Below are 72,089 nucleotides of genomic sequence, written 5' to 3' on the forward strand. Positions count from 1 at the left end.
CTATTTTCCAAGCTTTTCGCTGGCGCTTGATCCCTCAAACACGAGCTCCATCTGGTGGGCTTTCCCAAAAAGTCGGAACATCCATCCAGCCCTCCCCGGGGCCAAATACACGTGCCCCAGGATGGGAATTCCAGCCATTACTTGCTTCAGGGGATTGATTTTGGTCCTCGGGGTCAAACCCCGAGGTAAAAACAGTTCCAAGGAGAACTCAGAGGACCGACCATCCAGCATCAGCCCTTTGCCACAGAGCTGGTCTTGCTTTGGAAATCAAAGCTGCTTCAGTCTCCTGAAGAAAGCACCCAACACCCTCTGAGACATCTCTGGGGGTCCCGTTCAGTCACAGCTCCCTGCAGCGAAGGGCAAAACCTCCCATTGCCAAAAACATGTCTGCAGATGTTTTGGCTGCCCAATGGCGTCTCAGATGGCACTGGGTGACTGTTTTTAGATGGCAAAGTGAGCTAGGTGTGACACATGGCAAGCAGGGACAGCAGCCCCAACCCCTCAGCACCAGCCCAGCTACTGCACAGAGCTTCATTGATGGGAGACAGCACAGCTCAGGAAGGACAAAGTTCCCAAGTCTGCGCTCCACCATGTTATCACAGTTTTAAATCCTCTCTTATAAAACATGGTGTCCTGTGAAAGACATTTTGCTGTGTCTAAGTAGGACATCTCTTCCAGAGATCTATAATTGCTTCCCGTCTCGAGTGAGGAGATGATAAAGCCCAATGCAGCAGATTACAAGTTTATTGTAATAAATTGCATTGGCCAGGAAAGCAAAATTTAAAAACACACGAGATAGAAATGATAGAGAACACAATTATGCAAAGCTTCAAGCCCAAGATCTTATGTAACTGCAGGGATTTGCCTCTGCCTCAAGAACACGGCGTGTGGGAACGCACGTAACCATTTTGCCTTCAGAAGCGCTCAGTCCTGGTCTGAGCCTCCCCAAACTGGGCAGGGGAGCAGGATTCATACGGATACAACCTCAGACGTGCATGTGGAGGCAACCAGCCCCACTGGTGTGTCTGTTTTTGCACAGCATTCACATGTTGTGAGGAGCAAAAGGCACAACAGAGACGCTTCTGTGATTTGCCATTCCCTGGTAGCCAGCTCATCCGAGCTATTCAAAGGAAGTTGTTTGCCACTCTGGAGAAGCTGCTTGTTAGAAGGTGGGCAATTAGCAGGAAAAAATGCCAGAGGAAGCTGAGTGTCTGTGTGTGGTCCCCAAGAAAGCCCATGGGACAGCTTGCCTCAAGACATCGAGAAATCTGTACAGAAGAGCAGACTACCAAAGGGCCAAGGAGGAATTGATGGGATACATTTAATTAATCTTTCCTGTCATTTTTACAATTCCAGCTGGAGGAACACACAGAATCAACTGAATCAGAGAGCATGGAAAAAGCACCCTGAACCAAGGCTGGAAATGCTTTTGGGGTGTTACTATTCCAAGTGGAATTGTTTGCTTAAAGATAATTATTTTTCTCAGCATCAGCCTTAAGGTTTTTCGTACAAGCTGATGAAATATTTTCCAGCCCCAGCTTCTTCTCACACTTCTCCACACAGAGCTGGCATTTATTGTCTGTAAACACCCCAACAGTCTGTTACATCTACCCCAAGGACAAGTCCCAGAAAATAAGGTCATCCCCTACCTGGTAATATCCCCAGTGTTGCTGGGAAAATGGGTCTTCCAGAGTTCCTTTTTAAGATTTGCCAGGGCTGGCTCAGCAAGGGGAAAAGGAAAGGAAATAGCATTTTAAAACTAGGCAAAAGCCAAACAGCAAACACACCTCTTAGAAGACACTAATTTTCCCCATCACCACCACAATGTCTGAAAGCAGGGTTAGATGCAGCACATTTGTCTTCAAATGGCAGTTTACTCCTCTTAAAGAAGAAAGAGAGAGATGGCTTTAGTATGAGGTGCTTCCTTAATACATCCCACTTTTCCAGAGAAGGTAGAGTGGTTCCTCTGTTTAGCCATCAATATGATGATGATGGCCATGTCCACAAAAATCCCGTTGTCAAATCAAAGGAAGACCAGCATCAAAGCACTTCAGCCTAGCACCAGCAATGACATTTCCATGTATTGATGGGATCAGCTGCCAGCCCATCAGCTCATTTATCATGCACTAATTCGTCATGTTCTCCTCCTTTATTGACAGCTTTGCAGGTTTCTCTGGATTGTCCTGGATCTGGATAACAAATGTCCCACACTTTAGGTGCTTGCTCCCTATACAGCCAAAGAAGATGCTGCCCAGTGCAAAGTCACACATGCAGTTGTTTGAGGAACTTAAAGGTCTCCAAGGCAGAGGTGAGTCTGTACAGCAGTGGCTCTGTTTTGACACCCTCATTCAGACAAAGTTCCCACTGATGAAAATGGCCAGGTTGGATTCCATCTTCAGAACACACCCAGATTTTTACTTATAGACATACCAACATGCACGTGGTATCACTGACACTGTCAGTGTGTAACACACATCCCACATTTAGGGGTTATGGCCTGCCTCTCCCCCTCAGACAAACCTCCCCAGCCTGCACCCTGCAGAGGCAGGGATGGAGATCAAACCGGTGGCCCTGGCTCACTGAAGCTGGAACTCCTGGGGACAGGTCCCACCTGGCTGAGGTCCTGTTTGCATTCTCTGATCTCCACCAAGCCCAGAGAACACGCTGAGATTCCCTTGAGCTAAAAGGCTCCCCTGTCTTCCACCTGCTCACCTCTAGGAAGCAAACACCCTTGGAACCTGCTGGCTTTGTATCAAATTTGACATTTGAGAGATGATGTAAAGTCACTGGGAAGGCCTGGCAGACACGTGGCCAGCACAGAGCCAGCACATCTCCAGAAACACTGCTCTGTAGGAACCCAGGCAAAAAGCACAGACCTGCCCTGCCTGGGTCCCTTCCCCAGAGCTCCTGAAAGTTTTCTGTTCCCTGTAATGAAGAGTTTGTGCCCTGCAGAAGGAAACCAGCTCTGTAAGATGAGGAAATGGCCCAGGAAGCCTTTGGGGAAGGCAGTTTTTGTACTGTACTTTCTCTCTACAAAAGAGAAGCGTTTAGATTGCCAGGAATGGTTTTTCAGGCTGGTCTAAAATCACGTCATTTTGGACAAATCCTTACTCTCAGCTGTGAGCACAGCTCTGCTGGGGAGGCACTGACCTTCCTCATCCTGGTGAAACCCCACACACTGCTGGGTGGAGGAGGCTGAGGAGAGGAAAGGTGTCCATAGATGCATGGCGTGCCTTTCCACAGCCTGCAGGCAGGGAGGAGACAGTGGTTTAGCTCCAGAGGCCCCTCATCACCAAAGGAAAACCAGGAGTAAAGCAACAGCACAGTTTCGTGAGCAGGAGAGAGTGCTTTGGAGCCCAATTAAATTCTAGCAGTAAACTGGGAGTAGTCTTATAAAAGAGTAAATAAACCCCAGTGGAAACACAACTTCTCCCTCAGCAGAGGATAAACATAAAGCCTGCACTGGGAAAGCAGGCAGGGTGGCAGGGAGGGGGCTCTGCCAGCCCTGAGTGCAGCACATCCAACAACTACCACAGACAAAGCTGTTCAGCCTGGGAAGACTTTAAAAATCAGACCCTGGTGAAGTCTGAACTCCAGGCTGAAGAGAAATCCTCATTTTCTCTCACTACAACACTCTACCCTGGGGACACTGACTCTTGTTATGTGGCCAGGTTAAAAGTTTTAGCAACCTTGCTAAATCTCTAGGAGCTTCCTCTCCTGAAGGGAAGAGCACGTGTAGGATATATTTAGCTCTTACCCTCAAACCTTCATGAGTGAACGCTTGTTTTCTATGTATATAATAGAAATAGAAATATGCAAGTGCACATACGAGCACAGGCTGTTCACTAACATCATCACCTGCACACACAGGCCTTAGACCACCTGGAAGAGCCTGAGTTTTCCACACAGGTTTTTCCTACAGAGCAAGGAATATCCATGCAGTTCAGCAAAGCCAGACTCAGTCTGGGCTCTGCAGAGCCCTCCCTCTGGGGACTTCAGAGGCAGAATGTCTGCACAATTTCAGGGGCTAATATGTCAAAGCTTAAAGTAGCCTGAAGAATTTAATGGGGATTTAGATGCCTGCAACTGAAATGTAGTATTTTTGAGAGCAGTTGACTGAGATGAATGGCATCTGCTCAGGAGCCATGAAACACCCTGCCAGGGCCACACCCTCCCAGCACACGCAAATCGAGGTGCAATGCCCGCATCATTTTCTTCTCAGAAGAAGGAAGGCTGACACTTATCATAAGCTGAAGCTGTTCCAAACCAAGATGAAACACTGCTCATAAACAGTAGTGGTGTTTACATACAGAAACTAAACAAATTTGGGCAGAATAGACTGAATGAATATGAACAAATCAAACAAGGAACTCATAAGGGATATTCCTTCCTTATTAATATCCTCCCCCTCCCTGGCAGTACTCGGGTTTTTTGTTTGCATTTCCCACATGTCTTATCTGTGCTTTCAGATACAGAAAGCCACACAGCATGCCAGAGCTTGACTGTTGGCATTCATCAAAGTGAAAATGCCAATTAATAAGAATTCAATTATTTGGAAAAAAAGTTCCTGGCAGTACAGCAGCACATTTCTAAGTTCTTTTCCAATGGGAATTTTACTTTCTGCAAACCTTGTTTGACTCAAAACATAAGAAAACAAATTACAAATAGATGGTCTGCTGTGACTCCAAAGTGAAGGGCTGCAAAGAAATGAGCATGAAAAGCAGAACCTGTCACAAGCATCTGTGGAACAGCAGGAAGTTATGGCCAGCTTGTGACAGTAGCACTAAGACTCCACATGGGAATACTATTAAATTAACAGCACATTGAGATTAATTGCCTTCTTTTTTTTTTTTTTTTTTTTCCTGAGGATTTAAATTTTTTTTCGGAAGCCCAACAGGTATCTTGTAATGCAGTGGGTTTGATTTGGTGGGGAGGTTTTCTGGGTTTGCACCTCTTTCTGAGCTGTGTTTCCAAGTGCTCTGTTATTAATTTATCACCCAGGAACAGAAAAGCAGCTCCAGTGCTCTGACCCGACCACACCCAAATCCTCAGGGAAGTCAGATGTCTCTTCAGAAGCCATGGGCAGTGAGATAACAACATCACACACACTCTTTGAATTTTAATTATCACTATTAAGGATTAGGAACCCTGTGAGCAACCAATTTTGCTGGCATTACTAAGCCAGAGTCAAGCCTGCTTTTAGTTAACTGTAATGCAATATTCATGCCTCAAACCTGATTTTAGTGAGCTCCCTTCCCTTCTGGAGCAAGCACATCACTGGAGGCTCCAAGTCCCCTCTTTGGCATCCCCACCCTCACTTAATTCTTGACCACAGGGGAATTTTAACAGGGAATCAACTAATCCCTCTCTTGCTACTGCCAACATAACAGAGTACCGTTATTCCAGTTCAGAAGAGATCAGCTTTTCTCCTGTCAAGCTTTTCTTTCCTAAAAGAAAGCTGGAAATATGGGGAGATTGACTGCCCCTCCAAAGCTGCTTTAGTGTCTGAACAGGTCACTTACACAGAAGGAATTTTCTTTGAAATATCCTGGTGCTGATGACTGTGATTTTCTGCTATCATTGCTAATCCCCTCCATTCCATAATTAGGATTGTTTCTCCTGACATCATTTCTACAGATTCCATGCTGGGGCATGACTATAAAGGACAGGCTGCAAATCTGGCACTGAGGAGAAAGAGGAAAAAACATTAGGAATTGCAAAAAGAGCAGCTCTCATTTTAACCTTCAGAAAAGCGCAGTTTTCCCTAACTTTTAGCATAGGGCTAAAATAATCTGGCTGGTGCTTTGTCCTAACCTTAAGTGAGAGTTTTAAGTGACTGCTATATTTAATCAAAACTAGAGCCGGTTTGGTGAATGACTTGCAAAGAGTCTCTGCATGTGCCAGCCCTGCAGGGTAATGTCGTTGTTTTAAATGGATTAATGTGGGATTAACATGACCAACAGCTGATACACGGGATGCCTGAACACAGGAAGGCACAACAGGAAAACTTCTTCCAAGAAAATTAAAACATCTCCCTCTGTTCTTCCAGCTAAAGCAAGCAACTAAATGACAGGAACCACCCAGGTGACAAAAAGGCCAAAAAAGGAGCTTTGCCATTTGCCAGAGCTGTCACTTCTCTCTCAGTCAGGTCATGTGCTACAGACACGAGCAGCACGCATCCTTGCTTTGCTCCACAAGACTTCCCTTCTCCAAATCCTTTCCCTTGGCCCTGAGAAGAGCTTCAGACCCTTCCTTGGACTGGTATCTCCCATTAGACCAAAACTGCAATCTATAGTGTCACTGTTGAGAGGTCTTAACTCCTGCACTGATCCACAGACCGTGAGGAACCCACCAGGTCCCCTCCCTGGCTGCCCCAGCCCTGCTGTCACCGCTGCCCGCCCATGGCCAGCGTGGGCCTTGGGCTCTCACAAAAGCAGCCCTTGGACAGGAAGCACCTGGGTGCTGCCCTTTTATAGGGCAGGTGGAAGCAGGACTGTTGCTGCTCTAAGTGAAAACACAGCATTAACCAGCATCCTGGCTCCTGGGGGGAAAGTGTTTTATTAATCAGAAAAATGCTTTCCACCCCGTGGTGTCTTGCAGACCTTTAAACTTGCATCTGCACAAATCAGAGAAATTCTTCTGTCATTCTCACAACAGTTAAAATACAGAAACCATTTTGAACTTGAGGATTACTTAAAAAAAAAAAAAAAAAAAAAAAGAGAGAGAGAGAGAACTTGAATGAAATTAGAATTACCCTCTCAGCTCAGCACAGGGTGCTATGGGCAAGGTACAATTTCAAGGGCACATTCCCCACCCATGCTAGTGGGAAGCTGAGATTGCTTGACCAAAAGGCATGGTCATACACCACCTGCTTTTTCTCATTCTATTCTAGACTACTGAAAGAGAGAGAGGTGATGAAGACCAGAAATTTCAGGCACCCCATGATCCTGATCATCCAGAAACTGCTGACCAGTTTCTGGGTAATCAGGACCAAGCAATGACTGATAGGAGGCTGGATGATGCAAAGATAATGAAGTGCAAGTCTTCGAATGTGAGCCGAAGGGTAAAAGAGCATTATTTCACCCAAAGTGTTCACCATGGATTTCTAGTTCTGCTGTTTATACAATTTGTTTCATCGGAGAAGAAAATATTTTCATGGGTGGTGTGTTCTTGCTATAATTCATGAGACTATGAATAAAAACAAAACATTTTTCTCCATAGGAAAAAAAAAAAAAAAAAAAAAAGAGGACAAAAAGTCCCCAAAGACCCTGTGTTTTTAAGGGAGAACTGGGAGTGTTGATATCCAGTTTTGGCACAGCTCGAGGAAGGAAAAATCCCTGTTAAGAACACTATGGTTGATTTTAACTAAAATAACTCACCCCCTCTGAGTTGTCTGGGTCACTGCAGAAAGCATTTCCTTTGGGGGTGTTTGAGCCTGGCAATGCTAATTCAGACAGATGACAGCACCTGCACTGGGGGAGCATACATCATTCCAAGAAAATAAAGCGGAAAAGCAACTTCCAGGCATTTTATGTGCGTTTTAAAAGATACAAACTCCCTATCATACAACACCAGGATTTGCGTGAGCCAAAGTTTACAGTCTTGCGCCCGAGCCTGACAAACATTAAAAGCCCGTGACTATAAAGACCAGCAAACACCATTTTCTCCCTGTGAATAGCTCGCGTTCAATCGTCCTTTCGGGCCAGCTAATGCCGTCAGACAATGAGTTAAGCGCCGCAAATGGCCGGCGCAAACCTCGGCGGAGGGCTGGGGAAGGGAGCGGCAGTGAATGGAGCACGGCGCAGAACGCAGCGAGCACGGAGCGCTCCCGCTCCGGGCATTCCCGGCGCTCCGAGCGCGGGGTGCTCTGCCCGCAGCGCCGGTCACCTGCTGGGAGCTCCCATTGAAGGAGGTTACATTCTAATTGGATTTCCCGAAGGCAGTGCATTAGCATTTTCCATGATCTCACCCTTATTAGGCAAATCGCTAATCAGGAGGAGCGCGGTTATATTGTGCGCTGGTTGCATTATCTGCTGCTGCAGGGTCTGCAAGCCAGTCCCAAATTAATGCAGAGATAAAAACTCTCTTCTCTCTAGCAGAGACTCGGGAGTCCATTGTGGAGCTAAGGTTGCAGTCAAACTCTAATTTTCAATAGTTCACCAAAAACAACTTCTCTCTGGGGGCTGCCTTGCTCAGTGCTTTGCTCCTGCTCTTCCCGAGTCCGTCCTGTAAGTCAGGAATGTCAGCTCTTTCATCCCTGTTGGCAGAAGCAGCATTGCTCTACAATGTAAAAGAAGAAGAATTCTTTCCCATGGACTGCTCCCCATTGAGCCCAGAATCAAATTCTGGACATGTTTAATGCTGTAAGGTTATTATTTCTATGCACAGGCCTCTGAATATTGAAAGGAATGGAAACACCTGTTCTATAAGCAGAAATGACACATGCAGGCCATCGTGTAGCTGAGGACTCTGTCTTGGCACAGCTCAAAAAACTGTTTGTGTCAGAACTTAAATCCACATGAAATACTCCTGAGCTATCATGAAAGCAAGCAGGACATCTCATGTCCTGCAAAAATCCGTTTCTTCTTTCAGGTGGGGTCCCAGCAGGTTTGGATACCTGTTTCTCAACAGCAGCCTTCTTAAAAGCCTGAAGGGAAGAGACAATCTTGCACATAGATTATCAAATAATGTTTGCTGGACACTCATCCAGCAACATTTTCTGAAAAAAAATTATTGTCTAAATACAATTTCATTTAAAAAGCCAGGTTTTATTCTTGGTTAGAGGTTACATGACAATGTTCAGATTCATTACAAGAATAATTTGGAAATATAAAGCCATATTCACCGCGAAGTTAAACCCATTCAATATTCCTACTAAAATTCTTGCAATATAAATAAGTACACATACAAAAAAAAACCCCATGTGGTTATGCTTTACATGTAATTTGAGAGCCAAAACAAAAGGAGATCTGACCTGGACTCAAAAGGGGAGGTGGGCACCTTTTACCTGGCCTGGCATAGGTGGTACCCTGATCACAATTACACAAAGGAGTTTAAACAGTGAAGCAGATTTTCCTTTTAGCAAGAAGGAGAAGACAGAATTCAAGGTGATCAATCAACAAACCATTCCCTGGAATCAAATAAAAACCCTCATCATTCCCAAACAACAACCACCAAAAAAAATCACACCACTATTGGGCTTGTAAGCTCTTGAATCCAAACCAGATGTGACAGTCTGAATCCTCAGCAAGAACTGCCTCTCTTCTCATCAGGCTTCTAAAGAGATTCTCACAAGGCAGCACAAACAGCATCTTCAGAACAAAGGGCAGTAACGCTTCCCAGCAGAGTTTAACTGGATCCTGAGGATCACCAGCCTGTATGAGCTGCTTTTCTATTGTCCTCACAGGGATTTTACCAGATATAAATCACATACACTGAAGAGATAAGGAGCTAGGAGCAAAAAAACCCCAGAAGAAAACAGAATAATGAAGTTGCAAGAGTCCCTTGCAGCCTTTGGTTTACTCTCCTGCAGGCTGGAGGCTGTCAGCGATGGGCTCCCTTCTCCAGGGAGGAATCTGCAAAAGCAAAATCAATGGGAATTACTGTGACATTGAGAAATACAACCCACTTAGGAGTAATTTTCCTCCATTTTGTAACACTTTCGTGCACACACACCCCAAAGCCAATGCTGTACTTCATTACAAGGCTGTAATCAAACCAATACAAGTGGCAGGAGGAGTGAAGAAGCAAAAGAGAGTGGGGATATCAGAGAGCGCTCCAGGAGTCTCTGTCTCAACCTTCCTCTAATCCTGATGGTTGACACAGAGCAAACAGTAGGGTCTAATGGCTTAAAGCCCCCTGTAAAACCTTTCCAGACTTCTAAAAAGATCAGCTGACATTCAGCAGTGCTCAGAGGTGTACATTGGCATTAGGTGCACCCAAGAGAGCAGCTAAATCTGACAGAGGGAATAATTAGGTGGTAGTACCCATGGCTAAGCAGGTGTCTGTGGTCCAAAAATGTGTTTGATAGTAAGTCACTCAAGCTAGGAAAATAAAACAAAACTGAAGAAAGGAAATATGCTATTGCTGGTGCAACACATACTTCCTGAAGCTTCAAAGGTTTTGGAAAAATGCTCTAAGACATCTCTAGTAGCACAAGCACAAGTGCAGTCAGTATTCCACTTAAAGAGAAAACATCAGCAATGGTGAATCCTGATCTTTTGGCTCATAGAAATAAAATGATCAAATCCTGCAGCTGTTTAAATCACATATCCTGTTCCTCTTCCCAAGAGGCTTTTCTGCCTGGTACTCTGAAGAACTACACCACCTTCTGTGATCTTCAGCTCAAGCTGACTTTTAAAAGCACTTGAACTTCACATGTTCTGGAGTTAGGAATCAGAAGTGTGTTAATGGCCTTTTTGCAGTAGCGGAAATCAAGCTGTACCAGTAAAAATGCTGAAAATAATCACATTTTCATTCCCAATGGGGATGGCAAGCTGCTAATTGAATCTGTCTTGACTACTTGGAAGCACTGATAATTTCTCATGTAATGTATGCACTGAGGACATGCTAATACCAGAAATGTTAGGGGTCTGGGATTTTTTCTAGGAAAATTAAGATGTCAATTAAATGACTTTTTTTTCTGTCTGGTTTTTACTGAAGACCTCCACAAATCCATTTTTTTCAGTTTTTCACATTTCCCCCCCTCTCCCTACAGATGTCATTATTTTCAATGGCAAACCCCATACTTCTCCCTCCTCTTCTTCCAATTAACTGTAATTATAACAACATTAGCAGCAAATTAGGTGCCTCCAGGGCAAAAATCTGGGAAGCAGCAGAGTATGGAAAGGAAGAGGAGATGAGATTCTAATGGAAGTAAGCAGGCACATCCATGTGCTCATCTGGGCACCCTTAGGGCTGTGCAGGTGGAGCTCTGCTTTCCCTGAGCCTGCCAAGATGAAGAGGTGACCAGCTGCTGCCATAAACCTCCAGAGCTACCCCTGGAGAGGGAAGCAAAAGGCTCCGTTCGGGCTTTTCCCCATGCCTGGCATCAGTGGATCCAAGATAAAAACATCCAGCTCAGGCTGGAGAAAGCCATTGGTTGTATCTGATGTCCTGAAGGGGTAACTGGGGTCCTTAAATGCATCTACTGGGAATCTTTCTGCCAAGGAAAGAAATGCAGTAGGATGAACTGTGCAAGTGAAAAAGGCAAGACATGCCAGCAGTTGCAGCATGCAAAAGGGTTCTTGCCCCGAGTAGGCTTTTGAGCAATAAACCTTTTTTTTTCTAGAGAATTTTGCATTAAATATCTGGGTCCAGGGAAAATCTCCAAGATCAAGCTCTTTTTTACAACTGTCTTTTCAATTTTTCACAGTTGGATAAGGAAGGAAGTCAACACTGCTTGCCAAATAAAGTGACATTAAGTACATTTGCTGGAAATCTTTCTGCCTTGCTCCTTAAAAATTAAAAAAAAATCCCAAATCATCAACAAAAACCAAACAGAACTATATAACCAAGACCAAAAAGGTCAGAATCTGACATCAGGAGTGTAACAGAGCACAGAGAGACTTAAGAGCTGAAGTTCCTCCTAAGGCAGCACTGCTGGTCCAACAAGACAAGGCTGGGAAAACTTAAGCATATTTTAGGACTAAGACTTCCTGCACAGCAAGGCACCTGGGGAGGGATCAGTCCAGAGGTGGGAAAGAAGAGTTATTCTCTTGGAAATATATTGCCAGGGCAGTAAGGAAATCTCATCATCTTCCTTAATCTCTATCTTGTATCACCTACATTTCCACTTTACTTCTCCTTCTTTATTGGGACCTTAAAGGAAACACCTTTGCTTTTTTGGAAGACAAGCTGAACGCTGCTATGAGTATCTGAGGTTCTAAGCAGCTTTTGGAAGGTTGGGGTTTTTATTTCCTCTCATTTTGCCCACCCTATTCCCCTCATCCTTTTCCTGTTTTCTGATTAATTTATTCCCAGTTTATTAGAAAGGGCTCAAATCTAAAAGTCCCACAGCCAAACCATCACACAACCATGAGAGCTCAGTGCTGGACACAACACTGCGTAAGTGTTCCTCTGCCAACTACCAAAACACATCTCTGGGGAAAATAACAGTCTGGAGAGCAAACTTCAGAAAATAGTATCAAATAGTGTTCATCAAATTTCTGTAGCAAAGGGTTGGGTTTTTTTTAAATTTAAAAAATTTTTCAGAGCTAATCCTATATATATAGATGACAGCAAAAAAGTTTTCTCAAAAAACCAGAAAGACAAACTGGGCTTAACAGGGGCAGCAGTCCTTTGAGACAGCTTTCTCTTACCATGGGAGCAGCTAAGGAGAGTGCTGCCAGTCACAAGTACAGATATGGTCACAGGAGAAGCAGAAAACATGAGATTGCAGCTGGTTACAAAAGTTCCCCTGCAGAACCCAAGTCAAATGCAAAAGTACCTGAATGCAAACACCTTCCTTCCTCACAGAAGGGGGAGGAGAACACAATGAAGGTGCCTTATACAAAACTACAGAAAAAAATTAGTAAGTCCTGCTTAGTGACATACACCTTTAAAGTTCCAATCACATTATGAGACTCTCACAGATTTCAGATTTCTCTAAACCAGGTTTTTTAAATGGAATATTATCAAGAATATCAGTTTCCCAACTCATTTCACTTGTGTTCAGCTCTGAAGTTACAACCTGTGACCTGTGTTTCATAATTATTACTTAAGAAAACATGTCCAGTGTCAAAGGAACATTTGTTAAGGGAAATTTTAAAGGTTTTCCCTAGAAATATCAATCTACAGAAATAGCATTCCTAAAGTAAACTCTTTCATGCCTAAAAGTTGCTTCACTGCTGATTTGTTTCCTATAATGAAGACCTAGCTCAGCAGAGAGAAGATTTATCTGCCCATGTGTAATCTACTGAGAAAATGAAGGATGAGGACAGAGAATCAGGAAAGCTGCTGCACATACTGGCTCATTTAGACCCACCAGTGTAATTAGCTCTTGTACAAAATGGAGCAAAGAAATGGGCACATCAAGAACTCTTGCTCATCACATATTCTTGGAGCTTCTATCTTGGAAAACTTTCCCAAAATACTTACAGGCAGATTTAATACAGAAAATTATATATAATACATAAAGCCAGGCTCGTGACTCAATATTTTGAGAGTGGAAGTCTGACCTCTGTGTGATCTATGGATAAATTATCAAAATCATCTGTTTTGGCAGCCAGGATAAAGAGAATAAAAGCCCAGAAGATGTTAAAGCAGATATCCTACACTGCACTATGATAGGACTATTAAGAAATCCTCTTTAAAGGGACTGGAGCAAAAAGAGAAGGGAAAAGTCTCCTCATCCTTGTCCTGTTGACAAGGAGGTGTTTGGATGTTCTGGGCAAGGAACAGTAATAGAAAGACAGAGCACAGATTTTCAATAAGTTTTTCTCAGAGAGTGAGAAGTCAAGTCACGTAGTCAAGCAGGGTAGAAGAACAACTCTCTTTCTTCAGATCCCCCAAGTGCACTGCCCTGGACCACAGCTGCAGTTGGTGGCAGGACTGGTTTCATTCCCTGTTATAAACATCCTCCCTGTATCCTCTGGTGCAGTAAATCACTTGGAGTTTGAGTGGGAGGAATGGCAAAATTAATCTCCTGTTCTGCTGTGCAGGCACAGCACTACTTTCCCTGTGACCACATCAGAACTCTCCAAAGAGCAGCTGGGTAATTATGGGATGCCCATCAGCCATTTTGGTGAGCGACATTTCCACTCTACCCTCTCTTCTGGGCAAACATGGATGACAGCAAATAATGGAACAGTTCCTCTGCAGCCATCTTCTTCTTCCAGATGTAACAAAACAGCTTCTGGACTCAGCAGCCCCTGCCACCCCATCTGGTACCTCCTGGCACCATGGGATGGCAGATTCCCAGCCAGAAGAGATCTCTTGTGGTGTCCATCTTTTGAGTGGTATGAAACAAGTACTTCAAAACACCCAGGAATGATTTCAAATTCAGACACAAATATTAATTACTCCTCCCTGTTTCCAAAAAATAGTTTGTGCTGACTCTTTGGCAAGTATATAACTCTGTTCACTTGCATGGCTCTATTTTCAGACCATCTGAACTACCAGAACAGACCAGGAACAGCAATGGGCATTTTGTCTTTAAGGTGATACAACATCCAAAAGCCTGCACTTTGTTACCAAGGTCTCCTAAACCTGCCCATGCTGGCCCCCTGTTTTGGCACGTTGTTAAATTCGGCCTTCACTGGAGCAACAGAAGCTCTAAGGAGAATTCCGAGGGTATCTTTTCTTTAGGACTATTACTAGGTGTTTAATGAGGCAAATGTGTAATAGAGACATTTTATGAATTGCAACAAAGCTATAACATAGAGGCTATTACATCAGAAACCTCACCTGTGGTGCACAAACATCAGCCTTGACTCTCCAAGGCAAAGCTGTCACACAAGCACTCAACAGATAGACAGGAAAGTTTACTCTACATCCCTCAAAGGCCTCCATTTGAAAAAAAAGTACATTTAATACATGCTCTGTACAGCTGTTGTCTTACCATTTGCCTTGTGCTGCACATCTGGCGGAAGCTGGTCAGGAACATACCACTGATAGTCTGGCTGCACAGAACAATAAAACATTATTGCAGCAATATGGACTTCACAGGCACTTCAAACAAAAGAGGAGTGACATGATAAAAACATAATTGTGCATAATTGTATAGCCTCTCATTAGCCATTCAAAAGTGGTTTAAAACAAAATCTTATATTTAGGTTTGTTTCCACCGATCCCAGTCTTCCAGCTTGCTCCCTTTCCTATGGCATTAGAAAAATTGGTGTAAACCTTTCTAGATCCCACAAATCACACTGAAACATTAAGAGAACCAAACCAGACTTTAAAAGGGCTAAGGAGTAAAGTGCAGCAGAAGATACCAGCAGGCATCTACCAAAGAAGCCCAGAGAAACCCGGCCCACCTGATAGGTGAAGCTGCTCCAGTTTGAATGCATCTGTAGCAGCTGTAAAATGCTCCAGTGTGACAGGAATGAACCATGGAATAAAGTTCTCTCCCCTCCTCCCTTTGCTCACAGGTTAGCAGTGCTGTTACTATAGCATTAGCTATTATCAAATAACTTGCTGAAAATACCGTGGGATAGGGAAAATTCCCATCTTTCTCATAGGAGGAAGTACTGGGAAGGTTATGTCCATGCAGACACAGTTTTGTCCAGGGAAATCTTGTAAGAAATAATGCATTATAGTTTATACCACCCACTGTGGTAAATGAGTAGCAAATTACCACTAGAGAAAACAACTTTGGGACCAGCCATATCAGCTGAAGCTGTGTTAGGTTGTCTGTCTGGAATAAGCAGTCTATACAAGCTTGTCAAAGTCTAGGTAATTGCTGCTTCAAATTAGTTACACTGGAAAAATGATTCTTGTTTTGCAGAAATTACTCTGACAAAATCATTGAGTAGCCCCAAGGGGCATCTTGCAGATTTCAATTTGCAGGGAACAAATTTCATAGACTCCTACAGAAGTTTTTCCTGAATTAAGATGGCAGGATGAAGCTGTAGTTAGAGAAAACAGATTTAACTTTTATGTTTTGCTGTCACTCACGCTTATGCAGCAGTAATCACTCTCATCCACTGTCAGAGAAAAAGGAGCTATTGTATTTTAACTTAAATTGTACCAGTCACAGGAATTATTAACTAATTCTGTGCTTGTGGGCAAACAAAGCAGACTTTGATAGAAAGCTTTAAGCACAGGTAGTTTTTCACCAGTGGCTCAAATTACACTCATTTGCATTGCTTTTTTGAGTTTCTGGTGAATTTTATGTTCTCTGATCAATTCTTCTATTTTTATGTACCTACACCCCGCAAATCTGAATGAATTTCAAGAACAAGATGTGTATTTCACATCAGACTAACCAAAATGTTTCTACTAGAGTGTAAAAAGGAATGAAAAAGTGCAAGAACAGAAAAAGAATGAAAAAGCAAAAGCACAGCCTAAATATGCAGGATTACATATCAGGACACCCATTAAATTCTAACACCTTTCTTCATTGCTAACAAATTGCTCAGGGAGGTACCCAAAGCCCAGAGCAGCAACTCACACAGGCAAAGAATTGAAAAAAAAAAGGGTCAGAATGAAACTGGGAGTTACAAAGCAACCAGTCAGACTGACACCGGCGCTCCAGCAGGAATGACAAAGTTGTAAACCCAGTGATCCCTCACAGAATTAGAAACCCAGATGATGAAAGTTCAGGGAGAAGAGCCAAAATCATCTGGGCCAGTGTCCAAATTGCAGGGAAAAACATTCTGCAATACTTCCAACTTTGATAAATAGGAGATAAGCACACTCCTGAAGCACAGAAATTACTTGTCTGACCACAGCTTTTCCATTGGATTTCTACAGCCCGAAAGCCTTACATGCATTTTGCAAAAATTCAGCTATAATTTCTCAAATAATGAGCACCTTCCCATATGTGACAGCTTTATAGCCAGAATCAGATATTGTGTATTTAAAATGACATTCACCATGCTTAAATGCATTCTCAGTAGATTGGAACAAGCCAGCCCACTTAGATAACCCAAAGCACTTCAAAAATGTTCTCTGAAGCAGTATTTTCCTTGGAATAAATAACTCCCACTCACAGAACCTGCTCCAGTGCAAAGCTATTCTTCTTCATGCGGAGGAAGACAGGACCCTGTTGTGTTCCAGAAATAAAAAAGGCACATTTCCCATTGTGTTAGCCACACTCAGACAGAACTTCCACTTCTGCTGATTTGGTTTTTATTATCTTATGTTGAAGGCTCAGAGCAGATCCCTACCTCTGAAGCGGGGTAATTATACAGCTAGAAAGGGCTCTGAATGTCTGTCACGGGAATAAATTAATCTAAGAAATCAGCAATACTCCAATCAAACAACCTTATTTTTTTAAATTAACAAACAAATGTAAAGGATCCCTGTTTTTCTTCTTAGTGCTGTTACAGATAAAGAGTATTTGCCAAAGTGAATTCAATCTTGATCTGAACTAAACACCACACTAGGAAAGCACAGATTCAGTTGCAGCTGAGGATGGCAGGGTGATGGCCACCTGTGGTCACCATGCTGTGAGAAGATCAGTGTCCCTGTCACACAGGGGATGGTGGGGACCTCACCGAGCACTGCTGCTGCTGCTTCTGTGCCCTGCGAGGCACTGGATGTGCCCGAGGATCCGGACAGTGAAGAACCATCCCACAACCCCCATAAGTGACACATGGGGAGAGGAAGAGTGGAGCTGGGTAACTGGGCCTCTCAGGCTGTACTGGGAGGTTTTTTGTCTGTCAAGAAAATAAGAGCAAGAAGAAATGCATTAGCAGTGGAATACAACCAACAGATCATTCAGGTACAAGTGGGTTGCGATGCTGCTTGTTTAGACCCTTCATACTACTTATCATTAAAAAAATTATTTAAGACAGCTGACTTGTGCCACACCATAGTCTTGACACCTTTTATGTGAGGAAAATATTGATCCCAAGATGTGACAAGCACATTACTGTGTCTTTTATATTCAAAAACAATTCTGTATTTTCATTACACACAGTTGCTTTCAATAGTTTGAAGCAGAACTACATGGACAGTCACTTGCATGACAAGATAAGTAAATTTTGGTATAGGACCAAAGTTATTTGCCTCAGATTTGGGTCTGCCTTTTCTTAGGCCCTCTGCATTCCAGTAGAGTCAACAGCAATTTGCCTAAGGACAGAGTAAGAAGGGGTAAAAGATGATTAATATTCTGTGACTCTGTGAGTCACAACTAAATAATTTGACCTAAGAAAACAAACCAATAAATATTTTATATGCTTGCTCTCATCTTTAAAATCCTCCACAAGCTCTGTTTAATCAAATCCCAAGGCAGAAAGAGACAAACAGGAAGATCTCCAGTGTGAACTGTTGGTGCACTGCAAGGACAGACAAGGACAACACCACTGAAACCAGCCAGAGCGAGGGGCACTGGGCAGCACCTGGCCTCTGACACTTCAGCAAGACCCTATCACCTCTGATGCATGTCTTAGTTGAGAATAAGACAATCCTGAAGTTTCTGTGTCACAACAATGTTGGGGAGGACAATAAATCACTACAGAGCATTTTGGTAATCAGCCGTTCTTTTAAAGCATTGCACAATTTCGTCAAGAGAGGAAACCTCGGAATTTCGTCATTCTTAATTGGGGATTGAGAAAGCTCAGAGTTTTGCATGCCATGATTTTACTATGGCTTCCTACTGACACTACTTTGAACAGATAAAAAGGATGTTGCAAGAAAAAATTATTGCAGAGGCTGCTCAGCTAATTTGTATGGAGAGCATTTTTTTCCACACTGATATTAACATCACTCCGTAATTCAATTGCAGAGGTCAGGATTAACTACAGAAGCTCTTTATTTCAAAGGTTGGTTTGATCTTACAGCTCTTATATCATGTGCCAGTGAAACAATCAAAGTCCTCTGGATTTGTTTATGGTTGTGTCCACCCTCCCCCTCCTCCATTTTCAGATATGTTTGAAAAGTTTTTGCAATAAATACTCCCTTATTTTGGAAGTCTTCTCCAATCGTTTCTCATCTTCTTACTGCATTACTTCAGAATGATTTCATCCCAGGTGGTGACCTCATATAAAATCCAATGTCAATTAATGGAAGCCAGAAAGCCTTGAGTTGTGTGGAAAGTGAGAAAAAAAAAAATAAAATACACATGTGCTGGCAATGGGAGCTTTCTTTTGACTCATACCTGAGAGCTGAGTTTACTCAGTTGAGATTGCAATCTCTCATTAATTTTCTGCAATGCTTCTTTCTCCTCATTAAGCCTCTCCCGGTCAGATCTCTCCTTCCTGAAGTCTTCCTCGTATATTTGGACCTGCAATCATCATGAACGGTGTGTGAACTTCAGCACAGCCACTTCGTGGTTTGGCTGCTTTCTAAACACTGCCCAAGCAGAAGGGTGAATTCCAAGGGGATCCCTGCTCTGTACAATCCTGCAAACAAAAGTTTCCCTGGTCTTTTTTTTGTGACTGATACAAAGTGACAATTAATGGCCATGCTCCAGTGGCACTCATCAATTGAAACCAAAATTTAAAATTGAAACAGTCCCCAGTGCCAGTTTTTGTACAACCTTGCACATCAAAAAGCTGACTGGCAAATATCAGCTGCAAATATTACAGATGAGATAGCAAATATGAGTATCCATCTTTTTAAGGGATTAGCAGTAGGAGGACAAACATTTTACCAACTTTTTTCCAGTCTTCTCTTCAGTTACGGGCCCTTTTAACTCCCTCCTGTATATCTCAGGTGCAAGGAGTTAGAGAAGAACCTCCCCAGCCCAATGTAGAGGCAGAGGGGAGCATAATGTACACAATTCCAAATGGAATGGAATGTACACAACTCCCAGTGGAAATACAGATGTTTTACCCTGTTCCTAGAAAATAAGCTGCCTTGCAAATGCTGAAGGATGCAGTGGCTTAGTTCTTTTTTATGTGGTCAGGAATCACAGAGCTTCTTCCCATTAAAAAATATCTGACCACCCCAGGCACAGGCAGCGAGCACACAGATTTGGAAACAAAACACAAATCCATAAATTATTTGGTGTTAAGACATCTGCCTTAATTCTTCAGCTAATGGGCAGGCATCCACCTGGTGAGAAGCTGGAGGTTGGTGGCACTTCTACTGACAAACAACAGTAAAGGCATGTTTGGGTGGGAACCACCACGATAACTTTCAGAAGCCCTTTCATGTCCTCTTGGTTGCTCACTAAAGCCTGCTGATAGTGTCTTCCCAAAAAAACTTGCTTGCTATGGCTCATTCTCTGCCCATTGGACAGATTCAATTTTCTTTTTGCTAGAAGCAGCACTATGACTTCACAGAAGGACTAGAAAAATGTCAATACCTCAGGGGAAGAAAAAGGTCAGCACAGGGCTCTATAAATTCTATTCCTGACCCTCCAAAGCGGAGACAAAACTGTCACTTGCTGAAACCCCTGCATCCCTTGTCCATCTGCACATTTCTCTCCTCAGTATTTCCTCATTTCTTCTCTCCCAATTCCTTCTCTGCTGTCCCACCTCCCTCCCATTCCCCAGCTGTACAATCTGCTGGAGCTGCAAGGGAACCTCTTTGGCACAGTTTTGCCATTTATCCTGTTGCCCTGAGAAAGAGGGGACACTTTCCAAGGAATGAATGCCTTCATCTCCACTGCTGTGACCAGGGATGGGCTGATGACAGCCAAGCTCCTGTGGGACTCTGTCACGTCACTCTTTGTCCCAAGAGTCCCTCCTCCATCCAGTTAGAGCCTTCTGCTCCATTTTGTGTGGAAGGAAGTCTGGACTCACTGTACTGATTTATACAACTAGAAAAACACATTCATAAAATGGATACCCCATGAGAATTTTGGGAAAAAAAACTGGTTTACTCTATTTTATTGTGTAGAATGAAATAACTCATTACTATACAATCAAGTGCAGGATTTTGTTCTCCAGCATGTGGCAAGCATTACATTAGAGAGCAAAATCTGGCTCTGCTGTCAAACGTGACAGAAACAAGTATTTTATTCCCATTGAATAAAATTCCCATTCTGATCACATCCATTTGTGTGTCAATAATATTAACCCTGACACTGTCCAGGACAACAGACCTGAAGTGTTAAAATTATCTGAAAACTATATTGTTTTTAAACAGATTCTTTCATATGGAAAGAAAAACAGCTCACAAAGCATTTGAATTGCTCAGGACAAAGATTAAAAAATAGATACAAATCTGTAGTCCTTGGGATGCAGGTTATGGATGCAAATGGTCTGCCTCACACATAGAAAAACTGCAGTGCCAATGCTCTAGTTTTCAAGGCTAGGGTCTTTGGATAATTCTCTACACTGGCAACTTCTAAGATAAAAGGATCAGAAAACACAACCAGTAATTAACGAAATTTAGCATTCCCTCTGGATGTCATTCAGCCCCTAACAGAGAGCTGTCAGGACACCTCCAGGAGTCAGGAGAGCCATTCTGCTGCTTTGAGTCCTCCACAAGTCCTTGCTCCAGTCCTTTGCCCAGAGTCAGTTTCACTTTGTGGACTCTGCTGTGATGACAGAAAACATCTGGGGAAACATCATTCCAAAGGGCTGTAGCTAAACTGGCTCTTCCTTACAGAAGCTCTACACAGCAAGTCTACCAAGCACAATGCGTGAGAGAGAAGGCAAAATAATGTGGTGTGAAATCCATCCAGGCCCACTTGAGCTGTTCTTACCTGCTGTTTAAGAACTTCAAGTTGGGTTCTCATCTCCTCAATGCTGTTCCTGTCACCCTTCCCTGGAGGAGTCCCAACAACTGGTGGCTGCTGCTTTTTCAGTGCGTCCAGAAGGGCCTGCAACATCAAACAGCAAAATTACTAAACAGAGATTCAGTACATGAAAAAGAAAAAAAATATCCTTTAAAATTATTAGAAAGAGGTTTCCCCTTCACCTGTAGTTGCTTCAATTATATACATTGGCTGTAAACCCACTTTACTACAGTAAAGTCTGACTGAAATGTTTTTTGCACTAAAAGTAGGGATTCCTTCACGTGGAACAAAGCAAACCCCCTGTTTGAGAGGAAGGTGTGTAGTCTCCGTAGCTTGTCACTAGAGGGAGTTACGAATACACACAACACTGGCACCACTCTTACCTGTTTTACACTGAAATTCTGCCACAGTTCTTCGCAGACTCTACTTTTACAGTACTACACAGCTCTCCCTTGGACTGGAATAATTAAATCACTCCTACATCTCTCTCTCTATATCCACACATTATAGCTATGTATTATTTTCTTTACTCTAGCACAAATACCATTCAGTACTCTTCATTCTCTCACATAAGATACGAATCCCTGACTTCATCCCTTTTAGAAGCTGAATTCATGCTGATGATCCTCAGCTCTCCCTTGCTGCCCACACTCACGTGGGAAGGATGGAAGATATTTGCAGGAAGAGGCAAACGGGGAAGAAGTGGCCAAGCAGGAGAACCAGTACCCAAAGTAATCCAAGGATTGATATTAATTACAAGGCCCAACAAAACCAAGCACTTTGCATGGAAGCATAGAAAAGGAAAGCTTTTTATCAGATGAGCTGCTGTCCCTAAGAATTGTGCAGAAATGAACTGGTTATAATAGTGGCAAAGCTTGTGTTCCATGCCAATACATTGAGAAGGTTGAACCTAAAACTGGGAGGGTGAAAATACAGACACCCTGATTACTGATTAACCCTTCTTGTGCCCCTTTGAATCCCCCTTCAATACTTTTTTGAGCAAATTCTACAACTCAGAGTGGAAGGGAAAAAAAAAAGGAAAAATCCGGAAAATTCAATCTTCAAAAAGTTTATCCTAAGTGAGCAGATTCTACAACTCAGAATGGAAGGGAAAAAAAAGGAAAAATCCGGAAAATTCAATCTTCAAAAAGTTTATCCTAAGGGGAAGGTTATTTTTAAACTGCATTTAGACACAATACTGTGAGATCCTTCTTTATCCATTCACATTAAAAAAGTTGTTTGATTTCAGAGAATTTGTAATAATTTCAAGTAGCTGAACCTGAAGCAGCAGGGGAATAAAGTTAAAAGGGCACAGAGGGTCCCCTTCCTGTCTCATGTGTACTCATGACATGAGATTTGAAGGATGCAAATGCACAGAAAATCAGTAAATTACTGTTGGGAAAGTGTATATGAATTTTATGCTTCATTTAAAAGAATGGTCAAAATACCCATCTGTCTTATTACAGCCACACCATAAGACAGCAAAATAAAACATTTAAATAAGTTGTTTAACAAACAAGGCATTGAATTAAAGTTAGACTGGAGCTTGGAGCAAGTCCTGTCAATGCATTTCAAAAGGAGCTAGAGATCATGGATTCTGTCAGATTTTTTCTTATGGCAGCATTATGTTTTTGGCTTGACTTTTGCACATCATGGCCCTTTAGCTTATTAAAGCACTTATTCAAGTTACACAGCAATGGTTACTGCAATGCATTTCCTCAGGAAGTGTTTGTGGTTCACCATTAAATACAAAATTGTTAGAAAACACCCACCACTTTATGTGATCTTTTGATTAAACAAAATTACATTTATTACTTTCCCTCAGTTAAAAAAAAAATCCATGTAGATATTTAATGACAATTTCCTTAGTGAGACATATACACACATAATATTACAGGTATGAATATGTGTGTATATGGATATAAGCAATAGGACAGGACCATGTCTTCTGAAGAGAAGCCATCATTCTCAAACACAGAATACATGTTAAACGAGTTTTTAAGCTGTGTGAGCTTTCTTTTCAACCACGGTCTTTCACCAGGTGCATACAGAAGCATCTTTGTGCCATTTTCTCTTTGCTCTGAGGAGGGAGGGTGTAGAAAGGACTTAGACATGACATGTAGAGAGGTTTCCTAGGAGAAGCCAAATACTCCCTGAATTTTTCTCCTTGCAATGCAACCCTGCTACCTGCCAAGGAATTAGACCCTGCATGCACAGGTCTGAGCTGATGCGAGTTCTTGCTCATTTCCCCAGCTGCCAAATGGTGATCATGTGTTTGCCACCAGGTTGTTCACCCAGAATTGAAAAGCTGGTATCTGGTAGGTCAGTGACAACAGAGATTGCAGAATTAGAGGAATCAGTAGCTCACTTCTGTTCCTACCTTGTTGAGACGACTTATTTCACTCTCATAGTATTCCTTCCTCCTGGTCATGGAAGCATTCTTCTGCTTCAGGAGCCTGTTCTCTTCCTTCATTTCATGGAGAGCTTCACTAAGGACCTCTGTATCTTTCTGGGAACCAAAAATACAGAGAGATGCTGCAGAAATGCAGATGGAAGCATTTTTCAAAAACAATTTTCAGAATAATCTTCTGTCTGACAGATGTGCTGCATTTTTGCTGTCCAAAACACAGTTGGGAGGGGAGGCAGCAGGAAGGCAGATCACTGGCACACCCCGATATGATAAAGTCTGTAAAAATTGTTTTGACCACTCACCATATGATGAGACAGAGACCACATACCAGACTAAATCCCTGCTCTCTGCAGTTGCACGAAGGCATGGGAATGCTGGCAGGCCAAGCAGATCAAAATGACATCCACAATTACCCCAGACCTGCATTTCTCTTATGTACTCAGAAAATATGACCAGGGCTAAATGCTGGTGGAGGCTCAGCCATTCCCAGTGCCATACAACATTGAAGAACAAAACAGAAAAAAAAAAGTTTTTCAAATATTTTCTGCAGCTGCTTTATGTGAATAAAAAAGTGAGATCCAACAATCACAGGCACAGCACACCACAGGAATGGGGTTTTTTCTGTGTAAAAGGCTCATCTCTGTGCAGCCAGTTGCAGTTTGGGCTCATCAGAAGTTCACCACGGGGTGCTAACTGAGCCGGTGAAAAACACCCCTGAGTAACTTGCTTGTGAGGAAGCTTGACTCTGCCGTGTTCTAAGGTAGCTGGGACATTGCATTTTCTCCAAAAACCAGGTAAGATTAGCAGGGTATCTCTGCAACAAGTACAGGAACTAATCCAGCAGCCAGCTCAAGCTGACAAGCACTGGCTGAATGTGTAACTTAAAAGAAATTGCAGATTTAAGACCAAAGTTCAATGCTGGTTAACCTGTCCCCACAAAAAAATTTGGACTGTATTGTCATTTAGTTCATTATTCATGCATGCAGTAAAAAAAATCTGAGAGAGTGTACTACTGATCCTTATTTTTTATAAAATTGTAGTTATTTTCCCAGGTATCCTACATTAAAAGGCAGTAACATGAACAAAAATATGGACTGTCTCACACTGAATCAACAATCAGAGCAAATACAGGCAGTGATTCAGCAAGTGCATAACACAGTTTGTCTTAAAAGAAGTAAATTGCTCTATGGATTTGGAATCAAGTATGTGCTTGGCTGGGACTAATTGATAAGCAACTAAGGTGGATGTTCTGCTTATGCAGATGTAAGCTAAGGAGGTTGCATTTCTTTTCCTGCAGCAGCTAACTTGCATCTCATCTGAGCCTGGGAGTGATGCATTTGCCACTTGTTTCAGGTTACCACCTGAGTAGAGAAGCCCAACTTCAGCCATCAGCATCATCCAGAAACTCTCACTAGAGGTCATGAAGTACATGATACCATGAAGCAGAATGAGAACAGGAAGCACCATTCTGTGGGGTGTCTAAAATGGAGCACAAAGTTTTGTGTAGGTGCCCATCATTCAGGCTGGTGGTTTTACTAAGGTGGGAATCCAGCTCAGGGATCTAAATTGAAATGCAAAAGCCCACCACAAGAGCCAGTGCCCAAGGAGTCCTGAAAGGGCAGCCCAACCACTCTGAGGGTGAGGTGAACCCCACTCTGGAGCAGCTGATCAGCCCAGACACTTCCAGCCCTGATAACTGCACTGACTGTGGCACTAATATTTGCAGGGAGCTGAGATAGCTGCACATGGATGAGAGCCTGTACTGTCAATACCAAAACCTGGGGGACTGGAGCTGCATTCACTCCTTGAGTATTTCTTGCCAAGCACTTGGTGTAACATCTGGACTGCTATTCCTCTTCCATTTGAAATAACCGCAGCATTTTCCTTCACAAAGAAATTCACCCTGAACTGAACTGTGAGGAGGGAAATCTGTGCAGTGTAGAAATCAACCTGCTCCTTACTCCCCCCACACACACACTAATGTTGTGCTGTCTGCCAGTCATATGGAAATGACTCTTTCTCTACACACAGTTCTGTGATGAGGCAGCTCAGCAGCCTTGGGTAGGATATTGAGGAGCCACAGTCTCACCTCTGGGCTCTGCACAACCCACACAAGGAGAGAAAGATGAAAGGCAAGAGAGAGCTCAGCACAGAGCACAAAAGGGGTGCCACAGGGCACCCTCCTACCTTTTCCTGCAGCAGCCTCTCTCTGCCCAGCACTTGCCACCTCCCCTCCTCCGGATGCTGCTGGTGCCTCTCCCGCTCCAGCTCGCTCACTCTCCTCTCCGACACGTCCAGCTTTGCCTTCATCTCTGTCAGCTGAAAAGCAAGTGACAGACCATGCTGGGCTCACTGGGGATTCTGAAAGGCACAGCACCCTTCAGGGTGTTGAGCCAGAGCCATAAAACAGTTCCAGATTAAATGAGGAAGAGCCATTTGGATTCCTATTCTCTTTGGGAGAAAAAGGAAAGGAATGATTCAGATCTCAGCAAAGCTTTCTGGAAAATATTAGAGAGAAAATTTTCCTGATAAGCACATGAATTCATTTTATAAACTTCCTGTTCATAGCAGGAAACAGTAGATGAGAAGTGTCAGTCAATGAACCAGCTTGGGTTCTGGAATACCAGACAAAATTGCAAGCACTGAACTTCACTAGGCAGTTGATGGTAATGTCTGCAGCAACAACACCACACAGCCATAAGCAAGGAATAAAAGCTGTGTCAATTGGATCTTGGATGGAAAAAAACCCAGAAATCAAAATATTTCTCTATTCATTTTGAGAGTCTCTGCTTACAGAGGGCAACTTTCATGGAGAATTTACCCAGACTTCACAAGAGATGGGACAAGAACCAGCATATATGTGATGGTGTGGATCAGGGGCTGGGCACACCAGGCTGATTTTCAGTTGATTGTGCTCTCAGTTATGTGCATTTTTTACTACAGTGTGGAGGGCATGGAGATCTCTGCTGTCATGTCCACACTGGTCCCTACTATTTTAGGGACACCTAAACTGCTTTTCTGGTTAGTTTGTCCTACTGAAGATTGACACACATTGGCTTTGCTTTTATATGATGAAGCTTTTTCAATTTATGAGCTCAAGACAAAGTAAGATATTTACCATGGCTATGGCTGGTATTTAAACACAGACTTAACTGTCAGCAGGTGGCACACATATTGCAGCAGAAGTTGTCAGCATTGTTACCTGCTTTTCATAAAGCTGTTTCATACTTCTAAACTGATGATCCCATTGCTTGTTCACCTCCAAAAGCTGTAATTACCAGGAAGGCACAGTAAATAACACTTATTTCAACATTTTCAGTAAATCAAAAACAGACTGGCATTCTAATCTTCTGTCAGTGAGTGTTCCCAACCTCCTCATCATCTGGCCAGTTCATTTATTTCAGAAGAAGCAAGTTTAAGGTTTGGCAAGCCTTGCAACCCATCTGCCAGTGCTTTGGTATTTCGGTTAAAGCACATGAACATTCAGGAAGCAGCACTCAGGAAACATGCAAATACACAACAAGCTACAGGTGGATCATTTCCAGCACTGCACAAATCCCAAGCTACAACTCCTAAATGGCCAAGGACTTTCCTGCTAGTTTGCTACAAGTTCCATGACCATATTTCCAATTAGAAGGTCTTTGACTTCAAACAAATGAATGGAAGACTCCTACTGGCTGTGATACTGCTGAGTGCAAACCCTGCTTGCTGTTCCTTGGCCTTTAGCAATAGTGGTCATTAATCAAATTTGCCCTTTGTACTAAATAAACCTCTGCTCTTCCAGATTCATAGGCATGGTACAATCAGTCATCAGGTGCTTAAGGGTATATTTAGGATTACCTCTCGTCTCTGTCTTTCCAGTGTGAAGATCTGTTGCTCCAGAGAACTGGAAGATAAAGGCTTCTTTTTGCTCAGTAATGTGTGCCTTGACTGGGGAAAAACAATGTTCAAAAATTAATGCTTCTGGCCTGTTCTCTTCAAGATTCTCATGTAAAGCTCCCATCCACCCTGACAGGTGCACATAAAGAAACTGAAACAAACATTTTTCTTACACCAAATTTGTATCTAAATACCTTCACACCTGCTGGCAGCTGATTCTGGAGCATGCATCTGCTTTAAACCCACTCAGGCTGTGTTTTAATTGAAGCATTATGCAAGTAGTCACTGAAATAACCAAAATTGTATCTATTTGTACCATCTGAGACACAGAACACGAAAGAGGATTTTAATTATCTTGCAGACGGCAATACAAACAAGCAGTACAAGCCACAAAAGTTGAGCATGACTTGGAGAGGGTGTAAGTAATTCCCCTCATTTACAAGAACTAGAATAATTAGTAGGATTGCCCCTGGTAAGTGCTTGCAGGCCCAAGGTGATAAACTTTAGCACAATGGGCTCAAAACAAGCAATACAGAAAACAAATAGGCCATTTGGAGAAATTTAGAAGATCAGTCTGCAATTGTTCCATTTTTTTTTTAAGTGAGGAGTTTCACCCAAGCGGGACAGCAGCAGCTAGACCCTAATTTTTATAATGGCAGTGTTCTAGTTCATAATTTCCAAGAAGTATCTATGGATTGTCATGAAAACAAACATGTGATTTATTAGCAAGAGAGAGAGAGAGCTGTACTGGAAAAAAAGAGAGAGCCTCATGAAAATAGAACATACTTTGGTCAGATACATGCTCAGCGATTTTTGTTTTCCTCCCTAAATTCTCAACCACTATATGAAAAACAAGAATAATGGTGTGAGCACTTCTGAGGTCTGGAATAAATTTTCTGTAGATACAGAATTTAATGCTGAATACCAATGAAGATCAAAGGACAGTTTTACTGTCTTTTCAAAGGCAAAAAACCCAACCACATATTTGCCCCATGGCCAGTCCTGCTGAACTCTGATGTGGAGCCCTTGACTTCCAAGCCAGAAAACACTTAATCCCTCTTCTTGTAGCTCACTGACATGTTTAATTTAGAGTATCTGAAGCAATACCTGGCAGCTAATGGAGTTATTCCCATGCTGAATTGCTTTCAGCATCTGGGCCTTAGGCATATATTGAAGAGCATGTTTAAGAATAGTAATAAAGTGAACAGGACAACTCACAAATCTAACAACTACACATACACTTGGCACCAACTAGCCCAAATACTGCTCACAGAAGTTGTGGGGCCACTCAAGTGAACCATTTTGCACCCTTTGTGCAACTTTTGGTGGGCAAAAAACTCCATTAGGAAAGGTCTTCTTTCTAAGAATGCCATCTGCAAAAATATTTCTAACATTTCCTTCCACTCTTACGCAGTTTAAATAACTCAGAAAAATCTAGTAGAGCACAAAGGTCAGCCCATAATTGTCAATCTACAAAGAGACCTGTACCAGCTCCTGTTACTCAGACAACATTTCAGAAAACAGCCAACACAGCCACTTACCTGCAATGGTTCTGCTGGAGCTTCCATGTCACTCCCACCTGCCCAGGTGCATCCAAGCCAGCCTAGAGCGTTTCCTTCACCGTGGCTCTTTGGAGGAAGAAGAGCAATGAAACAGATTTTACGTTGGCTAAAGGATCAGGAGAATTTCTTTCAGACCCAGAAGATCCAGGAGTGCTGCCTGTGGAAGCAGCCACAGTCCAGAAAGTAGTGGTGGAATTCTGATTTTAACCTTTTCCTCCTTCCTGGCTGGGGCTTCCCAGAATGGATGAAGCACAATGCCTATGACTAATGTGCCAGGCAAGGCAGCTCTCTGCTTTGTGTGCATGGAAATCACAATTGCCTGGCCAGTTCCCCCCAGAGAGGAAGTTGCATGTAAGGGAAGGAAGGGTATTTGCTCTTTCAGTAAATAAGAGGACAGGCTTTCCATCCCTGCTTCCAGTTATAAAAAAGGACCTCAGTAATTACAACAATTATTGACATTAAGAGTGAACTATCAGAACAGAAAAATGAGTGAGTCATGCTCCTAAAGGAGCAATAGCAAAGTCTGTTAACAGCTACAGGGAAGAGCACCCCCATACAAAAACCCCAAGATGTTTAGGGGAAAACCAACACTGGAAAATTGATTTGTTTCCCCAAAGAAAAGCTGCACAGATGAAAAATGACAGATATTTTATTTGCACTTCTGCCACTTGCCTTATCTGAGCACGGATCCAGCTTCAAGATACTCAAGACTTGGGTACTCAAAGGTACCCAACACTCCAAACCTGTGCCTCAGTTTCCCATTTGGAGGAAGATGTTAACCCTACCAAGTTAAACTCACAGAAAAGATTAACAAAGAAAAGACTTCCACAGACTTGCTATACAAAGTCAGGATGAAACAGAAAAGTGCAAAGTGTTCTCATCTTCAGTTGTGGAGTTCTGAATAATAATGGATTTCAGAGGGAAGCATAAAAGAAAAATTCTGCTCCCTATTGTGGAAAGATCTCTGGGTCTATGGCTTTTGCAGTGGCAGCAGAGGTTGCTTATTTCCTTTTGAAGGAATGAAATGAAAGCTAGCCTGTGAAATTTGATATAAAATAATAGAAACCCCTCTTTCAATTTCCAAAAACAGATTTAGAGAAAGTAAAGCAATCCTGTTAAATGCTGAAATTTTGCAGCCACATTCCAGATCTCTGGTTCACAATGTGTGACTAAGCAACTCTTCTTTTTGCAAGATACAAACCCCAATTTGGAAGAAAGCTACTGTTGTATAATATTTGCATATGAAATATGTCCTGCTACCCTGAGGTGCTTTCCATTTTTCTCCTGGTTTATGGAGCAGCTGGAAAACTTGTGGTGTATCAAGAGAAAAAAAAAAGGGTTATTTTAATGAAGATATTTCAGATTCTACACAGGAGTCATTCTACTCAACAAAAACTGGAAGAATTTTATCTGTACCTATACCAAAACGAGACATTGAGCATATCAGGTACAGCATTGAAGACTATAAACTGGTGCAGAAAAGCACCAACACCGGGGCATCTGCTTAAACAAAATTATAATCACAAACCTTCCACCTTGCACATCTGCTCTTGAGGGCGATGCCTCTCGAGCCCAGACACTGTCCCTTCCCCAGCTCCCACTCTCACCAGTCTCATCCCCACTCCAGCAGCACGTTCACTTTTGGAGAAAGCTCAGGTTGAACAGCTGCATTTTATGACCTGGCCTGCAAGGTAAAGCAGCCCCAGTTTCTGGTTTCCTCACAAGAGCACGCTGCAATGTGGTGAGTGAGGCTCTGAGCAGTCTCCGCAGTGGGGACAGAGGAGCAAACCCAGGGCACAGCCCCAGTCATGAATCACAGCTCCCACTTGAAAGATAGTAATGCTCAAATTACTTTGAAGAGAGGATGAGGCTGAGACCTTGGTTGATACTGTAATTTAGGTCACAACGGTTTCCTGAAGAGCTGAGTAGTTTCCTGGAAAGCTACCTGGACATTAGAACACCAAGTCCTTTGTTAGTGATTTTTTTCATGACTGCAATAATGGTCACTTAAAGTGAATGATTTTACATAAAATTGGACAGAATAGAACTAAGACTCAAGTACTTTTCAGTGCCTGTCTCATCCAGCTTAGCATTCACAGGGATAACTGGTTGCCATGTAAAAACAGATTGGAGAGACAAGAGTATGTCTGAAACCTGTATGACTGGAAGAAATGCCAGTGAGTAGGGAGCAAAAATTCAAGCTCTTCAGAGATGATGGTATTCTTCCAGCAAAAACTGGGAGGTTGAAGCAAAGTCATTGCCTGTCTCTGAAAACAGTTAATAGCACCAAAAAAAAGAGAAGGAGACGACAACATTCATTTTCATTGATATGGCAGTGGTAAAGACACTAGATTTGTTTAAGTATACTGCTATCAAGAAAAGCTTGGTTGTAGAACAGCGCTGCAGAAACCTGAGATATACAGAAATCCTTGAAAGAAGGACACTTTGAGACCTATCAGGTTTCAGAATTCAAAAAGACCCACAAATCTTTTAAAGCATTTATACTTGGTTTGAAACTATTGAACAATACAGACAGTTTCAAATTGCTTGGAAAATTCCAGTTGACAATCAGACTGTAAATGCAGTCACAAACGTAAAAATCTGTTAGGTATGGAAAGAAGCTTCTCAGGAAGTAAATGGGAGAATTTGCTGCCCCTCACACTTCCTAAGTTAACTCCAAGTGGCATCTTAAAACAACCTAGAAGCCACTTTTAATTTCTATTTTATTTCCATGATACTCTGTAATTTCTATTAGTAGCAGCTTTGAGATTGTTGCTTTGTTTACTTTTAATGTCCTGTTGAAAAATGAAAAATATTTTAGTTTGTATTCTAGGATGACCTGAGCAGCCTGAGCATAAAGGCCTTTCCGGCATCTTTGGGAAGGTTGCAGTGGAAGAAAAAGCAGAGCCTTGGAGCTGAACCCTCTCACAAGCCTCAGCACCACAAGATGATAAAAGTTCTCATTTTCAGAGTGCTGGATCTTAATTCTGGGAACTACTTGTGTCACAGTATTACAAAATATCACTCAAATTTAGATAATGAAAACCATTTCTCACTTCTGAAAATTCTGTTTAATAACTGCAGTGAAACCAAGAATCACTAAAAGCCCTGATGTAAGCAAATGTGAGGCTTTCCATGATGATAACAAAATCCTACAAAATTACCAAGATTTTTTTTTCCTAGCTAGTCATGCATCTGCTGTGAGGTTTGTTGGGGATTTTCTTTTATTAGATTTTTTTTAAATTTATTGTTCAGTTACAGACTTATAGAAGCTAGATTAACTCTGAGATTACTTGGGTTAAAATTTGGTGGCTTTTGGGGAGCCTTCACTTTGCTTATGTTTCAGCTGAGCTTTGTTTTTGGCTTTATTGCTGAAGCTATTATGCCAGCAGTGTTTGCCACAATATCCATTTTCCTATTCTAAGGCTCATGGTAAAGTGGTAAAAAATGAGAGATTTTAGGATTTTAGCTGAAGAATAAAATTGGCTCTTGAACCAGAAGAAGAATCTGCCTCTTCCTGCCCCAGCCTGGCCCCTGTGGCTCACCAGAGAGGTGTGCTAGGAAGGGATTTTCCCTTCAGTAAGGGAATTTTCCCTGTCAGCCTCAGCCTTTTGTGCTGCTCAGTTACATGCTCCCTCTGACAGAAAAATAGGTACAGATGCAAATTTGTGTCTTAATATGTGGGAAGCAGATAAAATTAGAACAAGACGTGGTTTCAGAGTAAATCAAAATATTTGAGCACAGGCTCCTGCTTCAGGATTTCCTTTCTCCACTAACCATAAGGGCATGGCCTCCCAAGTACCTAAGCATTTGCAAAGCCAAGCCTGCTGATGAAAATCCAAGTTCCATGTGAAAATAACTGGATGACAATTTGCAAATCTAAAAAATGCAAATATCTTCCCTTTCCTGGAATGGAGAATGCAGCATCAGGACAAGCTGCAACTGAAGGAATCATTGACTGAAGGATGTGCTCAGAAGTTCATGAATTTTTATGGCAAAAAAATCGTGGCAAAAAGGGGAATTTGTTTACAGACACTTATAGATTACTCTTGAAAGTCATTTAAGTTCAGATGGAAATGCCCTTCTGCAGAGTGCAATTTGTACTCTTCACTCCAGAAAAAAAGTTACAGAATGAAAACGACCTGCTGTCTCTGACAAATAACTTCCTGATGAATGACTGACATTTATGGAAGGGTACACTTTTGTTTCATTATTAACTTTTTCTTAACTCTTAAACATTTCATTTGCCCTTCATTTTAAGTCCTAATCAGCGTAATTTCACAAACGGTTATTTTCTGATATGGGTTTGTTTTTTTTTAAATATTATTTCATAATCTTCATAAAGTCTACTAAGTGTTAAAAATATGACCTCCTTCCCCAAAACACACAATCCAAGACAGGTACTCCTAGCACCTTACACTGAGGTTGTTGAAGCTCAACAAGACTGTCAAGCTGTCACTCACTTGAAGCCCAGCTCAATAACCAGCCAAGTGAAAAGTTGCCTGACTTAGAAATATAAATAAAAACCAGCCAGCATCTGTCTAGTGCAGAAATACCATGAAATGTCCCTCTTGAAGCTCTGAAAACCACACACACACACACTTTACAGGCAAGAAGTGCTATAAATGCAAAGAGCATAAAAGCACCACAGATTAAATACTGCCAGTCTCCTGTGTGAAGCGCTGCAGCACATCTCAGAAAGGGTCCAGGCGAGCTCATCCTTTCTCTTTCCTCCTCACATTGCCCACATCCCCCAAATCCTTTCCTACGTCCCCTGCTGGAGAGAGGCTAACACGTGGAACCCGGTGTTTCCATGGATCATTTGTGGCTTGTAATTTCACAGTTTGGTTCTGCGCCGCCTTGTGCTTCGCCACGCTTGTTTCTCCCCCGCCTCCGGGAATCCCCATCCCTCCCTGTGGCTTCTCTCTCACCGTTTCTAATCCCACTGCTCTGACCCTGCGGTGTCTCCTTAGGCTCGGCTCAGCTCCGTGCCCCGAGGTCATGAGTCATTCTGGGGATGGCGGTTTGCATGTGAAAGGAGCTGTGTGTAATTTCGGATTTCGTAGAAGAGAGTCATCTCCCTTTTACCTCCTCACCAATTTCCTGCACCGTGCCTCGGCGTGCGGCCTTCAGAGTTTTCCTTTCCCCATCCCGTGCTGGAGTCACACAGGTAAGGGTGTCATCCCTTGCAGGTGGATCATTCACGGGTTAATCACTCCTCTCTTCTGCACCACTCCCTCCTCCTGTTCCCAGTTTGTGGAAAACGGGGAAATTCCTTCTATTCTCGCTATTTCAGGGGAGAGGAGTGAAACTGAGAGGGAAACCCAGAACAAGTTTCTGTCAGGCTTGTTAACCACTGCTTCACTGCAGGCAAAGACAATTGCCTTAGCAGGTGGCTTACGATTTTCTGTTTGCAATACCACAGAAATATGGGTTTGAATCATCATCATCATTTTCCTTCTCCTCTCTTCCTATTAATCTAAAAGCCTTTCTGACACTTCCACAGGTCTCTGTGTACCACACATCTACTCATTCCCACCTAAATCAGAACGTCAAAATGCATAAAAAATGACATCATTTTGGGGGTTACACAGTTCCAAGGATCTGTGTTATCCAAAAGGCACATCTGGCTACAGGGTTTGACACACAGTGGGTTTAGCTGATCTTTTAAAGCACTATAAAATGCACCTTCTCAGTCACTCTTCCTCATACCAGAAAGTAGCTATATCAGGGAAAAAAAAATGTGTAGCAAGTTCATTGCATCATTTCAGAAATCCTAAAGTTTCATGCACAGTCAAGTCCCACAGAGAACATCCCCTGAACGTTCTTTCCTGGCAGATAAACATTGCAAAAGCACACTGTGATTACCTTAAGGGAACACGAAGTTCTCTGAGGGCTCAGCCTCTCTTGGGCAAGAGGTTTGGGGTCCTCACAGGACTCCAAAGTGCTGCTCTTCCCTATCAGGTTTCTTATTTCAACATCCAGCTCTTTGCTTTCACACCTGCTTAGGAAGAAAAAGCAATGTCAAACTTTACACCAGAACTTGAGGCTTTATTCTGAATGTGAGAACACAGATCTGGTCCTGCACCAGGCTCCAGCTCTCTTCCTTCCTGGTAACACAAGCAGAGAGCACCAGGGCAGTGACACACAATCTCCAAGTGCTTTCTGGCAGAAATTAATTTAAAATGCTTACACAAGAAGCCTTTATGAATTTTACCACTTTTCACCTACAAAATCCAAATCGACCCTTTTGGGGATTATATGAAGACTGCCATGTGCCCTAAACCTCACTCACTCACAGTTTCAAGAATTTTAAATTCAGCTTCAGAAAAAAATGCAATCAGAATAGTTGAATAGGTTTAGAACTGCAAAACCAGGTGCTCAAAGTCTTCTGAGTTCAAAAGTCTCAAAGTTCACAAAGTCTTTAGACGGCACATTCTGTTTTCTCTAACACTTTGTAGCAGACACCTGACATGAATTTTCAATTTTTTTTTTCCCTTAAAGATTCCTTTTAAAAACATTCACATCTTGGGAAAAAAATTGGTCTTTTGAGAACATTTAAAATTATAATTTTTTGGTGGGAAAACTCTTTTCTTTCAGTCTCTATGGTAAAGACATACAGGACTTAGGTGCACATAAGGGCTTGTTCCAAATTCACAGAACAAACTTGCAACTAGGGCTGATTCACTTGATACACTGTCATGGTGGAAAGTGACTTCCAGATAATTAACTGAGATACAATTAGCACAAGCCCCTAAATCTCCTTGATCAACCCAAGTTATCAAGAAAGATTCATCTCTTGTGCAAGCTTAGACTTCATTGCCTAATCAACTTAAACCAATTTAAATATAATTAATGCGTGACCAGAAAGCAAACTGCAAGGCTGAAAAAAGAAAACCAGCAACCTGTTACAGCAAGAATACTTCTTGATTTCAACAGAAAATACAGAATTCTTTATTTGAACCACCAGAAAAACTGGAAGCTGTAGGAGTTTGTCAATTATACTTCCTTAAGTTTAGACAGGCAATCCCAAGGGATTGAACCTCAGGTTCTGAGGAAACTCTTGAAGTGAAATGGATAAAATTAACCAAGAAACAAAGCCATTTATCTTAATCATAAGAGTAAATAAGAGTGGTGAATGTCATGCTGATACCATAGGATGATTCATTTAATGCTCCATATTTAAAATACAGAGACTGTAGCAGAAATATATTTTCACTAAGCATGGATACAAAATAACTTCCAAGAGGAAATAAAATACCAAGAGTAGCAGATAAGGGCTAGTAAAATTCTGGAGCTGGTGGGTTTTTTTTTTTTTTGACTTTCTGCTGGGTTGTAGACAAGCTGCACTTTCATGGCCATGAAGATTAAAAGACCTTCCCAAGGCACATTTTCATGAGCTCCACGGCGGTGCAGGAGGCTGCAGCTGCTCTGCGGGCTGGTGGCAGGTTCCAAAGGCTCGGCTGTGCGTGGGTGGCAGGTGAGCCCCAGCAGCAGCACGGGCACTGCGTGGCAGCTCAAGGAGAAAACTGCGGTAGGAAAGCAACGAAACTTGCGACAGAAATCCAGCCCTTCTCTGGCTGGCTAAATGTTGCAAAATCCTGGAGAAGCCAGGGCAAGGGGCACTTTTTATAAGCAATTCTGTGCTGAGGTTCCCACACCTCAGGAAGCAGCCAGAGCAGGCGCTCTGCACTTTCAAGTGCACTTCCATGGAAAACAGCACCTTCGGCTCACTTGACTCCAGTTCCTGATGCCGTCTGAGACAGCTTTGTGCAGCAGAGGTGCACATGCCCTGGGCAGAGCCCTTGCTGCTTCCGAGGTTGCTCAGAAGAAATGAAAAGCCACAGCACGGAAGCAGCCACTCGCTGCTGCAATTTACCACCCCCAGTTTCCAGCACAACCTACACCCCCAGCTCAGGAGGAGTAGCCAGTGGTTTTTAAAGTATTTTAAGCCAAATGAAGCAGCGAAGCCAAAGAAAAAAATACACAGAATAAAGGAACAATGCCTGGGTGCAGCCCTGGGGACAGTAAAAGATGAGCAGCAATCTGGCAGGAGTGCAGCAGCAAATGCTTAGGCAGGCTGCACTCAGCTCTGCTGCTGGTTCAGCCACTGCAAGTGGAGATGTGTGACCACAACCTCCTGAGGTCAGAGCATGAACCAAGCTGAGAAATACCCCATAAACATGGGGGGGTTGGCTTTTGATATCTTTTTTCAGCCAGGAAGTGTTCATTCCTCTGCTCACCACAGTTTGGTGTTGTAGCTGTAAATGATAATCACCTCTGGCTGTTCCTACCCTTGTCTCTCCCTACATTCTTCTTTCTGGACTTACCTGGGCAAGGGCAGGACCCAGCTGTGCCTGGGTAAAAGAAAGAGAACTACAAAAGGCTCAGATCTCTACAAACCAATTTCTGCTCTGTGTTTCAAGACCATCATCCAAGTCAGAAAGTTACTTCATTTTTAGACTGAGAAACTATTACTGCATTTATCTGCATTTTATTATCAGCCACTTTGCTAATCAGAAGGGTACATTTATGGTGAGCTAGAACATTAATCAGATCTGCTGTGTAGATGTGATTTAGAATGTGGACTTTCAGAGCACACAGATGCTCTGAGCGCTTGAATACATCAAGGGACTCATGATCAGCAGCTATCTCAGACCAAGACAAGCTGACTACCAGAGCTTCCCCCAGAGAGCTCTAGAGGGCACACAGCATTCAGATTCTGCGCAGAACAGTTTTCAAAACTGCTTTTGGTTTCCTGGAGTTCACAGGTACACCTCTGCACCATCAAAAATCTTCAGAAAATATTAAAAGCATTTTTCTGTGCTCATACAAGACAAAGTATATCCCTTCTATATGCTAAAGCTTTTTAAAGTATACAAAGATATAAAAACTACATATAGTAAGCTGTGATAACAGCAGGAGGCAATAAAAGATTAGAATGTTGACTCTTCTTTGTAAACTTTGGGTTAGTTGCAAAATCTCCCCTTTTTTTTTAGTTAAAATATTTTACATGGAAGTAGAATGTACAGATGTAATGAAGGAAGCTGGCCTCCCAGCACAAGTTTTAGCAGGTTGCAGGGAAAGAAGAGAGCCCAACCTTCCTCACAATTTCCATGTCATATCTAAATAAAAAAGCCATGTCCTCAAAAAATAAAAAATGAGGTGTGTTCCCTTTGGTTCTCAAGTTATCATATCCATGCAGGACTTCACTGTGCACTCCACTAAAGCTACTTTCCTTTCTCCTACGTGTTCAACTTGCTGCCTTTAAAATGGTTTTTACTTCTTGCCCCATGGTACATCTTTGCACCACTTCAGTTTTTAGGCTCCACTGGCCTATTTATAGTTTTTGATATTATTTATAATAATATAATGCTCTAAGTAATAATGATTGTTTGCTTATAAATGGTTGCATACTTTTTACACCAATTCCATTTTTAAGTGGAGAGCCAGAATATGATCAGCCCCATGCTTTGGGCTTGAGCAGCATAGATTGAAGGCTGAAAAATAGAATTTCCTCAAATATGAAGGTAGAAGCTCCATAACAATCCCAGTTTTGCATCTCTTGGCTTTCCACATTTGTTACTGGTAACTGGCATTATTCCCTACTCATAGCAGTTACATGGCAACAATGGACATACCTACAAGATGTCCCGAGGCATTTATTGCACAATACTAATACCAAAACCAGAGAATTCTATTTGAAATATTCATTTCAAGGCTGGTGTGCTGGGGTCATTTTCTTGTGGTGGTGAAAGCACAAATACACACCATAAACAATTGTGAAAAAAGGCTTTAAGCCAGGATTTACAGCCAGATGCCAACACCATGGAGCCATATTTTGATGGGAAATGAATTCCAGAGCTTAATGGTAAAACATGTGCTTCATCCCCTTGGGTGGGCATTTGGGATATAGGATTCTTGCTTGGCTAAGCCTACGAAGTAAATCCATGGAAAAAAAGAAATTTCTGCATTTGAATTATGGAGAAAGAACTAGTCAGATAAATTTGAAATGTGCCAAATTTCAAGACAAATTGTTTCAGCTAATATTTCTCTTATTTATGATAATAGTCTTCATGTCAGAAAAAGGCCTGTAGAATTAGGAGGAGAATCAGATTGAATTACAGAATATTTAGTCTAACTTGCACTATAAATAGACTTAAAATAGGAATAAAAATAGGGATATAATTCTTTAAAATGACAGTTTATCCGTAGAACAAGCCTATTCTCTTATGTTCCACATAATTTTGCAGAACTTTTGCTCTCTTTTAATTCAGTTTTGTAGAACTCTTAGATTTTTTTTTTCATGCAAATACACTGGGATTTTTATATTGAAATCCCATCCAGTTAAGACTAAAAAACAGCAAAGAATTTCCAGTCCAATAAGAAATAGGAAGAATAAAATTTTGCCAAGAAGACAAAAAACCTTTTGTTACTGAAAAAAATTTTGGAGCCCTGTAAGCTCTTAGAAGTTTAGCAGACTCTGAGCTGATAGAGAATAGTTAAAAAGTGGTGCAGCTCCCTAAGGACCAGTGGTGCTATTCCAGTACTCAACACTCCACTCAAAGTTTCGGCTTGGGAATTTAAGCCAGAACTTTTGAAATTGAGCTCCACTCCTTCCATGTTCCACCTCACATGTACCACCATAAAAAATAGTTTATTGGGCGTAAAACATACTGTGCTGGGACAAACACAAAAAGCACACCTGCCTTTGATGATTATGAGTAGATACTTTAAAAGAGAGTTTAGGGGGGGGAGGAAAAAGGAAACACGTTAATTCAAATTGTTTCTAGCTTAATATTTTAACCTGAATTTCATCCCCAAAAATTTATCCAGTATTTCAAGAGCATAGCTGGAAATCCAGGCAAGCATAAACTGAGATCTATCTGGCAGAACTGCTGTGTCCCAGATTAGGGGGATTAGGAATAATCTCACCCCAGTGCCAAGAAGAGAGCTACATAAAGTGTATGATAGGGGTTAAAACATGCACTGTGACCATAGCAGAGAAACCACTTAAAACTTTCCCTCAAATCTGATGTAGCCAAAACATCTGCCTCTCACCCCATAAACGTCCCTACACTTCTGTTCCCTTTACGACAAAGGAATGGGCCTTTTAAGGCACATTTAATAGCCAGCAGCTGTTGGGCTGTCAAATGCCACATCTGGAGAAGCTGTGTGCTGTTAATGTGAGCAGAAACAATTATTCCTTAATACTTTTGCTTAATTTTAAGAATTACACAAATGACAGCAAAAGGGGGGCATGTTCTTAATGGAAACAAATCTGGTTCTCTCCGAAAACAAGTCAAAAAAAAAAAAGAAAAAAGGGGGAGGCCCAGTGATTAAGTGAAGCAGCACCTATAATCCATCCCAGCTCAGTGAGGAGAAGGAAAGCTAGTGATATACAGGCACACAGTGTATCTCAGTGTTTGACTACTCCCCTAAGGAAATTTGCAACATGCAAGAAGACCATGGCTGTTGGCTTGCATCAAAAGATGTTACTTATCACACAGTGCTGTTCCCTCTATGCTTGGATATTCCTGTCCCTTGGGAAGTTTCCATGCTGCTGCCTCACTCCTGTATCTATACAGCTTGTACATCAGGAAAAGAGCATCATCCCCCTTTCACTTGGATCTTCCACTTCATTATACTACCAAGACATTGAGTGTCTTCCTGATGGACAGCATTTGGGCTGCATTCAAACCTCAGGAAAGCCAATTAAATTATTTCCACCAACTTTCTCAGGCTTCAAATGAGCCCTGAGTTAGTTGCAGACAACTGTCTCCCTGGAGAGGCAGCAAGTGGGGCACTGTCACCCAGACTCAGCTCCAAGGCCTCATGTAGCTGCGTGTGGATCACCAGCGGAAAGGGAATTGATTTTCTGCCATGAAAATCAATCAACTGGAAAGCTGGGCCAAGCAGAGCCACCAAGCAGCACGTGCTGTCTGAGCAGATGAACTCCCCCACTGAAAGGCACACATGCAGAAAGCTGTGGGGAGGTGGCAGGAACGTGTTGAAAGAACTGAAAGCTGAAAGGACACGAAGGGAGGCAAATAGAGATGTTTTCAAGTGCTCACTCTTTTTCTGTGGAGATCAATGCCTGGAAAAGGTTGTGCCCCTTTCAGGGCACTTTGCTGGCCTGAAAGGGGCACAAAAGGCACGTTCCTTTTTGGAATGGTGTCCCTCCCATGGCCCCTTCTGGACTGGCTGCTTGCCCTGCACATTCAGATGGAGCCCCACGAGTCTGTTCACATCTTCCATGTGCTCGTTCCTCTGGGAAGCTGTGACTCTGGTGCCGTGCAATTGCACAGAGCTGACATTTTCAACTGGTACTTGACACCACTAGTCTCTCTTCAAATCAGCAATCACCACAAGCAGCCCATTCTGCCTCCTATGTCAGCCTGGGCCAGGATGGGGATGCTTCACCAGTGCCCTGCTGAGCTGGGCTAACAGCTGGGCCGAGCCTTTGGAGGAAAACAAGCCCATGATTCATTTGAGTCAGTGTCTACCACACAGAGCTGAGGTATTTGCAGCGATCTACCAACAGCACGAGCAGGACAGACAGATGAAAACCATTTGGAAATGCAGCCAGGAAATTTAACATACAGTAGCTGACAGGGGACAACCAGCTCTTGAAGTCAGGTTAGCTCCTTGCCTGTGGTGGCTGCCAGGCAGCCTCAGCTGAAAGGCAGAGGACACTCACTGCATATATTACAGTATATACTTAATACTCTCAGTGTCATCAGTAGGACTAATACTACCTTGTGAAACTGCAGGTGCCAAAAAAATTTTAACAAAGGAGTTTTTCCATATAACATGAACAGAGTACCTTTCCATCTCAACAGACTGATCGGGGCACAGCTCCATGCAATCCTCTGCATCTTTCTTCTTCATTTTGAACTCCTCACAGTGAATCTATTAGGAAGAGGGAAGGAAAAAAAAAAAGGAGTTTTTAAGGGGAAGTAAAAAAAAAAAAAATCAACAGTCTAAGAAGAAAAAGTTAAGTATCCAATTACAATGGGAACAGATAACAGTGTCTTGTATTTCTATTTTATTCTTTCTAAACTACAACTGGTTGGCAAGCAAGCCAGGAATCTGCTTCCTCCTTCCCAGCACCATCCTCTATTAAGTCCACCACTGTGTCAGGGACAGCTCTGCAAGGGCAGGAGCAGCAACAATCTCTGGCTGCGGTGACAAAAATCTACCCAAGGAGCAAAGCTGCCAGCAGTTGCAGGAACACTGGAAGGGCTGCAAAAAGGGCTTTTATTAATCACCCTAGAAGAATCAATTACTTCTTCATACTCTAGAATTCAAGCATGTCCTCACATTGTCCAAAAAATTCCTATGCTTCATGGAAGTGCTCAGTAAAACTACTGCTCCAAAATTAAGAGAATTTGAGTAATAACTCTGGTCTAAATCATTTGGAGAGAAAAGGAGCTACATGTAAGTTATTGAGAATGACTGTGTTGTTCAAGCACTCCACAAGCTCCTAACAAGCTTCCCTCTGGTCAGACAAGTTACTCTCCAGCACTGTATTTCCAAAGAGAAGGGAGACAAATACAAAATCCCAAACCAAGCTCTCAGAGAAAAGGGCTGCTACAGGGTAACAGTAAGCAGTCCACATTAAGATAATCCCTTGAAATTGGAGATTTTGAATTAGAACTCCAAACATGAAAAAAGCAAGCACCATATCTCCTGCTCAAGTGGGAGAAGAGATTGTACAAAGAGTGAGCCAACATCACCTTGTCCAGAGGAATCATTCTGCTCCTGTGCTGCAGGCTGCTGACAGCCCAGGGTATGTTTCCTCAGACACCTCTAGTTCATCAGAAAAGGAGCCCAGAAGACTTATTCTTTTCTTTAGATCAAACAACATCATTATGGTAGTTGCTAGAACAGAAAATTGACAGGTTTCGTAAGACCTATCTTAAGGACAGCAAGGTGACCACCGAAATGAAGAGGGGAGCCATCCAGAGCTAAACCTGCTATTTATAAGCAAATCAGTTTTCAATTACAAGTCACTCTCCTTACTGGTAACATCAACTTAATGTGAAACCACAGCTGAACATTTTATAGAAACCATGCTGCTTCATCTATGTGCAGGGCAGAAATTTAAAATGAAAGGTTGCCAGCAGAAGATCTGAGGTGTTTGGCATCCCTCCCCCTTCTTAATTCCAATTCCTGCAGGCATTTCACACATTCTAAATGCATCTGGTAATCACTAATTACAAGGATCCTATTAAGAAAAAAAAAAAGTCAGTTCAGTTTCATGTGAAACCTGATTCCAGCTTGTCTGAGTTTTATGAGTGTCTGTTTAATCATAACACAATCACGTTGAAGTATGGAAAGCTGCATTTGATTGATTTCAATGGGAGCAGCAGACATGGGGGACTAGTGAGGATTAAGCCTTATTTTGGAGTGCCTGAACTTGGCCTGCATGTGTCTGACTAGATATAAAATTTGAAAAATATTGACCTGGAATGAACACTCTACTACCACCGAAACAACTACAAAAAAAAAAAAAAAGCAGCAAAAAAAAAGCAAAATGACTAAAAGGAAGCAGAATGAAAAAAACCCAAAACTGGCCCAGAACATCACAGAATTCAGACTTACTAAAAGGAAGCAGAATGGCAGAATGAAAAAACCCAAAACTGGCCCAGAACATCACAGAATTCAGACTGCTGCTCCAGCCCTAATTTGTCCCACTGAGCTTTGACATTTCACCAGTTTCAGATGTATTTTCCAAGCTGGGCACAGTAAAGGGATGCAGGTTAAATGTTACTGAAAATATGACACCCGTATTGGTAAGAATCATGTAAGAAGCAACATACCGAAAAACTAGAAAGGAGAAAAGCAGTGGTGAATGAACAAAAACATATTTATTCAGTTATTTTGTTCTTTCCTGGTTCTGCAGTGTGAGGCAGGTTTGGGGACCCTGCTGGGGAGCTCTCTGGGGCTGCAGTGAGGGCACCCTGGGTTTTCTGTGTTCCTGCTCCACTGAGCCAGGGAAACACAGAAAAAGCTGCTAAAAGCTGACGAGCCCCACATCCCTGCATGGCCCAGCTGCACACCCAGGCAGCACAAACATGCATTTCTCCAGAAGCCCTGCTGCTCACGCTGCTGGGGTGGGGGATGTTGTGCAGGTCTCCTGACTCTTAGTCATATGCAGATTTTGCAGCTAAAATCCAAACCTCCACTTGAGAACCTGAAAGAGATGCGACCCAGTCCTCGTGGCCCATGCAAGTGTTTGTTATTAGGACAACCAGAAGGTTTTACAACCATAATATGCAGTGTAATGCTGTAGGTTTTTATTAGATCTGGCAGACTGAAGCCTAGATGGATAAAATTCAGCTACTTCAAAGAATTAAGGCTTTGTAAAAGAGAGGGTTGTAATGGTCATGTAAAGGATTGCCCAGAATTACATAAATTTTCTGCTTTCTGTCAAGGCTTTTAAGAACAGGAACACCCTGAAGTAAAACAGAATCAGCCCTGCTCACAGATTTATGGGGTTTTGCAATAATTGGAAATGTTTGTTAAAAGTGTGCAGAATTTCCTTGGTGCTCACCCACCAAATTTATCACAGCTCCAAGCCCTAAGTATTTTGGAGATACACCCAGAATAGGTCAAAAAGGCACTTTTTTGGCTGGAATATTAATTTGCATTAAAAACAAGTTTCCCACATTAAAAAAAAACACATTTGGGGATGAAAAAAAAATACATTATTCAAGAAAGACAATGAGACTCACTAATTCTAATGGAATCTTAACTGTAAAATTGATTACAACCAGAGAGGCACTCATCACACTGGTGTTTCAAAATATTTTCCAAAGTGCTTTTCACAAACATCCTTATTGTAAATGTTAAATCCTGCACTGCTCTTGCCCCATTCTCTTTTTCTTTCCCCATGTCTACTTCTAGCTTAGAAGCATCTGATGTTTCCAAACCCTTGCTCATTTTACCCAAACTTGCTCAGTAATTCACTTTTATTTCATTTGTACCAAAGCAATATTTTGTAGGAATGCAATGTAAAATGAATGCTAGAGATGAGCCAGACTAAAAGCACAGAAAAGGGGAAAGGAGTTCTTTGGTTTGGTTTTCCTGCCTAGATCAACTCCATGGTTCAGTTTCACAGATCACCACCATTGCCAGACATTGTCCCAGTAGAGAGAACAGAAAAGAAACAATATGCCAAATAAATTAAAGTACATGCTAACAAAATTCACGCAAGGAATAAATCCACTCATTAAGTTACCTTTCCAGTAATGTACATTTTTCTGTTGTGAAAGTTGCAGGGCCTGTCACAGCCAGGCTGATTAAATTCACCTCATTTAAGCTTTACCCATATTGCAAAATAGCTCCAAAACTAAATGGAACAAACACCATCACCAGTGCTGTTGATAAACAAGACAGCAGGTTACACATTATTTGTGTGTGGCTGTCATGTAGGAGGAGTGGGAGGAAGAAATGCATTATTACAGTAAATGTGATTAAAATGGAAGAACAACCAGAGAAATAAAAGAGCATTTGATGAAAGAGAGCCTAAGCAACACTCACTGAAACTAATAAGAAATGGGAATAAAGCCTTCAAGATTTTTTTGGAATGAAGAATCAAACATAGAACATTTCTGCCATCTCCCCCCCACCTAAATATTTCTCAGGTTTGGTTTTCAGAGTAGCACCTGAGCCAGCCATTATCCTGCATGTCTGTCTGCCCTTTGCTGAAAATGCAGCTTCATACACTCAAATGCTGCCTAGAAAAAGCCACAAACACAGCAAGATCTGCCAATTGTCTCCTCCCCCTGTTATTTCCTGATAAAGTGCTGAGACTTCAATATAAGACAGTTTCTAAGTAAGATTTAAAATCCAAAGCTTGATTTTAGCCAAAAATAAAGAATAGATAGTTTCCTAGAGTAGATAGTTTTGTCTTGCCTAATTTAATTTGGACAAAATGAAACTGGTACCTGCCCTGTGTGATGCAGGAAGATTTAATACTGAATACCTTAAGCTGATCTCCATATTAAGGACAATTCTCCTTGATTAAGGTAACAGTAGATTTTGAGCAGCAATCCCCGAAAAGAACTTAATTTCCAGATGCCCTCCCATGGAGCTGTGATATCCACAACTTGATAAACACTGTGGGCTATGCTCCCCCATACTGGGTTTGTGAAAATTCTCCTCTTGACTCACAAATTCGTGTCAGTGGTGAGTGCAAAACACTGCTTTAAACAACAGGAACTTATTCAAAATCAATACAACACTTGTTTCTTGAATTAGAGCTGAGACAAAACCCATTTGCAGGCATGTTGCTCCCTTTGCCAATCAGCAAATTTCTAAACATCTTTGGACTGAAGACCTCGAGGAGATCTAAAAGTCAGAAGATTATTTCCCAGTGAGCATAAATCCCTTCTTCAAGTTGAAATCAGTTGCACAAACGACATCAAAAAGCCACCACAGTTTTGCTCAGCCTCAGGTGACACACATTTTACATTTTACACATTTACATTCGGCTCACCATGTCAGCTACTCCACACAGGCACCTGCACAAGTGAGTTTAAAGCATACAGACTCATTTGAAAGGCCACAAAACACGAGCTCAGTGCCAAAAATATCATGAACACACTTCCAACATGCAAAAGAGTCACATAAGAAGTGACCAGAGGAAGTTGCAAATATCATCTCACCGAGCCATCAAAGTCACACACAGCCTACCTCAAAACAACCTCAGTACTTCTGTTAAAATTAAAACTCCTCATTTTTAATACATTTAGAAGAAATCTTGTCTTCATGGCAAATATTCAGTTCAGCTAAAGCCAATTAGTGAACAGAGGTCTGGGTACGAAGTCCTTGACACTTTGAGCACACTTACTGTACACAATTTCTGTGGAAGCAAATGGTTAATAGAATACAAATTATTTTTTTAAACTATATATTTTGATAAAATGAGGCCCTCAACTATTAATTAACCTTTTCAATGCTATTTTCTCATTATCTGTGTCCAACTTTAATTTGTTCAAACAATTATTTGGAGGTGGGCAAGATGGGACAAAAGTACTCACTTATTTGTTAAATGTCAACTGTAAATAATGCAGTAAAAAAATGCTTTTTTATTATTATTCACTACCAAAGCATGGATGGGAAGCTTCCAGAGAGATAAAATACAGAATTGAAAAGGAAAAATGCTGCAGGATGAAAGCAAGATTAATAACTATGATATTCATTGATAGCACCCAAAATGTGGGGTTTTTGCTAAACAATTTTTAATAGGCTGTCACTGCAGTGAAACTGATATCCTGACAGGGACAGACGAAACTTTCTCATACAATCCAAACCAAAAGATAAAAGTTAGGAAGCATCAATTCCATGACTTTGGAATCAAATCTGTGCAGTATAAGGAGGTAGGATATAAAAGAGTAACAGAAAGGAGATTGCTCCAAGCACAGGAGCCACGTGCCCCTTAAAAAAAGGCACAGGCAGCCCTAGCTACAAAAAGCCATGCACGAAAAAGAAGGGATGTTTAACAGCAAGAAGACAAGAAGAGTTGATTTAGAAGAGGAATGCAGCTCTGTTCTATGTAAGATTCATGCCCTCCAAACAAGCTTCAAAAGTCCAGGACAAAGGAAGAAAAAAAAAAACCCCAAAAAAAACCAAAAAAAAAAAAACCAACAAAGGAGAAAGAAGAGCCCACAGAAAGGTAGGAACAATCCAAGTAGCCAGTAGCAAAAAACTGGCATTGCTTGGCTAGCATGGAACACCAGTCCTAAACAACTCAGAAGCATATGTTGCTTTCCACACATTCCAGCACCCCCACATTCTGGATATGTGGTACTACTGCTCCTGCCAGAAATTTGGACTGTGCCAGCAGCATATCATGAGGTCCTGAGGATCCAGAATTGAACCAAGGTAAGATGAGAACTTTTGCTTTATTTTGGGAGGGAGATAGAGCAGTCTAGAGCTCCTACAGCTGCCACAGCACAAACAGCAATGTGCCCTCTGGCAGCAAACAACATGGGCCCTGGAAAAAGGAGGCTGTAATATTGCAGTTCCAAGTATTCCTAACTCAAGGCTAGGATGCATCAAAACTTCTGAGGTGCAGCTTTGAAACCAATTCACAGCCACAAGGCAAGCAAAATATCACCTAGCCCATTCTCAAATGATATGTGGATTATAGAAAGTAATTTGTAGTAGATGTCCTAATGAGAGAACTGCCTAAGGGAATCCTGTGCCTGCTTCAGGCAGAGTCAGTAGCTCAGGGAACATCCCAAACTCCACAGAACAGATGAAACTTGACAAGTTCTCAGCAGAAACCTTATTTAAAAAGAGGGATTTTTGGTCAGACCCAGTATAGGTGCACTGAATCTTTGTAGCACTAAACTTACCCCAAAAAAAACTGTTTAATATAGTCAGTAACATATATGGCAATACATCCTTTACTATTGCTGTACTCTTCATTGTCCAACTTTATTCAGGAAGAGTAAATAAAAGAACATTCCTATAGTCATTCTATATAAACAGTAGGAAGAAATTACAAAGCCACTTAGGAAAAAATAAACCTTTAAAATATCAGGTTTTGGATTTGAGGTCTTTTTGGTAGATGAGAAGGGAAAAGAGGCACATGACTTCACTCTGAGGCTGGGAAGAGACCTACCAGTACAAATTTCCAATGAATGCAGATGTTACTCACCATATTTAGGGAAGGTGACCGTCTCTGCACTGCCAGGTTAGGACATCCCAGTCTCAAATAAAGGCTCTCTAAATCAAACAAGAACTAAGTGGTTTGGAGGCAAAAGGGTATCTGTGTATATATATCTCAAGATTTAACCTACACCCCAGGCTTAAGGGAAACCCCTTTCCTAAAGTCATTCTACCATTGAGTGCACATTCATCTCTCTCAAACACAACCCACACAGACCTACTTGAAAGCAGTGCTTGTAAGAGACCACAGAGGATTCCCTCTCATTCTTCAGATTAGCACGGAACAGTGACACAACGCTTCGCCCACGCACCAGCCAGAGCTGCTCTGTGGGAAAAGTGGTGGTCGAGCATGGTGGAAAAGCTGCATCAACTCAAATTCAATAGAACACAAACATCAATCTAGAAGCAAAATAATTTACTGTAAGGGGCAAATAGGTCAGGGAGCCATTTCTAGGAATGTATTTTTATTTAGAATTTATTCTAAAGGTTTCCCTTACAGAATCAGTGCTCAGTTTGACCAGCTACAGTCTCCTCATCAGCAGTGACATTCAGCTCTGCCCCTGACCAGAAACACCACCCTATCATATCTGATTTTCATTCTGAGGAAGAGCACTTATAGAGGTGAAGGCTGCAGAAATGTCTCCCCCTCAACCAGACAAGAAGTGATGCAGCATTTTCAAGAATCTACTATTTCAAGAATCTACTATTCATTCCAGGCTATAGCCCACTGCACACAGGAGTTGATTAGTCAAGTTTCACAGATGATAAAAATTATCGTGCTGTTACCTAGAAGTGAAAGATTCACGATAGGTAAGCTCAGAAAAACACTCATCTCTAAGTCTGATTGGTGTATCAGTTTTGGTTTTGATGACAACAAAACCTGTGCAGTTCTGCACCGAGGACTAAAAACCCTGCTGAGATTTTTAGGAGATTCCTGCTGTAACACTCGTGATCTAACTGCCCTGAGAGCATTCCCGTCCTCCTAGCAGAAATATCTCAGCTGCTCAGGAGAAGAGGGTGGATCTTTTTCTGTCAAAGCACTTACTCAGCTCCTCATATGCACACAGAGAGAAGTCATTTGCAAATTCATGTTCAATTCACTGCAGTTTGTTCAAACAAAATTATTCTGGAGGCATTTGCAATTATAACAGAGGAAACAACAGGCCAGGGTTAGGATCAGGATGTGGGAAACTAAGGTCCAATTCTTTCCCCTGCCTTTTCCTGAAGGGAGTTTAATTGTGTTTGTACCTCCTGGATCAATGTTTTAACTGCTGGAGATGCAGAATGATTTCTCCAGTCTTTTGCAATAATAGTCTTCCACTCTATATGAAGCATTTACTGTCACTTTCTCAGACAAAAATTAATTACTTCGGTTTGATGGTTCACACATTTACCAACAAGAGATCAGATTTACTGGCTGCCTGCTTAAAATAATTTTTTAAAAAATGCAACAGCACCAACATCTTCCACTTCTCAGAACAGCATCCTATACACTCAGCTCCACACCAGTCATTGTTCTTACCCTGACCTCTTGTTTAATTTTACCTAAGTATTTATAAAAAGCTAGGCAGCCAAACAGCATCCTATACGCTCAGCTCCACACCAGTCACTTGTTCTTACCCTGACCTCTTGTTTCATTTTACCTAAGTATTTATAAAAAGCTAGGCAGCCTCGACAGGGGACATCTGAAACCCAGCAAAGGCTCAGTAGCAAAGTGCTGGGAGGTGAGTGACACATACTCAAATCCAAGCAGCAAAAGAAATCAAAGCCAAGAGGTAATCCCCTGAAGAAAAATGCTTTTCCCACTGGATGACTGAATAAGAAGGGAATAGCATGAAATATCACTCAGCAATGCATTCATACAGAATACAGTGAATTTAGCCTTCTATGATTTTGGCTTTCACTGCACCCCAACATAGCTTTCACCTTTGGACTGACCAACACGCTTAATTGCAATGGGACTGGAAATAGTTCAGGGCATGGCTGTCATTTTGTCATCATCTGTCAGCTCAACAATGATGGGGCTAAACTAAAACTTTGCATGTGTGCAGGTCCTGGGTTTATTACCCATCGCTTGTTCAACAGAACTACTGTGGTTTCTGCCAGGGACACCAGGAACAGCCACTTTCCTCCTCATGCAGAACAAGGCAAAGCCAGGTCTCTTAAGGCTTTAAGGTCAGGTGCCTTATGCCATCCCACGAGCTAAGAGAAGTGACCAAAGATGAGAATTGATTCTGGTAAGCATTCCCTGAATGAAATGCAAACCACAAATATTTTAACTGGAGTTCTTCTGAGCCTGGGCATTTCCTGTTCTGCTGGACTACTCCAAGCACCAGCCATGCCCAAAGCAGGCACAGGCAGGGATGTGATGCTCCATCTGTGCAGCAGAGGTGAACAGGGCACAGCATCCTTCCTGCTTCCAGAGAAGAGGAGATGAACGTGTGGGCCCTTCCTTTCCTGTTAACAGCAGCTTCACAGCCCTCCTGACTCAAACAATTAGAAGGTTTTCTTTTTTACCTCCTGTAAACATTGGTGATATGAAAGTATTGACATTTTCAGCACAGCAAGGCAGGCACAACAAAGTGTTTGGTGGAGGCAGAGAAAAACAGTCAATGGAAAATTTGAAGGGGGAACCCTTTCATTTAACCTCCAGTGGAAAAACTGTGGGGATACAGCAGAAATCACCTTTTTACCTGACTTTCCCACTGCCCCCATTCAGAAGAAAACCCCTTGGGCTACACCACACAAAACTGAATAATAAAAATTTCATTGGTTCTTAGGCATACCCAAACCACTTATCTAAAAAAAAGGCCAGGTTGGATGGCTGCCATTCAAATTATTTTATTGTCCACTGAAGAACTGCTTGTTTAGGGCCTTCCCATAGGGGAAAAATAAGGAAATGAGTTAGAGAAAATTTAATATAATGCAAAGACAACAGCTTAAAGTACCAGATCCTTGGTGACTTGTAAAGGGCTTAATTGACATGTATGTATTATTCAGGAAAGAAAGAGCACAACAAAGAAGAAAGAAGACTGGGGAAAAAAAAAAAAAAAAAAAAAAAGGCAAGTTCAATAGTGCTCAAAACACTTTGGGACTCCAGTATTCTGGAGAGGCAACCTAAGAGAGATTTGCTGCCCAGAAATGTTCTGAGATTTAGCATGAAGCTGACACTTTGATACCACACTTAGGGCATTAGGAGATCGTTCTGCTGTCCTCCACACAAGCCTTACTCATTCCCTGGCTGTCTGCAGCTGTCCTCCTCTCTCTCTGAGGCACAAATGAGAACTGCTCCCACGCACTCAGGGCTCTCTCAAGCTAAAATTCTCTCCTCTGCTTCACTCACAAGTAGGTTGGCTGCTCTTTTTTACTTACCTATGACTTGAACAGGTTCACATGCCCCAGATCAAGAGGTAGCAGAGAGACAGCCAGTCCCAGCTGTCAGGTTTTTGAGGTGAACTGAACATTTAAAGGTGAGGTTATCTCTTATCCACTCTTCATACACTATTAAAATATATTTTTGTGCTCACAGGAGTGGCTTTCTGAGGGAAGGAGATGCTGCTGCCCAGCTCTACCCTAAATTTTAGTGAACTGCTTTGATTTTAGCTTGGACTAAAACAGCTTTTGCCTGAGATGTATTAAAAGTCAAGGCACTTCCCACCCATTTTGTTCCTGCTCACTGTGTGGCTTTACTGCTTAGCTGTGAAGAGAAGACCACCCACAACAAAATATCTCTTCCTTATGGAAAAATTGGAAATGTCACAGCTCCTTTATGAGGTCTCAGATGGTGATTCTATGAATTCCTTGCTTTTACTCAAATATATTATGCTATTTCACTGGATTTTCCTGAAGGTGCTCATGAAGTCGATATAACATCAAGTATGAAAACAAGGCTTTACATCAGGCCAGCAGCAGGTTCCAGCAGTAGCAAAGTTTGTGGGATCATGGGAACATCCCTTTTTTGTGTTTGTGGGAACATCCCTGTTTGTTTTTTGTGTTTGTGGGAACATCCCTGTCATGACATTTGTCAATCCCACGAACTTCAAGCATGCAGCTTACTGTCAGGAAGGTTTGACTACAAAGCTTTATTTTTTGTCAATAAGACCACCTTGACTGGTTTCCCACTCACTGGTCTCCACCACTACATTTTTTACTGAAGTACTGCAGTGTTTAAATTCTGGTCCAAATTGGAATTAAACCTAATTTTAAGCAGTGTCTAAATCCTCCAAGAAAGCATCTTCTCTTTCAGCACCAACTTCTGAGAGATTTCTTCCCTATCCATACACACTTTCACCTGTTTGCCAGCTACCAAGAGAGAAAAGTCAGCCCTGGGGCTATTCTAAATTTACTACTATCTACGTCAATGAGATCTTAAAGCAACATTTAGTGGTTTGACAGAAAATTGACCTTTACTATATGGAGACATGGTATTTTTGCAGGAAGCAAAGCATTTTCACCCAGATTCAGGGACTGCTAAAACCTGCAAGTTGCAGACACTTGCCTGCCTTTTGCTATTTCTTGGCTGAGCTGCAAAAATAAAATCAGACACAGATCCCAGAGGACTCAGAATTTTCTCAACAACTTGATCTATCACAAAACTAAGTTTTTCTGGTCCCTGATTTTTATCTCAGCAGCAAGGAATGCAATGAACTACTGTGTTCACCCAGAACAGTGGATACCTCCACAGACAGGGCTGAGAATGGAATAAGATGACAGACAACAACATGAGTCTGAGTTAAAAATAAAAAGAAAAAAGAAACAAAGTAAGAAAAGGAAGAAAGGAAATAACTCTGATGCACCCAGTGAGAGATAGTGTTGTTTGCCCTCAGCACAGGTGGCTGAAGAGAGGAAGATGCCTCCACCTGGGTTTGCAGCTGACCAAGGACAAAGAGAAGTGAGGCTACCTCAGAGGAGGTATCCTGGCTGCTGGTGGACAGGAGGAAAGGCACTTTGGAGGAGAGGAAAGTGGGGAGATGTGACACATCTACACTTCAGATGAGAATTGTACTCTTTCCCAGCTTCTCTGGAGGATCTGATGACCTTTCCACAAGCACCAGCATTCACCATAGCACTGAAGCAGAAGTTGTCTGCCCCACCTTCCCCATGAAGCATATGAATCTAATTTTCCCTTTTTGTGAAATCAAGAGTAATATCTGCTTACAACTCTGCAATATTGTTCTCCAAGTGTGTGGTAAAGCTAATAACCACACAAGAGAGAGCTCGCTGGCTGTTAGAAGCCAGATCCAAATATTCCTAAGGCAGCTCTCCATCCCATAAGCCTGTAGACACACACACACACACGAATCTATAAAGGCAAACACTCCTATATATCCTACAAGCAAACTGCCTCAGAGCTGTTTCCTGTTACCAACCAAAAGGACTATAAAAATGAAGGAACTCCTGATCTTAGGCTGCTGTTTCCACCTCATATGACCTTAATTTTATGGAAACTGTACCCTTGTGTTATTTAGATTTTACTCATAAAACATAGACAGAGGCAGTGTATAGGCATTGGGGAATAATCAAGAAAAATGTAAAACTTCTTTGAACAGCAAAGAAAAAAGTTATTAAAATGATTAATTTTTATACATGATGTAAGGAAAAGCCATTTGCTGGAGAGGAGATAAGGTGGGGTATTTTTTTATTTTCCTTTAAGAATAAAAAAAATAAGAAAAAACCAAGTTCTTGGAGCACTGAAATGTTGTAGCAAACAAGGTTCTACTTCCCTTATGTACTTCCCCAGCAATTACAACCTAGGAAAAGCATTAAACACTGAAGATTGTTTTATAATGTAGGGATATTTATCCACCTATTAATCATGACCTTAGTCTAAGCTTCTGCAGTTCTCTGTGCATCCTATTTTGAAGCAAGCCTTAAACCACAGCAGAGTGTCTGTGAGTCTGATAGATTACTACTTGTGAGTCTTCTAAATGTTTGCAAGCATTCAAGGTTAGTTCAACCTAAACTCCTAAAAAAGCATATTCAGCCTTTGTTCCCATTGCCTGAGGGCAGGCAAGCAAATCAGGCATTATAGAGCATTGCTATGGGATTCTGAGTCTTCAGCATTAAATACTTTTGAAGAGATGCTAACCCAAAAGCATTTTGGGGGTTGAAGGATGGAGCTGTGTCCTCCCATTCAGCACAGGCACTCCAGTCAGGAAGTTAGGAACTGTCTGTCTCCCAGTCTGGTTCAGAGCAAGGCCCTTTCCAAGCATTCTTAAGCATTCTTCCTTAGGAAATCCCCCCCACCTTCAGCTCAGAGTGTTTTTTTAACTGCTCTCTTTCTTACAGCATTAGTCAAAGGCCATGGGAAATGGTACATCTTTGTGGCTTTTATTAACTTATTTCCTTTCCAGCAATATGCTGTAAAACCAGTAGTGAGACTCTCTTTAAATTCAAGTGTTACTGTGGCTCTATCAGCAGCGTCATGGTCCTTTTCAATGCTCACTAACTACAGCCTTCTCTATTTTAATACTGAACACATTGATACAAAATGCCTCTAAATGGTGCCTCTTGTAATTTGGGGGGTTGTTTTGCTGTAGCCTGTAGAAGTTCTCGGGTGAACTCTAAAAATAAGGAAGGAAATCCAGAGCTGAAAGAGGGTGCAAAGTCAGCATTCAGAGGGTAGACCTGGATTACCTGCATCCCTGACAGGACCAAAGCCTACTTCAAATTACAATCTCCATCTCCTGTATGCACACACAGGGGTTTGGAAATTGGTCAAAACTCCAGCATGACAGAGCTCTGCAGCAGTTACTTCAGATGAAAGAAAGTGATAGACTATGGTTTCAGAACATTGCAGCTTAAAGCAGAATGGCTAAACCAACAGTAATATAGATATGAGGATAGCCAGATTTATAATGAAGGAAGAAAACTGAAAGCAATCTTCCACATCTAAAAGAACCATTCTTAAAGCAATTCAATTTTGAATCCCTAATGAACATAGACACACAAAAAAGCCCAAACCAAACTAGGCTTCTTGCTGAATGGATTTTAATAGCCTTTGCTAGAAACAAACAAACTATTATGGTTTGGGGGCTGTTTTTTCTTCTTTATGCTCAGCTTCAGAGATACAGAACTGCTTTTCAGCTAGAGATGGGTTTTGCTCTACTAGACTCCTAAGCTGCTTACTTGTTACTGGAATTGCCATTAGGCCTCTAGTAAACAAATTAGCAGCAACACTGCTTGCTCACCCTACAACTCCCCCAGACCTTTCTCTGCTTTCAGCTGCAACCTACGCAATGGAACAGGGTTCTATTTTAGCAATAATACAATTTCATAGTTGGAACCCCCTTCAGTTTGAAGCAAACAGCAGCAGTGACTCATCACAAGGCTTTTTTTTTAAAAAAGGGGATTTCCTACTGAAGTAAAGCACCAATGAACATCACAGGAGGCAAAAATCAAAGATCACAGTAAAGAGGGAGACTAAGGATTCCTCAGGGAGGCAATACAACTACAGAAAAAAAATGGCTTTTATTTCAGCTGGAGGCTCACAATCCAAACTGGATTGGTTCTTCTGAAACTGAAATGAGACACACCAGAGCTTGAGGCTTCACTCTGAAACCTAGCAGAGCCAACACAGAGCTGTTTACAGCAGCCAGCAGTGGTTTTGGAGCTTTTTATTCGTTCTGGATTCTGGCAGAGACAGAGCCATCACACACATCATCTTCAACGTGGTACCTGACACAGAACTAGGCTTGGTTTAACTGCTGGACCAGGCAGTAGAGGGAAATGCTATCATTCCCCAATACCTGGGCTCCTTCCATGAGTCACAACCAAGCACTCTGCTGCTTTCAGTAAGCATGAAGGCCACTTTCAAGTTACTATTTCTAGTAAAGATAAACTTCCCTGCACAGTGAAGGCAGGAGAGTGGTTGCAAACTACGTGGGCTGTTTCCTACGTGGGCTGTTCCTATGAAGGAGCTGCCTCCTGCCTTGAGTACAGATGCCAGCAATCAGGATTTTTAGTAACTGGGTGCTGCCCAGAGGGTGAGGTTTTCAGAGCACTGGCACACCAGGAAGTCTGCAGTGGCATCACGTTTTTGGGGAAACGACAGCAGGCAGAGCCTGAACCCAGGGTTGTTCTGCCACTGGACCACAGTGCTACCTCACCAAGTCACAACTCCTGTCTGCTTCAGTCCAGGAGAGAATGACAGCTGCCCAGCTTCATGGCCCTCCTGCACTCAGCCCCCAACAAGAGCTGTTTTAGGTATCAGCTTTGTACTAAGCTTGGTTACAAAAGTTCTAATTCTTCACTACAGAGAGATGGAAACTGGAGGCAACACCAGTCTGTCTTCTGCCTCTGCCCTCTCCCTGTGCTATCTGCATGCAAAGAAAACATCACAAAACTGAGCAACAATTCAAATATCTCATTTTCAAGTGCCAGGCATGGAAAGCAAGAAGTAAGCAGGAAGTATCAATATACATGAATTAAAAGGAAAGCAATATAAGGGGTGCAAAACAGCTTCATCTCTCCACAGGAGCTGCAGAAGACCTGGTCAAAGCCTCCCCCAAATTGTTTTTGTATTATTAATTACTATATAAATTAGAGTTCAAACTCACCCCTTTGTAAAGCTGTTATTGTTTGACAGTAGAATTTTGTGGAAAGCCTTTGAATAGAAAAGGTTCTCTGGACTGACTCATAGATTCAGGTGTTAGAGACCCCTTTCTACCTTTCTCAGGCTCAGCTGGTCCAGTGCTTCCATCTAGGGAAAGTCATGGAAACAAAACATTCTCAGTGGAATCAAGGACACCAATTAAAGGAGTACTTACACAACTCCACAGAAGCCTGCAGTGGCTAAGGGAGGGGTAGAAAGCCAGAGGCACCAGGCATTTAAGGGAAGGAAAAGCTGAGTGTTTAGGAAAAAAAAAAAAAAAATCACTTCAGCTGAGCTGTGCTGGAAGACAGCCCACAGCATTTTCTAGAAGTCTCCAATTCCTTCTTCTCAGTCAGTAAAGGATCAAGCTAATTTTCCATTCATTATACTTATGCACAGGAAGAAGAAATACTCTTCTGAGCAAGAAGAAACATGAAATCATTTTCAAATCTCTTTTCTGTTCTCTTTCCCAAATTCTCTTCATGTAGCAATTTATCTTGCTACATCTCCCCTGCTATAATCTCCACACCTACAAGCCCAGCAATAAAAATTTATTTTTATTTTGTTTGAATTATTTCAATTTGGTTCAAATTTTTCTAAAAAACTGGTCTGTCTCAAAAAAACCTGCTCTGTTCCCCCAGGCTTAGCTGAGTTTCATCTGCTGACCAGTGCAAGGTATTTTGAAATGCCAGATGGGTGAAGCTACAACCAGCATAGAACTTTAAGAACATTAGAGATATCAATTTTTTTACATCCCCTACAGGAGATTTTGTTTACCCCCAGACTTCGCCATCTCCACAAAATGAGAGCAAGCAATAGGAAAAAAATCTTTCAACACATCTAGCCAAAACAGTTATCCAGTATCACTCAGTAGGAGAAAAAGATCTTTCCAGTAGATGAAAATCACCAGAAGGTTCTAAAAATGAATTATTGGATATAATGAAATATCAATTAAAGTTCTCTAAATACTCATTTTTGAACAGCATTTTTTAAATTGTTTGGAATATTTTTCCTGGCCAGTTTTTCCTCAGAACATCAAACCTTGACCAGGCAGGACCATGAGCTGCGTACTGAGTACACCCAAATCATGCCAGCTGCAACTGATTTGCAACATTCCCATGTCTCATTGTTTCACTTGAAAGTGAATCTGAATATGTTTATTTCAACAAGTTAAATTTTATTTCTAGATAATATTACCTAGATATAGATTATATATATATATATACATCTACAACGGTTTAACACCTCAGTGGACTAAGGAAGGACAACTTCACCATGAGAAAGCTTACCTGTATAGTTTATTTTTAATTATAGGTGAGTGCAGTGCTTTAAGTGCATTTCACTATTCGGGCAGCTTTTTGCACAAGCCTTGCAGTTTATTCCTTCCCCAAAAGAGTTGAAGGCGATTCCGTGAAACATCCCACAAGGTGTCACTAGAGATTCATCAGCCAAAATACTCCTCGAACGCCCTTCCCCATCCTTGCTCCCCCTGCCTTGGAAACATGCTAGGCAGCTTTGGAACGGGATCAGCAAGAGTTAATGCCTCAGCAGGAGCGTCCTGGTGCAGCGGGGCCTTTCAGCTGTAAGCAGCAAGGCGATGATTTGAACAGTAAATGAACCGTACACACAGATCAATGGGAAATGCAAACAACTTCAGGCATCAGCTTTTCATGAACTACCTCAAAAATTCACTCTAATACAGAAAAATAAATTAAATCAATCGCCAGCTCTGTCTCAGTTCCACACTAGTATTAGAAAGGATGATTTGTCTCATTTTGTTTTGATCATTGACAGTTCCATGACCATCTTTCACACCTAACCCTGAAAACTACACACGTCTTGCAAAAATCTGCTATCAGATATAATTACGTGCTTGCTCCTCATTTATAGTTATCATTAAGGCCCTTTCTATTGAACACTGCATGAACATAGCATGAATTCAAAACTACTGTGCTGAATTTAAAAATAATATACTCCCTACCACCCCCCTGTATTTCCCTTTCTTTAAAAAAAAAAAAAAAAAAGACCAGATCTCACTTGAGAGAAGGGCTGCTTTAGCAATTTGAAAACCATCTCTGATGCAGCTCTCAGGCAGAAATTACAATTCAGTATCTAATTTTTCATAATCTCTAAAAACTCACTTGAGAGAAGGGTTGCTTTAGCATTTGAAAACCGTCTCTGATGCAGCTCTCGGGCAGAAATTACAATTCAGTATCTAATTTTTCATAATCTCTAAAAAAACAGTAGTATTTGGAGCCTTAGAAGATGACATAATTACTCACAGGTGACCAGAGGCACAGCTGACTCAGTACTCACCTGCTCCAAGTACACCAGGGGTAAGGACTTACCTTGCCTATTGCCTGGCAGACACACAGCTGCAGCACATCTTCCAGGTATGAAGTTCCAGGAGCATTTGAGATCTCCAAAATGTATTTAAAAAGCCAGGAAGGAATAACATGGCTACTCTGTAAGTTTACTTTGGAGAGGAAAATACCATATGCCAAGAAAACTAACATTAATATGTTCCCAAAAAAACCAAGCCAGTGTTCGCCTTGTTTTTCACAAGCTTATAGAATATTTCCATTCAAAAGAGCTGATTACTGTAAATTCAGAAAGTTCCTTTGCCTGTTCAGGTTATTTTGCAAACAAATCACTTTTGTGGCTATGTCCTTCTGTGCTCCTCTCCTCCACTAATTAAGTGGGTTTATTCTACTTCAGACTTTATGAACACACATCAATACCTCACTGAAAAAATATTATCATTCCATGAGCAAATTATGAAAAGACTTTCCACTTTTTTTCATGGTTTGTGTTACCTTGGATAGTCAGGAGTCCTATCCTCCATTTACATTCTTAAGAAGAGCAAATAATATTTTCATTTGTCCTAGTATTTATGGAGCCTTAAATCACTATGGCAAGACTTGTATTTTACAGCTGATCTTGACAGGCTGCTAAATTTTTTTCCCTGCACAAGGGTATTTTTTGCTTTTTTCCAACTTTGACAGCAAAGTTCTTCCACTCCCGTTGAGAATTTAGAGTTATTTCCAGTGTGCATAAAATGTTTAAATGAATGTCTGTGAAGACCGTAACAAAAACAAATCACTTTTTCAGACCCTTTATATTTTTAAGTTCACCATTTAGGAACTGAGATTTCTCCTGATTGCTAATAAATAACACTTCTTTCTTTTCCCTTTTCATTTCCCCTTTGGCTTCCCTCTACTATATCCCCAGATTTGGGAAGAGGGATGCCTACAGCTAAAGGCTTTTTAGTACACTCAGGGGAATCTGGGAATGACTTGTCTCAAGGATTTCAGAGAACCTTGATCTCTATTTTTTTTTTTTTTTTTTTTTTTTTTTTTGTAGATCCACTCACTAATTTGTATTTCACATGCTCAGCTTCAAAAACAAGAGAGACCTAAGAGTGGTATTCATTTGTTTTGGCAAACAAGTTTGCAAAGCAAAAGGGATGACTTCTAGATGAAAATTTAACCATCTGAGATACAATAAAACCAATTTTGACTGGGTTTTTGATATCACTGGTCCTCGTTCATTCATGAGCTCCGTTTTTCAAAGCACTATTTCACAAAGGAAAAAAAAAATCCAACACCTCTCTCCATGTTTCTCTCTAACCCTAGGGAAAGAACTCTATCAAACCCTTACCAAGTCCTGCCATGAAATACATGCTCCCAAACGCGTGCAGGATAACAACTCCCCAGGGAGGGACTGGCAGAGCTCAGCTTTTCATGTGCAGCGACGGTGCCATCTACAGCCCGAGCGAGGCCACAACCACCCCACCGAGCTGCTGGAGCCACAGAGAGCTTTCCCATGGGTTTTTTGCCACACAGCTGCTCCTCCAAAATTCAAGGATGCCTGAGGATGAAACTTGAATATGATATTTAATACTGATATTTAGTAGGATATGTTTTATACTTTACCTGTGGAGACACTAAATATTTTCTAGCTGTTGATTCTCAGGCTGCATGGTTTTTAAGAGTCTTCAGTTATGGACTGAACTCATTAATAGCTAAATTGGGTGTTTAGATGATGTTTCTATGGAAACCATGTGTTAGAGGCAAGAAGCAGAAGAACATTATATTTCTGTTGTCACACACACACAAAAGACACTGCACAGAGTTGTCAGGCTACCAGAAGAAAGTTACTGGACCTTTTTATAAGCCATAGTTTAGCTGTCATCTGTACAATAAAGACTGACATCTATGCTTGTTATTTCAAGCAAAAAACCCCCCAACTCTCGCAGTGCAGCTGGCACATTACTGAGAAGCTCCATTTCCTAGGAATTAGAAGTTTGTAAAGTCAAAGAAAGAAATATTAAAATGCAAATATGTCAATAAGCAGCCTGAGAAATAACATTTCAATTTATAAAGTCAATTCAGAAATAAAATATACACATGCAAGCCTAATGTAACCAGTACTGTGGGCAAGGTCTTCCCAAGGGTGCCTGAAATAAGGACTGGAAATGCAGTTTGTAATCTGATAATCAGACTTGATGGAATAAACATTCTGAACCACAGGGCTGCTTCACTTTGGTCTCAGAATTAATTACCTGGTTATTCTAATCTGTATAAAAGAGATAAGGTCACAAAGAATTGCTTCAGGGAAAGCAAAAGGGGAAAAAAAAAATGAAATAGTGAAAAAGTAAAGCAAACCAATGAGATAAAAAAAAAGGGGCAAGGCAAATGGCAGAAGTCAAAGTTCAACTTCCTACTAAAACAAGTTTAGTTTTTAGGAAAAGAGGGATCTTCAGCAAACACATGTGCAGAGTTCAGTGACACCATGAAAGCAGAAGGGTCCCAGGGATGCCAACAAGCAGAGCAGCCCTGATACAAGTTGAGAAGTATAATTCAGCCTCTTCCCACACACTCCAGTCAGCAGCTTCACCTCACCCTGCACAGCAGAATCTGAACACTAGGGAAAGACACCTTTAAAAGAAATTAAGAAGAAAATTTTTTTAAAATCCCAAACATGCTGACCTTTTTCAAGTAGAACGATTATTTAGGATTTCTTTTCTAAAATATTTGAAATCTTTTTCCCCTCCAGTGTGATGGATCTGAAAGTAAGTGCACTTCTGCTTTATTAAGTCAGTGAAGAATTTATTTGTCAACACTGGAAAATACAGTTCAACCCTGACTAATTTTTGCTTGAGCAAACTGTTGAGGCAGAAAATGAAATTAAAATATTGCACCTGTGATACCACAGGAGAACTATCTCTTATCCTGCAGCAGTTCTATGTCCATACATTAGAATATTTATCAAGGTGGCATAAATGCAAATAGCAAGGATGCCTATTTCAGACGGGAAAATGAAATGGATTTACAAATCAGATCCCAGAGCAGTGAAAAAGCCTGAAAGCTTTCTTATGAATTTCCAAGATGTAACAAGAGATTTATGGAGACTGTGCCATAAATTTTAAATCAATTAATTAAGGCTTTGCTCAGGAGCATGGGGAAAGATGGTGTAAGACCATACAACTTAATAAAGCATGGAAAAGATTAGAGATAGAGAAAAAAAGGACCACGTCCAAGGGAACCGTAAATTCACCTGAGAAGAGTGAGTCCTGAGAAACTCTGGTGAAACTAACTTAGAAAAAATTAGTGATGGCATTGGAAAGAGCAAATGAAAACTAGAAGGCTGTAAAGAGATTTCAACAGAAACTTAAAAAAATAAAAACATTTTCCTCTAACAAGTGCTAATGTAAAAAAGCTTTTCAATGCAAGCACATGTCATTTTAGGACAGGGTCCCTATCATAAACTGAATATATTTCACAATGTTTGGGGAGAAGGTTTTATGATTATTTCTCCAGAGAATAAGAAATAAGCAGAAGTTTCAGCTTTGTGGGGGGGAAAAAAAAATAAAGGAAAATGCAGGGAAATAAGGGCTTTTCATAGAAGGCTTTGTATTACTCCACAGGAGGCTGAGAAACAAAATTCAACCTTTTTCAGGCAGCAAGACATCTTTTCAAGTCTTAGTTGGCATTTTAAGCACCCTACAGGGCAGAGATGCAATTTGTAGAGGTTTGTTTGTATCTCTACTAGATTTCTTCTTTTATGAAAGCATTAATACATACAAATACCCTTAAACCTCAAAAACAACCCTGGCTTGTAGGACAGCACTTTTGTAGCAAAACCAACATTGTGTGAGCCTAACTTGTAGGACTGTGAGTCTGTATTTTTTGGAATGAAAGGAACCAGGTTTTACTGCTTTTGACTGAGCAGGTTTTGTTGTACTGATGTGGATGAGGAGTTGGGGGGAGATTAAACCCTCATAATAAACCAGCACATCACCCTTCATCTCAAACCACACCAGAGCAGTTAAAATAACTTCATAATCCATCAGCTTCACTGGAGCTTCAAAAGAGGAAGTTAATGATGGCATGAATGTCCAGCAGTACTCCTGGAAGCCAATTTTGAGGGGTAAAGCAGGACTTGGGAGTATAAAGAGAAATAAAGAGATTGTTATGTCATTGTTTCTGAAGGGCTTTACCCAACCTAACCCCTTTAGTGTGTATTAAATCCACATTTACCTGTCCCCTCCTCAGGCTGGTGAAGCTCCTGGTCCCTTCCACTGCTCCCACCTGGAGAGGCACCAAAAGGGCAGCTTCCACACTTCCCAGCCTTTTGCCCTGTGCACTGAGATGCTGTTCTGCTCACAGATCTGCTCTCTGAATACAGTTCCTAAACTCTCCCAACTTTGCTACCACTCAGATCAACTCTAATTGATACAAAAATATAGCTTGCCATGATTATCTTGCTCTCCCATCTCTCCAAGTCAACAGCTCTACTAAAACCTTTTCTCTACTTATTTTTTTTTCTCCCCTGGGAAATAATCATCTAGATGTCCTCTGCAATATATTTCTCTGATCTCTAAGGTGTCCCTTTCACTCTGCTGGATCACTTGTTTCAATGGCTTCTGCCATGCCCCAAGACTCTGCCAGCAGCACATGAGCTAATCCTGTCATCAGCTCACAGGGCTAACACATCTCCAGGCTGAGAATTTATGTACTTACTCCCTGGATGCAGGCACATCACACATCTCTGCTACTTTGGCAATCATTGGCAATTGGTTATTCCTTGGAACACACTGACATTGGATTTTTTTAAAATTGCTACTGTTACAATTACTGAGAAGGTTCACTCCCTTCTACTCACTGTTTTCCTTGTTAATACTCTGGTATAAGTTGAACAAGCTGACACTTCTGAGACTTCTTCCTCATCCATTCAATTTCCAGAGTCTCTGTTCAGTTGCATGTGTCCTTTCAGTCTCCTGTCTTCATCAGCCTGTCAATCCCTGGCATCATCTCACTGCAACTTAAAGGCTTAGCCCCTTGCAGCTGAGAATAAAAAGTTCCTCTTTAATTTTATCAAAGACATAAGTAATTGCTAACTAACATAATAAAAAACTTGAAGAAACATTTTTCCATAAAGAACATGACAGCTTTGATAGATATTCTGTTTAGGGAAATGAGCGTGGTTATTTTTTATGTTCTCTGATAAATTCATTAGCCAGGAATATTTTTGTCATCAGATGAACCATGCAATTCTGTCACTGGAAGATGGAAATAAGCACAGGCAGGCTGAGGGACAGCAGGGCTTCTCCTGGTTTGAAGCACTCACAGCCACACTCAGGGTAGAAGCCACTGCAAGGGATAGGCTAACCAGCCTGGACTCAAAACTGACACACTTCAACAGCACCACTGGTTTTGTTGGCTAAATCAAAGCTGAAGCTCTGGCAGGTTTAAAAAACATGGGCAAAATCCTGGTGGTGCTTATGCCAATAATGGATCTTTTATTCCCTGCAGTCAGGACAAGATTACCTGGCTTCAAGACAACTACTCTGTCAAAAATGCACAAATAATATAATTACCATTAGGAACAGTATAAGAACTGTCTTTTGTATTTTGATTTATATTTAATCTAACCACAGCCCCACACATCTGTGCTGAAATATTTATCACTTCTCTTCTACAAGAGATTGGATTTTTCTTCCGCTTTCTTACCTTACTCTGGAAAGTCCTTTAAATCACAGCTCTCAGGATTACAGGAGCAGCTGGCACCTGTAAAAGGACTGGAATTTCATCACTAAAGAGGCACAGATAAGCTCACATGAATCTTGAAACAAAGAGAGACTCAAAGTGAAGTCTACAGCAGATATCCCCTAGTGCAAAACAGCACCAACAAAGCCATAAAGGAACTTTAATGAAAACAAAATGAATACTACAGCAGTTATTCATTGACACAATGTTTTATGAGACAACAGAAGCAGGGAAGACAAAACAAAGACAAAGATACTTGGAAGTTCTGGTTAAATGTCTGTTAAAATCTGTCACTGAAATTAGCAGTGCAAATAAATAAATAGCTTAAAATAAATTAGTTTTCAGTCACAGATTCTATCCAAACACATAGTTCTCACCATCAGGCAGTTAAACTTCATATCTGCTGAGGAAAACTATGATAATAAGCTCTTGATTCCTGGCCCTCAGGACAAGTCAGGAGCTTTCTGTCATTGCACAAGAGTGTATCATATAGAATATAAAAAAACACATGTAAATAAAGTGTGTCACAAACCCATTGCAATCTGTAGACATTAGAGAAGAATCAGATTACATCCAAATTATACAAGGATATTTTACCCTAAGTTGTCATTTACAATGAAGTGTAAAGTAGCAATGTAAAAGAATCTTAAATTGACTGCCAAGGCAGCATCAAGGTCTCATAGGTGAGGCAAGGAGTGACAGAAGAGAGCACTGACATTTTACAGGCTGTTAAAGGATCCAACCTAACCTCAGCTGGAGTGGCAAATTCTGTATTTCAAGGCCTCATTTATGGGATCCCAGTGTACCAGTTCGGATCACACTTCTCCCCCAGTCCCACACTTGCAAACATACCTTTGCAATTTTGCAGTTTGGCCCACTGAGAGCAAAAACATTTAGAATTTCTATGGATATCGACCCCACAATTTACAGTGAACTCTAAAATAACAAAGCACTGGCCCAGTTCTCAGACAGCAAACACCAGCCTTTCAACCTGAGAGTCACATGTCCAAGCATGACTGGAAGTTCAATTCAGTGTTTACAGACCACACCTCCTGCATCTGCACTTCCTTGTACAGCACTTTTTCAGCTTTTTCATTTTTCAGAAGAACAATGCAGTTTGCAGGGCAGTACAATGGCATTTATATTTGCACCCAAGAATAAATCTGTAAAAATAGCAGAGTAATTAGGCATGCATTGCTAATTACTAATATGCTTCCTTCTAACAAAATCTGAACATGCATGTGGTGTTTAAATCTTTTCAGAGTCATGTTCTGGATAACTCTTTCATATTCCCTTTTTTTTTCTAAAATAGAATTGCATCTCAACCTCCATCTTTCCTAAACTCAGATCTGAAGCTGCTCTGTCCTCAAAGCTGCAGAAAGCAGATCTTGCAATGTCATCCCCACGTCAGACTTCCAAGTTGTCCCAAAAAGGTGCACATTCTCTCCATAACTCCTGTCTTCTGGCATTCAGCTGTGTACAGTCCAGACACACAATAAATGGAGCAAGCAGCAGTTGTTTTGTTTACCTAAAGCAGAGCACAAATAAGCCCTAAATTAGGTCAGGAAGAAATTATTTTTTTCTCCTGGAAATCACACAATGTTGTTTTCCAAAGTTTCACTCCTTGTCATTATAAAATAAGCATTACATTTTCTCAGCCACTATGCCAACATGATTAGAATCCACACATCATTTTCCCCCCTCATTTCAGCATGCAAAGCAGCAAACTCTTTTAAATGGCTTATTGAAATGATCATAAAGAGAAGGACTTCTCCATTCCCAAACCCCTTGTGATGCTACTGTCCATTTCCTACTGCAGAGTGCACAGTAAGCTCAGAGCTGAACAGGACCAGGTGCCTTTTCAAATTCCTTTTGGAAGCTGGCTGATCACAGAACTTGACCTCGATGTTGCCATCACTGAATGCCTCCCTCCTGCCTTCGTCCAAGTCCATGGGATCTTTCTGAGATGCACCTGGCTTTTGCCTCCTCATGGTAATTCCTGAGTTCCCAAGCTGCCTGCTTGGGGATGTGTTGTCTTTCACAATGCAGAAGCAGAGGGCAGACAGAAAATTTTTCTTGAAGTTCTCATTCATGAAAGCATACACAATAGGGTTGCAAATAGAATTGAAGAATCCTATGATCTGGACAATTGCAAAAATCATTTTGATTGTCACATCATCATACTCCTTCTCAAAATTACCTGGACAGGAAAAGAGAAATGTGCTGTAAGTACAGAATGTCATAAATGCTTACTACTTAGCCTGTTTATATCCAGTTTGGCACTAGATGTTTTTCTTTAAAATTAAAAAAAAACCTATGCTGGAGCTTCTTAACATTAGCAATTGAGTTTCATCAACAAGATAAAATCAAGAACTATCACACAGTCCTGCTTTGTATGCAGGTAGTAACAGAATCAAAAGAAAGAAAATTTATGAGCAAAAAAGCTGACTGGTTGAACTATTAATTTAGCTGCTACAATCTTATTTGTGATGGGAGACAAAGAAACAGCTCCTGCCTTTAGCAAGTAGAGTACAACTACTAAAAATTTCCTCTTGTTCCTGCACATAGGCTGCTCCAGTATCCATGGAGGAAGTGGGAGATGAACAGTGCAAGACCCCAGAGGAACAGGCAAATAGCAAAAAAAGCCAAAAGAACAAGCACTGAGAGCATTTCAAGACAGTCTGCAGTAAAGAGCACCAAAAAACTCTAGCTGTATTCTTTGGGTACCATCACTGTGATGTCCAGTATTTATATTTCCAATATGCCTACCTCAATAAAAGGGATGTTTCATTTTAAGTTTAACTCAAAACAGTTAAGTTAAATGAAATGTCATTTAAAACTTCAAGACACTTTATGCTCAGAAATAACTTTTATCTTCCAGCCAAGTCCTTTTTAACCTTTCAGCAAATGAGGGCAGCATAACAGACACGGTAAGGAAAAAATCTACACAGAGCTGCTCACTCCTCTAATACCCCTGTTTTTCCTTTTTTTTTATAAGCAGAACATCAACCTTTCCTTGCAGAAGGTATTCTAGAGCTGAACGCTGTAGCATCATTAGCTTTTCACAATATGAAGTTCCATTACTTAAAAAAACCCCAAAACCCTGGCTTTATTCTACGAGATACAGCAGGTACTCACTGTACTCCATCATCATGTGAATCACATGGAAAGGGGCCCAACAGACTGCAAAGAGAAACACCACTGTCACCATCATAACAATTGCTCGCTTCTTCTTCCTGAAATTGCATCAAGAATTCCACACTGAATCACTGGGAACTGGCTGGCAGTTACATATCTCTCTTCACGTTAGATCTGCGACTGTGTTCTGATGGCTGCAGATTCAAATAAAACCCTCAAGGAAAGCTCAGAAGTACACAATCCTCTTGGAAAGAAAAAAACGCATCATCATATAAATCTAGCAATTTATTTCTCTTTTTTGGGACAGCAGAGCACTTTGCAGCATGACATTAGTATGCCTTGCAAGCCATTTTCAACTCTATTCAAGAGGAATAAAAAAGTCAGGAAAAAAGCTTTCTACAAGTCAAATTTCCAAGTGCATTTTGCTTACAAACCTTGATATTTTAGACATTTCGCTCCCATGAATGGTTTGAAGAACTGAAGCATCTCCCACTCGTTTCTTAATCCAGAGTTCATAGCCAATTTTAGTGTACAAAAAAAGCATCAGCATCAGTGGAAGAAGGAAGAGTATAACAAGAATAAAGGTTGTATAGATCTTCTGATAAATGGGACTGGCCCATTCTTCCAAGCAACAAACATGCACTTTTTCATACAGAAAGTCATATTTAACCTGGAACAAATGTAAAGAAGATGAGTCACTAAGGTGTTTATCCCAAGCGTAAAACCCAAACACATTGAGATATTCTGTTCTTAATGGAACAACCAAAATTCAACGGATTTTTTTCAGTGTGACAAAATTCTTCCAAGCACTTCTCCACATCAAATATAGGGTTTGATCCAAATTGACAAAGAGAGGCTGGGAGATGCTCCGATTTGCACTTCAAGGAGACCTTGGCTACACATTTTGCAAGTAAAGATGGATGTATAGAAACCTCACACTTAGCCAGTTTAAAAAACAAGAAAACTATTAACATTCAGACTCACAAGCAGCAGATTCTGCCAAGCCTCCTGCCTAACCTCCAAACGTGTGCGGTAACTCATCAACTATAATGAGCAGCTAATTAATTCTAAACTAAGCATAGTTTTTCCAGATCTTGGGGAGTACTGTGTCATCCTGAAACAGCAATCTAAGCCCTCTATTCCTGTGTGCCAAGCACCTATAAACCAAAGGAAAGCCAGAGTGGAAGTCACAGATTTCTGTTCTTGGATGTAATTAGGGAGAATAGGCATGACAAGTCCCTGCTTGTATTCCCTCTTCCACAGTGCATGCAAGTTCTAACCCTTAACCTTCCCCAGGCTGGCGCACATAACCAAAGCTCCACCTCCCTTATCCCCCTCTAATTTCATAGGAGTTGATTCAATTTCACCTAAAGGTATAGGAAGACCCAGCAAGGACTGAGTTCAATAAGCAAATCCCCATTTGACCTGACCTACCTCAAGCCGTTGCACGTACCACATGGGCGACCCAACAATGAGAGCCAGCAACCAGACTATGCCTGTGAACAAATACATTTTTTCACACTTGGTCCAACAAGCAGGATTTGGTATGAACAGTTCAACAGCTTTGAAAAGTCAGGCAAGGTAGAAAACTGTAGCAAAGAACAAAGTTTTCTATGAGGCATTGTCCAACAAGCAGGATTTGCTATGAACAAAGCTTTGAAAAGGCAAGGTAGAAAACTGTAGCAAAGAACAAAGTTTTCTATGAGGCATTCATCAGTCAACACTCACATCAATAACAGCATGCTCTTTTGACATCACCTTTCTGTCTCTCAAACTACCAACATGTATGGATATTCCACAGGAAAAGCACTTAATCTGCATAAGGAGCATTAAGTAAACCTCTTTGTGTAACAATGGAAGGATCATTTCCCTGTGACATTTCTTAAGCAGTGCTTGTACATTTTGAACTTTTCTTGAAAAAAGAAAAAAGAAATGGCTGCTAAAGGTTTATCATTGTTAAGTACATTTTTGACTTCAGATCCTAAGTCCCTTGTGAGAGTTTTGGCTAGTGAATACTTTACTTGTAGGCACTACCCTTGAGCTATTTTATAAAGGTCAATTAACTCTGCCTCTGAATCACTGGTCATATCCGTGGATACCATGCCATCCTCACTGAAGATCACTTCCCACACACAATTATTGGAGACGCTTAAAATCTTACCAAGCATCGTGAAAGCTCTTTTATTGGTGTACTGCCACTTCATTTTCAGGGGATGCACAATTCCCTGGTGTCTTTCCACAGCAATGCAGGTCATTGTAAGAATCTCAGTTACAATAGCAGTGGACTGAACAAACGGCACCATCTTGCAAGCGAAGGCACCTGCAATAATCAGTAAGACATGCAACAGCTATTAACACTAGACTCCATTACCAAAAATACCAGACCAAGATTCTTAGATTTATTATAACCTCTAAACTGCTGAGTCAGTTATTTAAGCCATTTGTCAAATGCAGCTCTGCACAGCCATTCTTTATTGTAACCATCTGCAAAGCCAAGATTTCTAAGGACGTATTCACTTGCCCTGTAACCAGTCTGACACTTACTCCTATTTCACTTTTGACAAGTCTTCCATCATCTGTTGTCAAACATGCCAAGTTACAGAGTCATTTATTATTTTTTTCATTTTGGCAGATTACTCTCCAGTTTGTGAAGGTCTGAGTGTTACCTGTTTAAAAGTTTGCCTTTTCTTCTGCTGCAAACACATTCCTTAAGCTCATTTATATATCACTCTATGTGTACACTACAGCATTCAATGCATCATCCTGTCAAGTGAGATATATAGAGGAGGAGGCATAAGAGGAAAAATTCAACCTCTTCATCATCCTTCTGTTCTCCAAGTCTCCCTCTCTGTTGATTAGCAAGTTATGATAGTGCCACTGTGCAAAACAAATGCAATTTCCCGCCTGCATTTTCTAAGTTGCACAGATTCCTATTGTGTTTATGCAACTTCAACTTATATTGCTGCCACAGCTTTCCAAAGTCCATATTCAATTCTTAACGTATTAGTCATTCTCCATTACCCATTCTCAAGTCCTAGCCATCTTAGAAAGTCATATAAACAATTCTGTAAAAAAATTAATGCCCTTCCCAATCTACTTCTCATTTACCTGCTTTTTGACCCTGAGATAATTTTCTCTGCCCGTATTTCCACAGTTCCCTTACACTCTTACAGTTCAGTATCAGCTATTCATTTCAGCAACAGTCAGGGTTATTGTCCTTACTAGACCATTATTTATACCTTACTCAGATATAATCCATAAAACCAAAACAGCCTAAGAACTATCTGATCCAATTTTCAGTCAAGCTTTAAGATGCTATGGACACGTTAAGCAGTAACAGCACAGAAAACAGAAAACAAACAGAAAACTCCAAAACCTTAATCCTACCTTCCATGAAGGGAACAAGAAACAAGGAAAACTTTTGCCAGGCTAGAAGCCACTCTACCTTACAAGAAGGAACTGGTTTGTTACTGGT

The 72,089-nt window shown here is 41.4% G+C and overlaps 2 protein-coding genes across 6 annotated transcripts in view; both read right to left on the bottom strand.

Moving 5' to 3' along the window:
* Nucleotides 1-8,803: 8,803 nt before the first annotated feature.
* TNIP3 (TNFAIP3 interacting protein 3) lies at nt 8,804-58,922 on the bottom strand. 3 transcript variants are annotated; one of them, XM_041482324.1, is made up of 14 exons: nt 58,715-58,922; nt 57,391-57,533; nt 41,973-42,058; nt 35,015-35,147; nt 29,126-29,212; nt 27,546-27,635; nt 26,908-26,973; nt 25,893-26,024; nt 23,676-23,804; nt 21,263-21,379; nt 18,764-18,889; nt 17,160-17,321; nt 14,561-14,621; nt 8,804-9,575 (listed from the first exon to the last, which is right to left on the bottom strand). In XM_041482324.1, exons 3-14 carry the CDS (start codon nt 42,035-42,037, stop codon nt 9,544-9,546), a joined length of 1,200 nt encoding a protein of 399 aa, XP_041338258.1. In that variant the 5' UTR covers nt 42,038-42,058; nt 57,391-57,533; nt 58,715-58,922; the 3' UTR covers nt 8,804-9,543. The 3 variants fall into 3 exon arrangements, with proteins under 3 accessions (XP_041338258.1, XP_041338259.1, XP_041338257.1); XM_041482325.1 differs by lacking the exon at nt 58,715-58,922 and having other exon boundaries at nt 57,391-57,542; XM_041482323.1 differs by lacking the exons at nt 57,391-57,533; nt 58,715-58,922 and adding an exon at nt 42,886-42,930.
* A 6,672-nt stretch (nt 58,923-65,594) lies between these two features.
* QRFPR (pyroglutamylated RFamide peptide receptor) overlaps nt 65,595-72,089 on the bottom strand; it is a 13,717-nt gene continuing 7,222 nt past the window's right edge. Inside the window, exons 2-7 of one of the 3 annotated variants that reach the window (XM_041482339.1) lie at nt 70,776-70,934; nt 70,049-70,110; nt 69,049-69,284; nt 68,615-68,712; nt 67,449-67,676; nt 65,595-67,004 (exon numbers count right to left, since the gene is read on the bottom strand). In XM_041482339.1, coding sequence (XP_041338273.1) covers nt 66,946-67,004; nt 67,449-67,676; nt 68,615-68,712; nt 69,049-69,284; nt 70,049-70,110; nt 70,776-70,934 — 842 coding nt within the window. In that variant the 3' untranslated portion in view covers nt 65,595-66,945. Of the gene's footprint in view, nt 67,677-68,614; nt 68,713-69,048; nt 69,285-70,048; nt 70,111-70,775; nt 70,935-72,089 lie in introns of all 3 variants that reach the window. The other 2 variants (XM_041482340.1, XM_041482338.1) reach the window with 2 other exon arrangements.

Source organism: Pyrgilauda ruficollis, unplaced genomic scaffold (genome assembly GCF_017590135.1).
Source record: "Pyrgilauda ruficollis isolate IOZ18807 unplaced genomic scaffold, ASM1759013v1 scaffold58, whole genome shotgun sequence".
Lineage (NCBI taxonomy): Eukaryota > Metazoa > Chordata > Aves > Passeriformes > Passeridae > Pyrgilauda > Pyrgilauda ruficollis.

Excerpts from the sequence above, each read along its gene's own strand:
- TNIP3 (XM_041482323.1), bottom strand. Across the intron at positions 17,322-18,763 it reads TGAGTAAACTCAGCTCTCAG|ACAAAAAACCTCCCAGTACA; the intron begins GTATGAGTCAAA and ends TTTTCTTGACAG. Across the intron at positions 9,576-14,560 it reads TGTGCAGCACAAGGCAAATG|ATTCCTCCCTGGAGAAGGGA; the intron begins GTAAGACAACAG and ends TTGCTTTTGCAG.